This window comes from Nicotiana tabacum, chromosome 19, assembly GCF_000715075.1.
Source record: "Nicotiana tabacum cultivar K326 chromosome 19, ASM71507v2, whole genome shotgun sequence".
In the NCBI taxonomy this organism is placed as follows: domain Eukaryota; kingdom Viridiplantae; phylum Streptophyta; class Magnoliopsida; order Solanales; family Solanaceae; genus Nicotiana; species Nicotiana tabacum.
This window is the reverse complement of record NC_134098.1, coordinates 109342359-109414447: the sequence shown is the minus strand read 5'-3', so window position 1 is coordinate 109414447 and position 72089 is coordinate 109342359. Positions and strand designations below refer to the sequence as shown.

Genomic DNA, 72089 nt, shown 5'->3' with positions numbered 1-72089 from the left:
ACAGACTTTCTTCCCGAAGATCAAACCGTAGTTCCTGTCCCTGGGAGAAGTGGAAGGAGTTAGGAGGATGGAGCCTCCTTTTCCTTACGAAATAGGCGGCTTCGCCTTCAATCCGTCAATAAAATTGAGCTAATATGTGATCATGACAGTACACTGATGCATAGATCTTCTTTACTTTACAGCCTTTTGATTATGTTACATAATGAATGTGCCGATATATGATCGGGGTGAGTGGTGGTTAGATATAGGGGCGGCTTTGTTGGCATGGATTGGAAGGAAGGGCTTTGCTTTTTGATCGCTTTTTGAGGCTGGTTTGGATGAGTGGGTAAGTTCGGGATTCACTATCGCTTTCTGCTTGGAGCGCACAGGAAGAAGTCAACTTTTTCCAAAGCAAGGGGGCATCGCTCTAATCACTTAGTAGTTTTTTTAATGTAATAACCCTCCTTTTAAATTCATAGATTGTAACCCTTATAGCGATAGCGCAGAAAAAGGGAAAGAACAACCAGCCACATAAAAACAAAACAGATAAAAAAAAGTGCCTGACTCGGTATGGAAAGACAGAAGCTGACAATTTGTAAAGTCAAGATCAGCGGGAACATCAGCCTGAATGAGCTCAAAATGGGCATTTTTGACCTGTATTAAGTTTATGAGTTGGAGTTTAAGACTCGGCAAAGGCATCCGCGTAGCTAAGAACTCAAGTAGAAGAGTAAACCCCTATAGAGTAAGGTAAGGCATAAAGCCTATCATTGACCGAATAGCGAACTTAGCTTCAAAGCTTCAAGTGAAGGCTTTACCTTTCCTTTAATCAAATCAATTCCAGAGAATAAATCGGAAGCTAATTAGCGCGTAGGCAGCACTGCGCCGTCTGTTGTACCATTTTAGAGAGAATTTGAGTTAAGAGACTAATCAAAAAAAAAAGAAAGTGACCAATCTTTCTGTGGAGGCGGTGAAGGGATGGTAAGGCTTTAAAGCCAAGCAAGTAACTATTAGAAATAAGTTGAAGCTATAACAGAAGAAGGGGAGAAAATAAATTACCTAGGAGGTATCTTATTTTGAACACAAATGGTATCAAACCTTAATTTCTTCTTTTGAATACTACTTATAGATAGTCTTCAGAAGAAGGGTTGGTCGCATACCTGCTATAAGGGGTGCCCCACTGAATCAATCTCCAACTAATTTCATTTTAATGTCATTGCGGGCCATAGCTCCTTTTGATTCTGTTTTATCTCAGTCAAACTCTATTTGCTAAATAGAAGCACATTTAACGCTTCAGCGGCGAGCTCCATGTGTGAGCAGTGACTAAGCAACATCCAATCTTTCTTTACACTTTGTACGCTTGAAGGCCCCTCCTCTACGGAAGGGTACAAATACAAGGCCTTTGATCCAACTCTATTTTACATAAAGAAATGAAAATCCAAAAATCGGGGAATCCATCGGTCGGATAACAATGTTTTCTAGTAGCACCCACGACAAAATGTCTGAAATATACATATTTTTTTGGGACGGAGGCACGCGTGCTAAAAAAACATCAACTTGGAAACACCATACATAATATAATAAAGAAAAGGAATGAATATGCCAGTAGAGGACCCTGCTCGAAATAAGTTTTTAAGGTTATCCCTTAAGAGACGTCTTGGATCAGGACTTGTTTCAAATGTCTTTCGGAGGAGTGAAACATCATGAAGAATGGATACCGAGTTCGGGTGGCAGGTTATAGCTTTCGAGCGAGACAACTCATCAACGAATGGTGCAGGATTGACCACTCAGCTATCCAAGATATGTAAAAGACATATTTTGAAGTTTTTCCCTGCCTCATGAGGGCACACTTTGAGTCCCAAATTTTTTGTCTAAAGCAAATGCTTGAAGTCCAAGATGGTGGTTTGGAACATCCAAGAGGACACCTGATCCATGCTCTCTTCCCTTGCTAAAGAGGAATTTCAAATCTAAATCAATCATTCGACGAAAAGAAGGTCTTAATTGAGTTCAAAGCGAGGAGCCAAACAGAGACAAATTGCAATTTCAAAAGCCAACTCTAAGAAGCAGATTTACTTTAAAGAGGGGCAAAAGAAAAGCAAAGGAGAGAAAAAAGGGGAGCTTAACATATATAAATTGGTTACACGCTAATGGAAAGATATATTTTAGTTATCCTACCTGACTACACAAGATATTCTACATGTGGTTAACAAAAGAGTCACTGGTTATTGGCCTCAAGACAGAGACGAGCTGACTAGGATCATAATGTTAAGATAGGGCTGGTCTTTCTCTCATGGACCTTTTTATATTATATTATGCTATACGACCGTTCGCCTTTTCATCACTTTGGCCTGAAGCCAATCTAGGGTGTAGGCTTGCTTCGCATAGGCTCGGGTCGGTGGTAACTAAATATAGAGAGAAAAAAATCCTTAGGTTGACAAAAGATAGGAAATATACTCTATCTACTGATGCGGGAAAGGTTGTTGAGAAGGGGACATGTGATCAATTTGTTCTCCTTTCCAACCGATCCATTGCGTGTCACGTCGCCCTATCTAAAGAGGAAGAACGCGTATGCTCAAGTCTAAAATCTTTCCTACCAATCGTATAGTCAAGCTTGAGTGCCTCCTTTGTTTTGATGATCTTTTCACTTCTCTTAAACTATAGCTTCAAGATATTATTGATGCAAGAACAAACCAATAATAGGTATCTTTACGCGTAAGAATGAATATATGATTAATTCAAATACATTAACCCGACAAGAGTTGACCATGCAGGGGAAGTGACTAATGAGCGGGGTACCTTAGCTTATGCCAGGTTGAAACCATCCTTTAATAAGTCCCCCACAAAAAAGCAAACGAAGAAAGAAAAGAATTTCCTAGTTCTTTGACCCAATACCTGCTGAGTGGGAATTGTTTGACGACTTGATGAAGATGTGCTTGTGGTCGACATTTTTCCACCATGGAAGATGTACTTTGATGGTGCTGCTCATCAAGATAGAGTTGGAGTCCTCTCTCTTGCTTCTGAAGGAGAAGTTTTGTCGCACTCCTTCACCTTGTCGAAACCTTTTTCCAATAATCTCGCAAAGTACCAAGCCCTTATACTTGACTTGAGGTGGCTGTGGATTTGAAAGAGTTGCAACTCTTATGAAGATTAAAAATTGGTGATCAATCAACTCCTTGGTAATTATTCAGTTAAAAAGCCTGACCTGAATTGATTCCATACTATAGTTACGCAAATAAAAAAGCTTATTGGGTGTCTTGGTGATGTGACCATAGAGCATGTCCCAAGAAAACAAATAGACAAGCAGATGCCCTTGCAAGACGCTCAAGATATATAGCTGCTTGACTTGGTTGGAATGCTTGCCTTGGGGCAGAAACACCAGCCTTTGAAAATAGTTACTCTACCCTACGTCGAGCAAGAGTTTGCTTCCTTTCCCTAGCAAGGTCGGAATTAACTTACATCCGTTCTCTAACTTGTCTTTCTTTTGCTCCATTCCCGAGCTCCTCGATCAATAGGTCTGGGAGAGGAGCTGAAAGCCACTTGACTGTAAGGAGAGGAGCTGTGATCTTCTTCTCTTTTCTTTAGTAGCAATAGGCAAGTCTCACTCTTGCCCTTAATAGGAATCCAAAAGCGGAGATCAGCCTACCTATCTAATGATATCGGCCTAACTCAGATAGTGGAACTCCCCTTCTTCCTTCTCGCCTTGGTAGCATCCTCCTTCTCATCTAAAGAGGCTTCCTTCCAAACCGAGCTCGGGCCCAGCCCACCGGCAGCCTTGAAAAAAGAATTCTTTCTCACCCGGTCCGGTTCGTTGGATCCACTTCGTTCGGCGGATCATAGAACTATGTAGAATTGGACTATCACGCCCTCTATTCTAGATTATTTTTTTTGAAATCCTCTACCTTGTAGAAAACGTCAGATTCTGGTTATAAACCAACTCCCTTTCCCTGGAATAAATGGTAATAAAAATCTCTCTCCACCCGTTCGAGGAAGCAAAAACAAAAGTCCAGTTTTACGTAAATTCCCCTCTTGAAGTTGTAGCTACTCGGTCAGCAAATTGTAACTGGAGCTTATGGAACTGCTTATTCACAAAGCCTTATTTTAGGCAAGCAGCTTGCTTCTATGGCTCATGTATAAACAACAAAACTCATGTAGAGTGACCTGGATGATCCCTGGGTGGGGGGGGGGAGTGGGTATAAAACTCGTGATAGAAGGACAACTTCTCTTTTGCTGAATGGAATCAATAGAATTTCTTTGTGATCAGACACCACTGCTTAAGAGGGATTGTCAATAGAGTTATAAACTCCCATGGTAAGACTACTCACTAGGTATGTTCCCCCTTATCTTTTCAATGCTTTTTGGATCAGTCGCAATAAGAAGGAGCTCCGCTTTTTTCCCTAGCACATACTAAAGTAGAGTAGACTGATCGGACGACATGCGTATCAGAGAAATATAATGGATTTCACATAGATAAAAAGAAAGTCCTTGTATTTCTCTGTATCGGTAGTAGCATCAGCCTCATTGCCTGGTATGGCTTGATAGTGCTATAAGTATTTCCCTATAGGTGGTCCGCTTACTATGTTATTTCAATGCTTCGGGGTAGAATATGTCGAAGTAACAAAGAGGACGAAGGTTTTTCGCTGCATATTCGTAGGATATGACACCGAACGAAAAGGATGGAGATGTTTGGACCTACCCATAAAAGACATGTTTTGAAAAGATGGGGATTGGGCTATTGATCTGGAAAGACGAGATGGAATTGTTATTGAGTCTTCGAAGCGCTGCAAGCAAAGCCCTAAGATTGATCTGATTCCTCCCATTGAGTCGGTCTTAGAGCCGGTAGATCAGATTGAATGTGGGATGGAAGGATGTTCTGGTATTCGAATTATCCGCAAGGCTACACGACGGTGGAAGTAGAGTGGCTGGATATCCTCTCCTTATAGTCAAGTGGCTGGATATCCTCTCCTTACAGTCAAGTGGCTTTCACTCCTTCAAATTAATTATATTGGGAGGCCTAACGAGTGACAATGGTTCACATTCCGACTGCTAATTGAAGTTACCTTTCAAACAGACAAGATTCTGTATCTACTTATTTCGGGATGAAGACATGTCGGCCTTACGACTGCTAATTGAGGCCTAAGGTATAGCAGTAACTGTATTAAACGTACTAGCAATGAATTTCGAGGAATTATTGATTCAAAACATTCTATCGCTACACCCCTTTTCAACTATCACAAATTGTGCACTAGCCGTAAGAGAAAGAGGAGTCGAATACGGACACTCATTCCCTAAGCTAGCTGAAAGAAGCAAGCAAGTAGTCTTATTCTAAAGAAAAAGCCTATTTCTATTCTAGAAATCCTGCAAACTATTAATCAAAGTACTTAGCACTCACCACGGAAATTGGCAAAAATTAATTGGCGTTGTATCTATCCAAATGAATTTTCAGCTTTTCCTTATCCCTCTTCTTTAGCACTGGCTTACTCACAGGAAGTTGGCCTAGTAGATGACTCTTAGTTAGACTGGTAATCATTAGGATGTAACATAAGGGTAATCCCATTCTAGGAGTTCTCCAAAGCCCTATCCTATCCCATATAAAAGAGAAAAGCTATATCAACGCTCTAGCCCAAGAATAGATCTTATGAAAAGAAAAGAACGATCGTCAGCATAGATCACAATACGATGTTTTTTTATACATAATCCCCGGCATCAAAGAATTCCAGGGATTTTCCCTATTTAGAGTAGGAGATAGCTGTGTATTCCCACAGAGTTGCCTTGCTATGGCTTGCCCAAAGCGTTAAACATAGAGAATTAAGGTTGTATTACATACACACTGGTCTTTTTAAAATAGTAAGAGTGGAATTGAGTAAATTATCCTTGTTAGTAATTCCAGCGGATTCTCTTTTGTCTCGCAAACCCCTTATTTTGTAACCCCCTATTCTTGAAAAGACCGCTATGCACCTTGACTTTTGGCTTTTCATTCTTTCTGCTGCAGCTGTTTAGCTATATTCATCTCCTTTTCTTAGTCCCCATCAGGAAAGAAAGGTCTAGAGTTCAAGGCTTCCATGATTGGTACTACTGACTTGTCCATCTACTGGGTGGGACTACTCCGACATATTTGGTGCCACGCCCCTATTATCCCATCCTCTAGACTGAACTAAGGCACATCCCTTCTTTGCTTAGGGTTTGGTCGGGTTCAGCTTCTGCCAGTCAAAAATAAAATACCAGGCCGGATCTTTCTTTCCTGCGATTTTTGATACTGAAATGGCAAGCAAACAGAAGGTTTCCCTCTTTCGGGTATAGGCTTTCCCGATTAATTGGAAAGATTTTAGACTGCCAGAGAAAAACAAGCTATCTAACCCTAATATCCTTGGTACTATCCCTGCTTAGAAAGATCCGGATTTCCAAGTGAGTGCTTTTTTGGTGCGGTGTAACCAACAACTCAAGGCTATCAAGGGAAGGAATTGCAGGACCGGAGTTCTATCTTGGATCCACAGAATGACTAGTTTTTGTCTCGAAAACCGCTTTTAGAGTAGCTTCCACGTAGGATTAGATATCGAAGGTTCCTTCCGAGCATTTTGGATATGGAATCGGTATTTCCGGAAAGATTTTTTCTGTCCCGGGCCACCTCTCTTCTTATAGGATTCATAGAGAGGAGTTTCCCTTTAAGGAAAAAGTGTCTTCGTGGCAACTATGTTATACCGTTCGTGCCCAACACCAGATAGCCACTGAACTCGCTTTCAAGAAGAGTCTTTCCTGCTTACAATTCATAGACATAAAAAAGGGGATTTACCACATCGTTGAGTGATATTTAAAATGGAAGTCGGCCTTCACTATCTTCCAATCTTCAAAGGACAGTGAAATTAGGCTTTATTCGATGTAAGAGCTTCTTCTTTCGTCCTCTAGTGTTCTTTTAAAAGAAGGAGGAATGCCTCAACCACGATGTTGCACGTAGAAATCCTCCCTCCATACCATGACCTCTATATATATAGATAGAGGAGCCTTACAAGACTTAGACAGCTTCGAGAAGACTCCCTGCCTTAGGAGCTATTTCAAATGAGACAGGAATGAAAGCAAGGCCGAGAGGGGGAGAGAATGGAATACTAGGGGAGAATCCTAGGACTTCAAGAAAGTCAGGCGAATGGTGCCTATACCTGAAAGCACATAAGCTCGCATTCCAAGACTTTGAATGCAAACTAAATCGAAAGCTAATGGAAGGCTGGAGGACCTGGCCCACTAAACTAAAGGATAGGCGTATGGAGGAGTAGAGTTAGTTAAAGCTGCACGGGACCTATTGCCTCCACATCTCCTTAAGGTAGAGTAGAGCTTATTCATGAGGATGATTCGTAGTTCTCATAAGAAAAGAGATTACTTATGCAATTACCCTTTAAGACTCAATTACATCGAGCAATGTAATCGAACCAGGAAATTACATCGCACCTTTTCTAGGGGTAAAGACGATGCTCTTATTTGGGGATCTGCTGGGGGTAATAATTATTCTATATTGCTGGGGTAAATAGCCCCTTTCCCAACCCAAACTTGGTTTATCTAATGCTTGGATGAATCTTACTTGCAAGCACAACATCTGTCTGCTAGTCCTCTTTGGACACCCTTTAATTAGAGAAAGAAAATGTATATTCTATCAACCTTAGAGAGAATATCTATTCTACATGGAAAAAGCGTATTCAACACATACATGCTCAGGGAAAACATTCTATACTTGGGATAAGCGTATTCACAAGAGTTTGTAATGAATGACTTTATTAGTACTTGAAATAAGCGTTATTCCTCCTGGCTAATTCACCACTTCTCACTTACTTACTACTTACTCAAACAATACCAGCTTGAACAAGGAAAGCGGTCTCTTACCTTCTCTATTTCCTTCCCATAATCGAACCCAGTAATAAGATTTGAACATGGATTTATTCCCATCGACTGGGTCTTTCACAGAGACCACGAACAATGACCGAAAGTAATAGGGAATTCGGGATAAAAAGTATATATACTTTTCGTTACATGCGTACAAAGAACTCGGTGAAACCTCGCTACTGGATTGAGGAAGAGGCAAGAAAGTTGAGCTATAATTCCTTCCTTCCTTGTGGTTGACTGCTTTTTCTTCCTTTTTCCATACATCAGGAGGAAGAGATCGCTGGGTTCAACTTCCACTGGAAAAGGCGATTCTTTCTTGAAAAATAGTATATTCAGTTGAATCTTCATATTCTAATAATAAGCTCGAATCAATTACTTTTTGAAAAGAGGATTTCATCATACCTGGCTTTCCTAACCTTACAACTGGTACAGAGACTTTACTTTATCAAGCTAGAAATAGGGAACTCTTTTTTGGAACTGCCTTTGATCTTAGGCTCGCAACTACTAGGTGCGTACCCTTGAACCTAGCCCTCTTTTAGGGCATAGGCATTGAAAGATGGCTTTCGGAATAGGCATTTTGGAGCTATCTTGAGGAAGATAAAGGATTTACTATAACTATATAAGTAATGTTGTTAAGTAGTGGCTTGTGCTAATGGAACTAAGAGATGCCACGATCTTTAGTATTCCTACTATCCCAAAGAGCGGGGAAGGCTGGAAGGAAGGGATTGAGCTTGAAGGCTTTCACGGATTGATGCCGACACTAGATTCAAAACTAGACTTGGGTAAGGCCAGGTATTCAGTGTCTGGTTCGATAGGACTAGGAAGAGGAAGGCTTGGCAAGTGAAGAGGAATTTCGCTATAAAAGAAAGAGTGCCTCGAGAATAGGCTTTGAGCGAGAATCCGATTCAATTCAACTATTGTCCTATATTTAATCCCCAACACTATTCTATTTACTATCTCAAATGAGTGGTTAAGACCGGTTTCGACACAATAAAGGGGATTGTCGCTGGAGGTTAAATTTCAGCTTCTTAATTTCAATTAATTGAATCTCCCGTCCCAGGTATTATTTTGCGCCATTCCGTATATGAGCCTCTTCTAACCTGGCTTATTGCTATTGATTGATCCCCTATAGGACGTGGTCAACAAGAAATCATTATTGGGGACAGACAGACCGGTAAAACAACAGTAGCCACTGATAAGATTCTCAATCAACAAGGTCAAAATGTAATATGGGTTTATGTAGCTATAGCGAAAAAAAATCTTATGTGGCCCAGGTAGTAACTACTTTACTGGAAAAGGGGAGCGATGGAATAGACTATTGTGGTAGCCGAAAGGACGGATTCCCCTGCTACATTACAATACCTTGCTCCTTATACAGGAGAAGCTCTGTCTAAATATTTTATGTATCGTGAATGACACACTTTAATCATTTATGATGATCCCTCCAAACAAGTTGAAGCTTATCGCCAAATCTCTCTTCTATTACGAAGACCGCCCGGTCGTGAAGCTTATCCAGGAGATGTTTTTTACTTGCATTCACACGTTTTGGAAAGACCACCCTTCCTTATTATGGGAATAACTTCCCGACTCTGCAGACAGGTGAAGTGAAGTGATTCCCGGGTAGGGATCACGAAGGCAGTTGTTGTTCTTCTGTAAAAGCAAGGGAGTAGGGAAGTCACCTTTTCTTTAAGGATAAATAGCTAAATATCCCTGCTCTATGTTCCTGAACGTGTTGTCTTTTACCAACAAAAATCAATAGTGGGTCGGCAGGTCTCTCGTCTATGGAATGGACAACATCTATTCCCGATTCCTAAACTCCAGCTCCTGCTCATGAAAGTAAAGATTTTGATGTCCACACGGCCGAAGGATCAAATAGTGAATTCTTCTTTTCTTTACCCAATGTTGAAGCTGGTTCTGAAGGATCAAATAGATCATGGCTTGGGGAGTCATTGAAACCAAGACATTTGGTTTAGTGTATATTAAAAAGAACAAAGGAAAGAACCTAGCCTATCATATATAGTAGAGTATTAGGCCTAACTCACAGGAAGATCTGAAGGCTATTAAATTGTCGCCTAAGCAGACGATGGACGAGACTCTGGAAGAGTGTCTTTCTGCTGAGGTTTCTTCTGACGGGCTTGTGAACAATTCGCTAAAAACCCCTAGTGATAACTATGTATGTATAATATAACTGCCACTTTAAATCAATTGAATCAATGCAAGAAATGTTGTTCCCATAAGCATATTCATTCATATTTGGTTTGATTCCTCGGTTCATCTTATGCCAACGATGGAATAGCCTCTTTTTCTAGCTATTACTTTCCTTCATTCAGGTATGGGGGTAGGGAACACGAAGGTCTAGTAGGATTTGTCGGTTTGAGAAGGTGAACGACGAATCAAAGTGATCGAAGGTTCAAGTACTGAGCAAATATTCAAACGTCTATTCATGTGAGAACTTCTTGGCCCTTTGGTTGACACCACCTTAGCCTTAGTCAGTAAGGGATGAGTGATTATTAAATAGGGACTTCGGAAGTTCATGGGAAGAGGTTAGTGGAAGAGATCATCTTTCCAGGGTTGGATTCACCGAAGTGGACGACAGGCAACAGAAGACAGAGGAGTGGACCTGACAAGCAAAAGATTCATTCAATAGGCAAGAAAGTGAGTATGCACCACTCCGAAGTACTAATAACAAAGTTGAAAAGAGGGCAGGGCAAGCCATAGACGAAAGTGAACTATAGACTACTTACCAAAGACCATAGGCAATGGACGAAAGCCCAGCAAAAGGGCATTAGTCACCGAGGAATCTAATGCGCGTAGATCAAAGCATAGTGGAGAGACCATACATAGGAAATTTACAAGGACATGTTATCAATAGGGGTCGATGGCACGTTCGATTACGAAGAAGTCAATAATCAAAGATTATACGGAGGGTCCGTCAGTCACAAATAACCCAAGCAGCAGGGTCAAGCCTATTTGAATTTGTTATTGAGAAAATGAGGAGGAAGTCATCTGTCATGGAGAGGCAATCCTCAAATACGTACTTTGACCTGACGGCTTACTCGTTCTATAAGAGAATGGTTCAACTAGTTAGGCGGTCTAGCACATTATTCAATGCGCTTTATTTAAAGCAGTGTGCATCATCCGGGGTGATAAAAAAGATCCATACCCTGTTGACAGTGTCCCTGTCCCTAAATCATCAAGCTACCTTCGGATTCTTCCCTCCAGTTATTAACGAGGTGGGCGGGAAGGATAGCGCCCAACTTATTATATACGGATACAGATATTCCTTGTCATTCTAATCTTGATATAGTTCCAACAGGCCTATTCTCGGACTCTCCTATAGTGTATAGTATATTCTTTCCATCTTCCTACTAGGATAGATATTCTAACAACAAACTACCTAGCTTATGTCACGACCTAACCCGATGGGCTGCGACGGGCACCTGGTACCTTACTCAACCGAGTACTAATGTAACATATATTTCTTATTACCTTATCATATACACGTGACCTACGGGCCTAATAGGCCAACATCATCATTTATAAACTCAAAACATAGGCCGACAAGGCCGTACAATCTTTCACGTACACGACATATGTCTACAAGCCTCTAAGAGTACATAAATGTCATAAAGGTCGGGACAGGTCCCCGCCATACTAATCAATACATGTCCTAATCATACTGACCACAAAAGCAACTCCGGAACAAATGGAGTGCACCAACATCTCCCGCTTAGCTGATCGCCTACTTGGAGGACTCTCACCTGTCTATCGAGATCTGCGGGCATGAAATGCAGTGTCCCCAGGAAAAAGGGACGTCAATAAAAATAATGTACCGAGTATATAAGGAATGACAATCAGTAAATAATAGACATGAGATAAACATGGAGTAAAAGACTGGACATGTACGTCTGCATAGTTTTGTGAATCATTTCATTTTTATAATGTCATGCATATGCGTATAAATGTCATACCATGCATTAGTATATGCGTTCATAACATCATCAAGCCTTTGAGGGAATCCCATCATATCATTTTAGCCACAGTGGGCAAATCATCAACATATACCAGTTGATCAGGTGGTGGTGCGTATATAACGCCATAACCTTTTCCCATATCCCATATACATATAATATACATATATACGCGTATATAACGTCATCTGGTCATGGGTAAATTTATATGTATAAATTCATGAAATGCATAAGAAATACGTCAATAATATTTTCTCGGAATGTCATAAAAATAATATGCATGTCGGATAAATTTTATCAAATACGTATTTTTCTGAGACCCATGAACATAAGATATAATAATAATTCACATGGGGAATCAAGAATATAGACACCCCTAATATTTCTAAGAATAGAATCATTTATAGAAACTATGTGTTTGCTCGTTTCTTTCAGTATCATTTGGGTCATGCCAAAAAGAAAGAAGGAATAGCCTTAACATACCTGGAGTAGGGAAAAGTTCGTATGATATTTCTGGAAAAGGTTGCACCGTACTCCTTTAGAACCGCAAAACTTTTACGTTGTTAAGCTTCTAATAATACTCGTTGGATTTTGGTTGAAAGACGTTTTGTTGAAAGCTTGTAAAAATGGCTAACGTTCTGGTTGTAAGAATGATTAACATTCTGATGGTAAGAATGACTAACATTCTAATTGTAAGAATGACTAACATTTTGATTGTGTAGTCTTTAGTATGGAAAATATTAGAATGGAGTGATTGTGTAAGTAACACATTATGCCACCTAATAAGAAATGACTAAGAGTCATTTCTTTATAATGTGGCTAGCTGCCACATTTAATTGGTGGGGGGGGGGGGGTTGTATTATCTCATAATTAATTAATTAATTAGGTAATGTCCCGTTACCCGATAATTCACCAATTATCTGCATAATTAAAACTTATCTCAAATTACTTAAAATACTACTCATTTTTAATATACTTTATACATCATACTATCACGGTCATATGATACCTTGTATGGTACTACTCCATAAATATCGGGTATTATAGCTCGGACCGTATTTTATCCCAAATCGACAACCGTCAATGAGACTCATTTTCTTTAATTCGTGTACCCTTTATCCTTCATGGCACTTACTCGTCACTTGTTTGAAATAGCATAATGCTTATAATCTCAAAATAATCTCATTCCTGAACTTACGTCGATTAACTTGGGACAAAACTTTAACGTACGAAAATGCGGGATGTAATATCTCATTTACGAGTTTTCATCAATTTACTTATGGCGTACTTTCACGTACGAAAATCTGGGGTATAATATCAATTCCCCCTTTGGAACATTCGTCCTCGACTGTTGACTGATGCATTTTTCATTCTCATAACCCATAGCTCATGCGAATACTTTAATACTCTTCTTGTCATTTAGGCAACTATTCTTTGAATAAATCCAAAGGCCAAGGCTTTCCCCCCTTTAGATCTCTTTCTCACACCATGACTTGTGGTCGGAATTCTTCCAATCTCGTAACTGTTGCTACCTTTTATCATGCAGCATGTACGACTCTGACCTTGTGTGCAACTATGCGACTCTTCTCTCCTTTTTCCTCTACCTTTTAGCCAATCTCTAGCCCTCACTTTGTAAACATATACCGAGCTTGATACGATGTCCCTCTGGGAATCTATAAGTATATTGAAGTTCTTCGGTCGGTACTTTGTTGAATTTATGAATATTTCTATATCTTATTTCATAGACCTGGTTATTCATCAGTATGACTTTACTGCATCCAGGTAGGTCATACTATACCATAACTTCTACTTCGATTTATCGTTGTTGAGGTCTGCTACCAAATTCTAGCTTACTCTTGTTGCTTATCTCATATGTATAAATCTAGGTCTTTTAATGCGTCCTCATTACTGTTCATCTTAAGAATGACAGCCTAATCTCATCTCATACTTTGTGACTTTTGTCCATCTATTATTGATTCACCTCGATATTGATTTACAGTATACCACTGATAACTTGAAACTTCTTATATAACACTGCCGCTAGGGCTCACGTCTCATCGGGGACATGTAGAGTAATTAGATTGATCCACCTAGGGGCGATACTATACTTCCATAACCGTAATTTGTTGCATCCCAATGTGATTCTCCTTGTGAGGGTATTTCAATCCTTTACAATTCATCAAATCATTACTCAATCGAAGGCCCAAATGTCATCCTTTATTTATCACAATTACCCCCTTATTCTATTACCAGGGCAGCATTCCATCTCTTCTAATGCTACTAGTCTTAGACTCCTTTGAGTTCATTCAGGCTATACTGATCTTTCCATAACTTAGAGAAACCATCTGCTCTTCCTGTTTTCATGGGCTTAATCCTGAGGACTTATCCATTCTCGTCAGCTTCTCACTCGCCCTTTCTTATCCTTACTCGTGTCTTCCTAAAACCTTGTCACTTTACCATACTTAATCTTGCGACCTACACATATCCATTTATACTGCTCGCAACCTTCCTTCAACTTGCTCGCACGATTAGATTTCCTTATGTTATTCTGGAACATCAAGCGAGACATCACATCGTCTCTAACTCTTCTTTACTTTCTTAATCAGGCTTCTCCATATGTAGAAACCATAGGCTGGAAGATATGCCACTGACGACGCCGATATCATTCCTGGATACTGAATCACAATGCTTCTAGACTTTCATCTTGAAGTTATAGATTATTCACAATCTTCTGCACCTGAGTATCTCATACGTTGTTCACCTTTACCTTACTTGCCTTAAAATCTCAGGTCACATGTTTTATTTCCTTCATGACCTCCCTTCCATATAGGTATGATTCACATCCACAACTAGAAGCTCTATTATAATACTTGGAATACAAACCACAACAGCATCCTTCATTGAACCGCTTCTTCTTATCCTTGCTACCTATGAAATGAGTCCCTCTTTTATTCACTAAAGAAGACGCAACTGATAGATGGATGAATATACATTTGATTGCCATTTCTATGAAGAAAAATCTCGTGTTGGGGGAATCGCTGGGAAAAAAGCCAATTGATTCGGTTTTCTCGAAATCAATGAGTGGACTTGAAATCATAGATCCATTTTGTGATCCACACGACTCAGACAAGAATCATGTATCTTACCCACCCAGTGTTGTTCTGATTGAATTTCAAAGATCTCACTCGATGTCAAAGCGCATTTTGTGAAGTGTTCTCCTGCCCCTGTCACCTGAGAAAAAGTCAACTGGAAACCGTGATCAGAGTCCTTTTTTGAAGATGATGATTTGAAGATTCATTCCATAGAGAAGGGTGTCTTGGTTGCCGATACCGAAGTTGAATGAATCATTCCACCTGGCAATAGCAAAAGTGGAATTTGGCACAGGTCAAAGGGGAAAGCAAAGAGGAATTCCACTTTGGAAAGTAAAAGGGCTGTTCAAAACGAAGGATCCAGTATCAAGGGGCAAGCTTCCCGGTGTCCAAGTGTCAAGTCCTGAGTGCTTGTGTCCGCCAAAAGCTTCCTTTTTTTCTTTTTAGTCTTTCCTTGCATTGAACTGAAAGGTGAGAGGTAGGGCTCGATCTCAAGGTTTAATTTAAAGTCACTAGTCAGTCCAACTGCACGAGTGAAAGGCGAAAGTAAATATTACGTGCAACCATGTGTAACGTGTCAAAGGTCACCGAGCCATCTTAAAGGGGAATAAGTTGTTTTGTGCATCAAACAACTGAAAGAGTTTGCGGAGAAGGGTTGAGTTGCGTAATAGCGGATTCGTAGATCAATAAATAGTTGGATTTGAAATCGAACTCTCTACCTTGGGCGGATAGGAAATGAGACTTTCAATGGTCCGCTCTTCTCTCCTCGTGATCGACGCTGACCCTAGAAGTTGGGTATTCCTTCTCAAGAGGACACTAACCCTCCCGATCTTGCTAGCCAGGGGATCAGTCGTTCAAGATTTAATCTTTCCCCTTCTGCTCCCACGGAATCACTCTTATAGTAGGAGGTTTACTATGTCCCCAACTTCTCTTTATTAAGAAAGTCGGTTGTCTACTATAATTAGATTAAGATCGTATAAATATAAGCTTTTAATATAGCTAGACCAGATTCAATAAATAGAGTCCGGTAATAACATTATGAAACTGAAACCATATGGCAGAAAGCAGAAGCAACGGGTACGTCTGTTCGGGTTCATTCATGTCTAATAAACATTGAATAAAAGGAGATTCGGGTATCAAAGTTGAGTGGACAGGTGACGGGAGGATGGGGGAAGAGTAAAGACAAGACGAAAGCACGAGTTCCGGCATCTTACTTTACTAGTTTCATTTCCGTATGATAGTCACCCCTTTCTCGGTAAAGCAGAGTGAGCAGCTTCTTTCTTTGCTACTGCTGCCATACCACAAAGAAGTCCAATAGTTGCGCTTACTTCTTCCTTCAACCCTGAAAAGAGCATATGCATCCCGGGATTCTCTCTATCTCAGAAATGGATTCCCCTTCAAGGGTACTTGAGTACGACTAGGGCTATGAAAATCTTATCGAAAGAGGAGGAAAGAGAGTAAACTCGACTCTAAAAGTTTTAGTTGCCTCCCTCTCTCCCCCCATAACTGAAAAAGGAGCACGGCGAAAAGCCAACCTGATTTCTTTTTTTTGTTTGATGAGGGAAGACCTTAAGTACTGAATTAATTTAATTACACCTATATCGCGAAAAAAGAGTTGCTCTAGCTTTAGCACGCACCTTTTATCCTATGAGGAAAGTCACTCTTTCTGATTCATGTATGGCCCTTCCTGGATCTGGATCACAGTATACCGATGACTTTGTCCTTGAATTCATTGTATTTCATATCCACCGATCCGTGGAAGTGACCGAGGAAGATTAAGATAGATTTAGGGCTGGCAGGCGAGTCTAGAGTAGATTCCCCAACGGGTCCTGACTTTTCAATAACAGAGGTGAAAACTTACTCTTTCAAGTCAAATTCAAAGTTGGGTAGACTAAGATGGAGTTTATTTTACAGTTGTTCCAGGGATATGGGTATAGGGTGAATTATATTCACTCTTTATGAAGTTTTCTGCACTCTTTATATCATATAGAAAAAAGTAAATATGGTGCCCTGGTAGACGCGCAGACAGAGTGAGTTTCCGCCGATCCTGATCCAGATGTGCCAAATATTTAGGACTATGAGGGTACGGTGCTATCCTTGTACTTTGCTGGTTGCACATGACCTAATGTACACTTGCCCCCTTTTTCTCACTCTTTTGGTGGTTTGACAATTTGAATCTATTTTCTTTATGCTACCGAAAGACGGAAAGGGGAGCTGACTCGTTCATTACTTGCGGAGGACGAATCAAGGCCTAAAGTTGGTTCATCGAGAAAGAGGAGAAAAAGATCAACAAGGATTTCATACCCTATGCTAGTTCTTTTTCTCTCTCCCCCAGATATGCCTTTAATAAGTCCTCCACCTATTCTCGTGTGACGACGTCTATGATTGTGAAATTCAGGAATGAACAGTTGCAACAATCATGTTCAATTTCTTTTGATAGTTTTAGATTATGGTGCATTGTAATCAAGTGTGAGAAGTATGTTAATGGAAAGGTAGCTCACATACCTTTCCAGGCCTATTTCTTTAATAATCACTTCAGCTCTTTCATACTTCTGACGTCAACTCATCTTGCTTGGAAGTCTTAAGAATGCAGCAAAAACTAAGGTTTCCTCCACAGTCAATTGTGGAAAAAGCCTATCATCTTGTATCACGAAACCCACCTAGCAAAACATTTCTCAATTCGGTATGGAAGTTAATACAAAATCATGTACATTGAAAGAATGACTTTTATATATTCTTGGTTTAAAGGCAATAGAAAGAGAGAAGGAAAAAAGAATTATTGATGGATAGGTAATATACCTCATATTTATAGCTGTATTATATGGGATGTCATTGTATGTCACAGTTCTTCTGACATTTTCTTGCAATCTTCCTCCCAATATCTTTAACAAGGTTATTTTCCCACTGCCAGAAGGCCCCATTAAGGCAAGAATTTAACCCTTCCTGTTATACCCTTGATTATCTGCTTGTAATTATCATGCTCAAATTGGGAAGCTACATTTGATACAACTGCCTTGACAGGATTGTTGGAGGAAGCTTGGCTAATCTTCACCTTGTACTCAACATCCGCGAACTGCATTCAAAGAAAATTTAAATGACAGAAGCCAAAACTCTTAAACATATATCAACAATTTTATTCTTTGAAACATTTCTGAGAAATGAAATATTGGTTAGAGAAAAAAAAAGTACCTTGAGAAATATGGGGAGGGGTTGATCTTTATCAGCAATTGATGTATCATCCTCTGCCTCTATATTATTTTCAGAGCCTCTGTTTCTGAGGTAAGATTGAGACATGAACTCTGTGTTATGGCCAAAGCCATTGCATCCAGCAATCTGCATGGAGCCAACAGCTGTAGGGGATAATGACAAATCCTCAATTTCATCTTGTCTAAGATACTCCATTGTGTCATGAACTGCAAGTTAAGCGTTGATCTATCCTGTTTAATGGTGTTGGACAAAGTTCATTGTTATATATGGTGGATAAGATAGACATAACAAAAACTCTGCCTAAATCTTGAAACTGTTGAGCCACATGCTTTCTATGGGAAACTATAGACTCTTTCTATTTGTGAGTTTCTAGTTATCACATGCACTTGGTGCACTTGACTTTCTTCAAAATTCTTTTTTAACCAAGTGTTCAAATGACACTGTTTGGGGTATTCTAACTCAGCAACGACGTAATAGTTGTTAATACATAATTAACTAAATCAAAGTGCTCCCTCTCTGATATCTAATTAGATGAGACGGTTCACACAATTCACCATAGTAGAGAAGGAAGAGGTCTAGGATTTGAGTCTTGCTGCCACTTATTAACAGTGGAGATAGGAGATCCAGTTAACGAAAAGGATGGGCTGCTGCTATTCAAGCATCTGAAAGTCTATCTATAATGATTGTTATTTCATATCAGAGCTCATGCTAAAGGAATTGGTGATCCCTAGCTTGAGACTCCAACTCCGAAAGCCGACCTGCCAACTGACATTGTGGGAGAATACCCTCTACCATCATCAGAAAATGTTTCTTAGCGGCAACCTTGAAATAGGGTCAAGTTTGACTGCCTCAAGATCTTAAGCTGGGTATTCTGTACAAGATTGAAGCCTTATAGCTAAATCAATGACTGCCGTAAGTTGCATTTTGAGTTTTTAGAATTGGGTCACTTAGCCCCTGGATTGGTGCGCAAGCAAAAGAAGAACAAAAAAGGGGGGCCTCTAGCTTATTAAGAAGCATATAAATGACATACTAAGTAGAAGCGCGTAGACGAAGGGAGAGGGGCTTTTTTGAAAGGTTAGAAACTTATACGTATATAGATATAGTAAGTGTGTGTGCGGGGTGTAGGTATACCACTTACGAGAAAGAACCCCAAGTCAGTAAAGTAGTTAACCAAACACAAGTAAGAAGTTCGTCAGCCCTTCCTCTGATGCCTCCCATTCATTTTTCTTCATTTCATCATTTTGTTGTATTGTTCTGTTCATAGGTCCCAATCCCTTCTTAGAAAGCCCTCTTCCCTCACCTTAAGTTAAGAAAAAAGAATGCTTCTTGATTGAACGAACATTGTAAGAACCTTTCTAACTGACACCCCAGTCATAATGCCACCCACGTCTTTTTTTCTTTTGAACAAGCCTTCTAAATCAAATTTCTTTTTATTTGAGTTCATAATAACTGGCGGGTTTCATTAATGAAAAGAAAAGCGGAGGCCCGCCATCTTCTAGAATTGTAGTTTTCCATCGATTCATTATCAATGGCCCACTCTATCTTCGAACCTTGTCACAGATCAAACTTAAAGATATGAACTGAGTGCCATTTGATGAGTAACTGAGAACAAAGGAGAGGGATATGGAAAGAATTAAGTAATGAAAGAGGAAGTCATTGATAGTAGTAACGACTTCTCATGATCCATTGGTTCATATAGAATCCATGTCCTAGGTGTATCAAAAAACATTCTTTTCGCTACGCGTATATAATAAAATAGAGTGAAAAGGTCCACCCCGAAACCAAGGAGGTGCTAACTAAAAGATGAGTCCCCTCCGAACCGCAGGAGATAGTTGCTCATCATACCGCTCACCAACTTCACTTGCCTCTATGGGAGGCTCGCTCCGGGCAGGTTCGGATAACTTATAATAGGCGGGCTCTACGAAGGAAGGAGTTGGGTTATGAGCATTTTCAATATGATTCTTTTCCTGTATTTGTTCGATGAGAAATGCGAGTCTGTTTTGTCCACTTTCTTCATCCCCCTCTATCAAAATGATCAAAAAGGAAGGCGAGCTTGCTTCTTATTCCCGTGTTTGATCTCTTCCATCTCTGCCTGGCTCGTTGTCACCTATGTTGAAGAAAGGTTTGGAACCCTGTAGAGAATGAAGAGGGGCCAAGGATCTTCCTCTCAACAGTGCTTTTCGAGGCTCCCCCCTGAATAAGTAAGGCCCCGTTAGCCTGGGCGAAGATGGGGATAAAGAGTAAGGATTGAAGCCCCCTTAGCTCTGCCAGGCACTGGACAGGGGTTAGCTCTGTAAATGTGTAGAGCCAAGTGTAGTGTGGTGTAGTAGTAGGCACTTCTAGGCCCCTTCCCGGCTACTGGATCACTCCAGTGCTTCGGGTACTACGGACCCTCTGCCATCCATTGCAGCAGAGCCGTTTCATGAGCGGGGGGGCTAAGCGCAGTTCTTTGAATCAAACGTTGAATGAAATCGATTCTTTTTTAGATATAAAAATCTAAATCGGATAGGATAGATGGATGGATCTATCTTTCTATTCATATATATTACTAATCAAAATGGATTTTTATAGTGTTGTAGCGTAGCAAGAAGCCCCAAATCCTTAATTTGGCCATGGAAGACTGCACTTCTTTGGGGCCAGGAAGCGAAGGGAATGAGCTTGGATGCTTCTCCTCCACACTTCTTTTTCCTCGTGCCCGTTCAGCATGCGCTTCGTGTGCCTTCGCGCTTTGCTCTCCTCTTATTCTTCATTGGACGGTTCGGATGGACTTCGCCATTCTTTCCCAACTAAAATTGAAAAGGCTACATCACATCGAGATGTCGATTCATTTTCCGCCCCCAATGAGATGGAGAATTTATAACCCCCTATTTAGACTTTTGGGCCCTTCATATTTCTTAATCGAGACCCGGCCCGTCTCGCGTCGTTCCAACAACCGGTAGGGAGCACCTCAGTATACGATCGCGCGTAGTAACTGGGAGTCCTATTACACCTAAGGCCAACTTCAATTCACCAAACCAAGGTTCATCTCGTGTAGTCATTGTGTACCCGTACAAGGATATTGAGTGGACGTTTTATGTATCAGACTCAACCCTATTTTTCGTAGCATGCATTCCCATCCCTATGACAACTGATTCGGTAAGCTACGTGTCCGTTGCACGGAGAACTGCCTTCGGTCCCCCAAACTCACTTACTCGTGGAAACCATCCGCCCGCCCAACGACCTATAATGCTAGTCACTACTCCCACTGGGGCTAGGAAGTAAGCCCCACAACCCAATGCGGCGAAGAACAAATAGAATTTCCTACAAAATCTGGCTAACAGGGGTATTCCTGCATATAAGAACATAGTAATGGAGAAGGTAATAGCCAAAATATGATTCGTTTTTGCTAGAGTACCCAAACTATGGCGAATGCATCTATTAGCTATATATTTGACACGGGTTTGCCGTAATGCTAAAACTATGGCGTATATGGATGGGCCAACTCCAATTTTCCCCTCATATTTTAAATATATATATATATATATATATATATATATATATATATATATATATATATATATATATATATATAATTTTAAAATAGTGCATATGTATCATGATTAGTTTATAAGCATATACATGTATTTTTCATAATTTTCCATAATTTTTAAAGACTTTAAACCAATTTATTTCTACATTTTTATTGTGTAACTATCCAGTAATTATCCTTCAAATTATTTTTTTGGTGATTTAATCATCTAAACTTATCATTTATACACAAATATGAGGTTTTAAATATTTTCAGTGCATTTCTTATAATTACATTTGCATTTTTAAGGCTAAATTACACATTTTGCAATAATAGCCCATATGCATGTATAATTACATTATTTATGAAAAATGTAACATTTTACATTTTTATAGTGTTAAGTTATTATTTTTAATCTTTTAATACACAAATAATATTTTTGTTATTTATTAATTGCTTTTATAAATTATGTTTTTGCTAAAATGTTGGTTATTTAAAAACTAGCCTCACACTAAACCTATTTCCAGACCAAACAATGGCTCAAAGTACCTAATACACTAGCCCAAATACCCCAGCCCAAACCAAATTAACCCAACCCCCTAAATCCGGTCACGGCACGTTTAACCACCCGATCCAAGACCCCTTTTAAATCATGGCCGTTGATCTCTGAGATCAACGGCCAACATTACACTCTCCCCTTTAATTACCCAAACCCCTAACCCTAATCTCACTCCCCCTCATCTGCCGCCTATGCATCCCCTCACCTCCCTTCTCCCTCCTAAGAACCCTTGTGCCCCCTCCCCTAAAAGCTCTCCTAATCCCACCAGACATGGGATTATACGGCCATTTCTTACCATTCTCGACCCCCTTCTGGTACTGGCTACACTCCTATAGTGCTTGCCTAAACATGGCAAGCAAATCTCCTCAAAATAGAACCACAATCGGTTCAAATCCCTATTTTTTAAATGTTATTATGTCTATGTTCATGCCATGCTACTACGAGTTCGAACATTTATTTATATTTTGTTGATTCTTACTTACCCTAAAAATTTGGGTTTCATATCTCTTTAGATCGAGCCAAAATTGGTTCGATTCTTTGACTTTAAGCGATGCTTCTGTCTATATACATCTTATTCTGTGCAACGTTTGATTTTTTTTATTTTTAGATTATGACGATTTTTTGTACTTTCCCTAAAATTAGGGTTTTGAAATTTCTCTCTTTTCCTTAATGATTTCGATTGCATGTGATGTTCTTTCCTTTCTAGTGTTTGATTGACACTTTTCCTTATTTACTTGTTCAATCTTTGTCACTATATACCCCTCCCCATTACCCTTTAGAAGGAGACTCTTTTGAAATCGCTATAATCTCACTAAAATTTAAAGCTTTATTCTATTATTTCTTCATTATCACGTTCTATACTTTGGTTCTTGGCCAGCTGAAAGACAAGACCGCTAAATTCTGGACACTTGCTTCTCATTAATGTTCAACGCACTGTGAACTTTTGTTCTTTCTTGTATTTTTGTTTAACTAGTCAGATACTGAACCTTTGTAATTTCGTTCCTATGTATCTGCAATTTGCATATGCCTTCACTTTCGAAGTTAGTTAGTTTAATGAGTTTTCTTGGTTGTTTTGTGTGCGATTCTGTTTATTTTAATTCAATTTTTAGGTCTCCTTAACGTTTAACTTCATAATGTTGGTAGCTCTAAGCATGCCTAAACTTGATTCGAGTAAACTAAATTCTTGTAAATGTGTTACTACAGTTTGGGATCTTTGCACTTGTAACCATCTATGTGTTGTTTTATTTTTGCTTTAGGCTATGAATACTATTGTGTGAACATGATTTACTTGCATAATTTGTTTCCTCTTTAGTCGACTAGTCAATTGTGTTCAAAACATGAATGTTTACATCTATTTTATGGCACAATTCTATTCTGAATTTCTGTAGTTATATCTTGCTTATATAGCATGTTTTAATCCTGTCAATCACGACTAGTTCTCTATCAATATGTCCCTTTTAGCATGTTTTTGCTCCCCTGATTCACCAGTAGTTGAAGTAATTTGTTTCTCATCATGTATAAATGTAGTTCTGCCGCCAAATTAGTGTGACTATTTCATAACACTAGGACTTATACTTAGTATAATTTGAACCTTTTCTTTTATACTATGAGCTATGTATGATACTTTTCATCAATCCTGCAAACCTGTTCATCCCTTAACTTTGCTAATGTAGGACTGTTTATGCACTAAGTGTTCAACCTGCTTTTTTTTCTAAATCTTTGCTAAGATTGTTCTTAAACTCTATAACTTGTCCAACTATCTGCTATATATGCAACTTGACTATGTCTGTATCCCTTAGTTTTGTCTCTCAACCTTGGTTTACATCACTTACAGCCTAGTCTCTTTTGAGTTCTTATTCTTAGCCGGCTGAAAGCCAAGGCTACTTAGGTTCTATCATTTTACTCTATAATTTAGCCATTCATTCGGTCTGTAATAATGTTGTAATAATAATTGGGGTATTAGTAAAATTGGGAAAAGGGGGTTTATCTTAATACTTGCATTGAAACGGGTAGAAATCCTGCATATATGTGTCTTACTTTGCTCAAATATGTTTTGCTATTGTGTGTGTTAGATAACCCGCCTATAGGTATTTAATTTGTTTGACATATTTTGCTTCCACATGCTAGAAACCATGCCTATAGGAAATTAAATGACTAATGTCTCAATGTGCATTACAACATACTCATTAGGGGCTATAGGATTCTGTTAATTTACATGCTACCTAATCTGCCATTTAAAAATCCTGTGTCATTGTCACTATTAGAAAGCATGCCTATAGGATCCAACTAAGCAATTCTGAATATTCTCCTGCTAATTATCATTTCTAATTACTGTATAAATCACATAGATATCATGTCTATAGTTTTAACCTCTTATAACATATAATCAGTAGGCAACTGGGTAGTCACTTAGAAGTCGTTCTAAAATGGCATCTTGCTCTGAAACTACCCGCACGCTTGAATCCCAAGGTCACATAGAAACTATGTTTATAAGTCTTAATGGCTTTAACTTGTCTCAATTATGAAACTGTCAAATGCCTAATTTGTTTGCGTGCATTTGTTGTCTAAGTGTGGAGGCTAACCTGAGCACTTAATTGCCTTCACATGAAGTCTAACATGTTTTGTATGTCGCCTAGTTTTATCATTTTGAGCAACCTAAGTCAAGTCTAGAACCACCCAAGATAGAGGTCCAAATGCCTCTTGGACTATAGGTATGGGACGGGTAGTGCACGCATAAGGTACGATTTAGAATCAACTAGTGCGCTTTAAGTAAAAACTAAAAGATAGTAATCGGGTAGAAGGAGATGATAGTCTATGCCCGCTAAATAATACGAGTAACACCCCATCTTGAGGGAGTTACGAAGTATTATTTATGTTGCACGGGGTGATATTTTAGGATAAAAAACTTAAGACCCCCCTATCTTGTCTTTAAATCAATTAAAAAATCTCCCCAAGTAGGATTCGAACCTACGACCAATTGGTTAACATCCGACCACTCTACCACTAAGCTACCGAGGAACAACAGACTTAATGATGGAAGCCGACTCTCGTTCTTTGGACCAACCTATGACCGAATAAAAATGAGTTCGTCACTCTTTTTCACATACACCGGGAGAAAAGGTTATGATAGCAAGCCCCTCCCTGGCCGTAGAGCCTCCAGGAAAGGAGGCGGCGATCAACCATCCACTCTCGACATTCATATTGATCAATAGATCTCCGCGTCCTGCCAGTTCGCTAAGTAGACTCACTCTACCGAGGGGCAACAAAGGCTGGAACTCTTCATGTCGAAAACAAGGGACCTACTTCTCATCCTCGGAGTTAGCAGGTATGAAACAGTCTCCTCTCTATCTATCTCTCCGACTTTCTACTACTAAGTAGCACTTCTGCCTTCTGCTATTCAATCATAGAATTGATTTCGATCAAGCTGAAAAAAGTCAGCCCTATATACGTTATTAGTAAAGCGCTAACACCCTATCTTAAGTAAGGGGGCCTTTCTTGCTCGTTAGCGCTTTTTTTTATTGCATCTTGGACGCCCCATTTCTTTATCAAAGTCAACTTTCTCACTTGTTATTCAATCTTTGAAGTCCCTACTTTATTTAGATTTATGGGATATTTGAAGAAGCGCATGTTATCCACCCTATACCTATACAAGGGGATGGTCTCGATCTTGCTTGGTGGTACCCTTCTCGATGATTGTTGACTCAACATTGATTTTGTGCTTGAGGTGGAGGGCTCTCCCTCCATACATCGAGTCAAGTAATTCGCTATCGAAAATTGATCTGCCGCCTATCTCATGCCATGCTTCTTCTTTCTCTGAATCGGTTCCTAGTGTCAGTCAATCAAGATTTGCAATCAAGAGAGGGAAGAGCCTTGACTTTAGGTTAGGCCAGTCTCATCAATCACGCAATTCCCCCATCCATCAATTGATCACGCGAGTACACATCCAGTCAACGCATAGCGAATGAAAAAAGCGTTCATCCTGGATTCTCTTCCTTAAGAAAAATGTCTATCAATTTATCCCTATTCATTATGTCAAAGTCTCCACTTTTCACGCCCCTCTACTAGGAGATGCACCATGTTGATAGGAATCGACAAAGACCTTCTTGTACACGTCCTTAAGGGCAGCATTCATGTCAATCATCACTACTTTCTCCCGAGGGCATGGTATGGCTTTGTTCTTGGTCTTGTTTAATAGATGCCGAGTGCCGCTTTTCCCCATCCGAGAATCTCCATGTGCTCTAAGTGGACGCGAGCTAGAATCCTTATGTCATCATGCTTATTCAAAAGACTGTCTCTTTACCCTTGCGTCTTCATCTTTTCGAAAGCCCAAACCATTCTTCTAGATCTCCATTAGTCCTATTTCAGGTGCAAAGCCTCTTCAATAAAGACCTATTTTTTTTCTTTCTCCCCCATTTCTCATTTTGTTGATTGAAAGAGAATAAGCACTATCCACTGAGTAAAGAGAGGGTTTTTGGTCAGTTCCCATTCGATTCCCCCCCCCTCCCCTTCATAGTCCATTAGTGGGTAGGGCGGTCAACTTAGAGGGCATCCGCCTCCTCTTCAGATGTGTTCTCTACAACCTGGCAGTTCTTTGGTCTTCGCTTTTGGGGGCGGGAGTGCTTGGTCACTAGGTTCTTTGTTTCCTCAACCAATTCGGTTGTGTCAGCCCTGAGATTGATCTAACATTTTGTTATGAGCTGGCTGGATTGAAGGTTAGACAGATTTGAGTTCAAATGGGACAACACCTTCGATCGACCATAGGGCATATTCTACCCTTACCGAATTCATTCTATTGAAGCGTAACGTAAAACGCTCCTTCTCATCTTGCATCTCTTTGGTTTGGAAGTTCCAAAATGTTGTCTGTGGATTTCTATAACAAAGGAAAGCCTCCTACCCTAATACTATGCCATTTGATTGAAACAAGTTCTGTGCTGCTCACCACTCCTCGAAGCCAAGGACGAGGTCGAATTGTCATTCCAGGATTTACAGTCCGATACATTTCCATTATGTTACCTAGCCAAACCCGCCACCTCACGTGCCAAAGTAAAATGTTTGTTCTTCCTTCTTCACTACTTTTTTTTATACATATGCGGCAGCGGCAGAGAAGAGAGGACAACTTATTTCTCCTTTGCCTTACTCAATCTTCCTTTTTTGATTGAAAGTAGCAAGCCACTCTACTATTGATACATAGGCCACATAGAAGGTTGCTCATCCAGCCCAGCGGATCCATTGTTTATGCGGTAGTGCAATGCAACTAAAAAAGGGAAGCCCCTTTTTATTAGTAAGGGATAGGTTGGTTGGGGAAAACTCCAAAACTAGGGTTCCAAAAAGCTTACCTTATATTATAGAAAAGTTTGAGAAAGGGGCACCCCTACTATACCTCTTTGTTGTGTTGCCTTTTGTGATCTTCGGCTTCAGTTTGCGTTTTTTGGATAGCCGGGACCCGATGTTGATATCTGATTTGAATGTCAGCATAAGGTTTGGGGTGGCCCATCCGATTAGTTAACCTATCACTGCTGGAAACCCCAGCGGTTGTTTGGATGCATACTCCCCATCTGTCTATCTCACACTCCCAAAGCGAATTTTTCTTTCTTCTTTCGTTTGCCTTTCCTGTGTCTTTCTTTATATCTATAGGTCGGCTTGCGCAGATAGATCTTTGACGGGGGAGGTTGGTGCCCCTTGAGGTATTACCTTCCGGTGGGTTGTTCCTTTATCTGTCTTTTCTATCCAGTGCCCGCACTGCGTCAGAAAATCTTCGTCTTCGATCTCTCTTCGCAACGCATTTTGAGGGCTAAGACATTCTTTCGACATCTTTCTTTTATTTAAGTCATTGATCTCATACCTATAAGCAGGGGGTATGCGTTCACTATGAATGCTATGCCCATCCATTCCTTTCAAGCTTGTTCCTTCCCTTAGACTCGTTACCTTGTTCGACTGAACTCGTTGGTTCCGCGCTCTATTCGGTCGTAACCCCGTTCGAGAACCTTCTCTCATAGATTCCCTTCACCAAGTCATCGCCAGCAATAAGCTCTTATCCCTTGGTGTCAAAGGGCGAGTTCCTTTCTTGTCTTGCCCAAACAAATTCTTTATTCTTATTGGAGAAAGAATCCCATGCGGTAAGGTTTTACACATAGGGACAACTGCTTTCTTTATCTCGCTTACCCTTAGTCCGTCTAGCGCCTTTCGGTTGGGTTCTGCCCTGGGGGTTAGGTTAGACCACTTAGGTTTTTTTTTTCTAGTATCGAAGGCAGTCAACGTGTCAGCCATTCTTCCCCCATTAGACTTGTCAATCTTTTGCTCTTTTTCCTTCTCTCTTCCAATTCTCCCCCTCTACTTTATTTGACAGGGGCGGAGAATACAACTCTAATAATAACAAGAAAAAAATAGCAATTCTGTTTCAAATGGTTTGAGCGTGGAAGCAACCTGCTATCTATCGATAGGCAAGAATAGACTGCTATTGACTGCTTCGCCTATCTATTCTATTATGGCCGGCTTGGAGACATCAGAGAAAGAGCATCATCTCTATCCGGGTACGATCATAGCTTCATTCATTCGTTGAACCTTGGGGATCACCATTAGCATTGTGGTCAATCCCCACACTACCTCTATCATACATATGACATTAGACGAAGCGAGAGTGCATGGTCAACACACACCTAAAGCGCCTACATTCCGCTTGTAGCCAATACAAGCACAACCTAATTTGCACAAGATTCAACAACCAAAACTACTGGTAGTCCCGAGGGAGCGACATCCTCCTATTATAGTTAGCAGTACTGAACAAGCGAGTCATCGGTCCGAGGAAAGAAAAAGGACAGCCTTTGAAAAAAAGAACTCGCTAGGCCTTCAGAACAAAGGCGATTCTGTTCATGCTTCAGACGATCTGGCTAATTCTATATACAACTATCTAATTTTCTTCTATTATATAAAAAGGCATAAATGCGAAGGCCTATTTAGTGCCTTGGAAAAGGTAACCGGTTAGGTTGTCTTTGGAAAGGTTACTAAGGATCGGGCGAAGAATGAAAAACGTCCGCTAAAGCCCACGGGATAAGGTTTGCACATGCGATCATGAATCAAACCAGATCGAAACATTAAGCTGTCGACGGACAAAGCCAGAATGTCGACCGCAAATGAAGGATGGCCAGGCCCGGGTTCCCAGGGTTAGGGTATTCCCTATTATGAGCCTACTCAGATCAGAACTAAACTAGTTGATTCTCTTTGGCCGGCAGGATTTTTGCAATCTTCGCATTTCCTACTGATATCCCAAGTCTCCAATTGGGCCCTATTTGCCACCCACGACCTTGGTTTTTTAGAGAAACCCGCTCTTGTGTCATAGGACTTTCTGCTCGGCAGTACACAGGGTGGGTTTGTTTCTCCTTCCAGTTTCGAGTGTCTTCTTGGATAGTTATAGCGGCCCATAGGCGCGAGATGTACCTTGTGGGGGGGGCGGCGGTCCCCTGGACATAGTCCTTTCAGGCAGTGGCCGTTTAGTCCATGGTCCATTGGATGGTCGGTGCAAGGCCAGAAATTGGAACACATTGATTCCGCTCGTTCTCGTCCTTCGCTTCAGGGTCTGTCCCTCAGTGTGGTCATTACTCCATATTGTTGGGAATCGAAGCTTACACGTGTTCACTAATTATGAAGGTTCACCAGGTCCTCTTTCCTCCTCCCTTTTCTGCTCACTTGTAGGGGTCGGGTCCACCACAAAGGGGGAGGGAGTCGATTGAACATCACAGCTATTGGCGGGAATTTTGCCAGTATCCGATCCCCAATTCTTGTTCACCCTAGATGATCATTTTGGGTGAATTGTGACCTCGTACGATCATGTTGGGTGAGCAACAACTGCTTCATCACAGCAATTACTTATGGGCTAACATGTCACACTTTGGCCAAGTATCCTACAAAGAGACTCCCGAAAGCCAGAAGTATTAAAGGAATGGCCATCGGAATGGGCGCATCATGACATCATAAGATGTCTCACCCGAATGAATTAGCTGGCACTAGAAATGTTAGAAAAAGTGAACGAAAGGGGTAACAAGAATTGAAAAGGACAGAGACACTTCCAAACCAGAAAGCAATGTTCCCACTGATGGTATACTTAGTGTAAGCAAGCTCTAAGATCACATATTTGGAATACAATCCAGTTATAAAAGGAAATTCAACTAGCGATAAGCTGCCCATGAGCATCATGGCATAGGTAAAAGGGAATGAGGAGGCAAGCCCCCCATCTTCCGCATATCTTGCTCATCCGATAAGGCATGAATCACCGAATATGCACTCAGGAATAGTAATGCTTTGAAAAACACGTAATTCATTAAGTGAAAGATGCTAACCAAATAGTTAAAGATGTCGCAAGCAAAGATAATATAGCCTAATTGACTGCAAATTGAATAAGCTATGACCTTCTTTAGATCATTTTGTAATATTCCAGTGGTTGCCGCAAGGAATGACGTCATAGCTCCTATAAAAGTAATAACAATCAAAGTCGTAGGTGGGTATTCAAATAAAGGGGAACACCTTGCTATCATGAAAACGCTAGATGTTACTGTAGTAGCTACATGAATCAAAGCGGATACTGGAGTGGGACCCTCCATAGCATTAGGTGACCAAGTATGCAATCCTATCTGTGCAGATTTCCCAACAACACTAATAAAAAGTAAAATACAAATAAGAGTTATGGCATTAAATCTCATATTGCAAGAAATCCAAGAATTTCTGGGGGCACTAGCACGAGCAAAAATGGTTGATAAGTCTACTGTTTGAAATAGAGTAAAAAAAAACCCAAAATCCAAGGAGCTAATCCAAAATCACCTACTCGATTGATAAGCATAGCTTTTATAGCTCTTGTATCTGCCTGAAGTCGTGTAAACCAGAAATGAATTAACAAATATGAAGCAAGACCTACTCCCTTCCATCCCAGTAATAATTGAAGAGCGTTATCTCCAGTCACCAACATTGGCATAAAAAAGAAGGAATGGATAAATAACATATAAATCGAGGGTTATGTGGATCCTCAGACATATATCAAATGGAATAAAGATGGACCAAGCAACTTATGAATGTAACCACAATTAACATCACTACGGTCGGGCTATCAAACACGGGGTCAGAAGTGAATTACGAGTCGGACCAATCTCCGAATCGAGCGAGCTCCCCTTGTATGCAATGATGTGGTGGTAAACATCTCTTTCTAATTCAGTGCTCTCCGAACTGTGCGGTAAGGTTTCCCATCACACGGCTCACGAACATGATCTTCAGCGGGAACCGTATCTCCGAACATGCCTGGAATAAAAGGTAAGGTCTCGCTTTCCTTTGCCACTCAAGTGTACGATATCTATCGTGCATAGATCCCTTCTTCCCTTACCTAATGAAAGAGTCCACTGCATGCCTTAGTAGTCTCAAATAAGGTGTGAAGGCCTGCCCCTTTAGTAGATGATTCACATCCGCAGCAAAGAAAATGCTGGATCAATCAAAGAGGATACTACGAGGCCTCTGCCCCACGCATCTAACCATCTCGTGTGGTTCACCGGTTCATCCAACTAGACCAAAAGAGTGATTCAGTTGATACAGAGGTGTGCTTGAAGTGGGGGTGTGATGTCCCTATTGGGCCGGGCCCTTCCCCATAAGGCCCCACCATCGGGGCATAAGCGCCCTCTTGCTACCCATATGCGAGGCACCGTCTTAGCCTTCCCTGACCAGGATCGCTTTCACACATGTAGCATTCGTGATCGGCCTCCTCAAATGTGTATTGATCGAGAGGTAGGGCGGCTCATCCCCCAACCAAGGGAGTGGTTATGTCCAGTATGTCCCCCCTTATTCCCGACATGCTATGGTACCCCGGAGTGGGCAGGAGCGGGTCTAGTCCGTATCGCCGCGTAGCAACAGCCGCGTCCGGATCTGATCTATTTACTCGGCAATTCATCCAGTGACTTCTTAGTTGTCAAAAAAGACCCAAGAAGCATCAAACATTTTTGATGAGATCTATGGAGCAATTCTTAGATAGCAAGCACTAGCTCCCTGTGTGACTTCATAAAAAGAAATCAAAGAGAATGAAACGCATGTAGTGGTTATTATAGTGGTTCCTTCTATTACCAAAAAACGTCCGAAACAACCTGCTATAGTACTACCAATCAGGGGTAAAAATACGAGTAGATACATAATTTCGAGTATGATCAGACAACCAAAAACCAGACAATGATAGAACGGCCTGTGATTGAGTGATAGATTGATCGACGACGGAACGAAGAACGAAACTTTACGATAGCTTTTTCGGAGACTTTCACCTACATCACATCATCTTCAACCAACCTCCACTCGAGAAGCCCGAGGGATCCGCTCTACATATACCATCAAATCCCAATTTTCGAGATACCACATCAGCCCTATCACCACTAATCCTTGGTTATCATGGGATGCTAGGCATCGGAATTCAAAAAGTTCTCTTTTTTTTTTGTCAGCGAATTTCGCTCATCATGTTCTTCTTTGATTTGCCGCTGTTAGAACACCACAATATTAATCTTTTTGGGGTTAATGTTCTCAATGGTGAATCGATCATTCGATATCTTTTTCCTTCTGCGACAGAATGGAAGAAAAGTAATGAAACCTATGATGGATACTGAATAACCTCCTTTTACTTTCTCAATAATAAATCCTTTGACCTTTGTATTCGTGCGCCAAATCTTGTTAAGTTCCATCCAAGCTTGATTTTGTCTGAATCTTCATGGAAGAAGAAGAAGCGGTTCACCAACCACTACATATGTAGATCCTACCAAATCATTAAACCTGGCGGCTCCTTGCTCTTTGATCAGTGATTCACCGGCCACTAGATCGATGAAGAATCTCTATAAAATCAGCTCTTTGATCAGTGATTCACCGGCCACTAGATCTAGGAATCCCACCTTATTCTCAAACCTGGTGGCTTGGTTTATTTGCACTCCTGTAGGCTCATCATTCATACAAATGCTGGGGTTCCCAAGTCCTGCATCCACCAAGAACATTTCTTCCCTTAAGCGTAAAACTTCAGATTGTAAGGCGTTTCCACTACATAAGAAAAAACTGGAATTAGATCTTGGAAATGATCGACTCAAATAGATGCTCATCATAAGCTTTTTTTTTCCTCCTCTTCGTGTTCTATTGATCAGAAGCATCCAGCAGCGCCACGCCAGTAGAAAGAGTCTTGCTACTAAGCTAAGCTGCTGTTGGGGAACTCGGTATAAGCGATTTTCCGCTTCCGCCTTTCTAGGCTTCACAATAGCTCCCCCCTTTCTTTTCCAATTCCTTCTTTTCGTTCTACTTAGGTGGAGCAATCCGAACTCTCGACAGAATATAAAAGAGGACCACAGGCCTGTGTAAATACCTCAACGAACTCATGTGGACACTCCTCAGCTCGAGGGCAATCTCTCAAAGCTCGAGGACCCGTTTATCTTTTCTTTGCAGATTTCCCTCAATGAAATTTTCCATGTTGCACTAAGTTACTTACGGATGTATGCATGTGGTCCGGGAACACTTTGGGGTAAACACCCATCCTAACAAGTATGGTCAGTAGTTCAGCAATCAGGTTGTAGCATTTAACAAAAAATAAATATTTAACCCCACCAGTGCTCTTCGAACCAAGCTATATAGTCTCCTATCACTAGGCTCACCAACCAACCTAGTCTTTTTTTTTTAATTATTCCTACCATATATAAACACAAACCACAAGGATTGTTTCCATCCATGAGTTCCCCTATGACATAAGCGCTCTTGAGTGGGGTGGGCTATTCCATCAAATCATTGAGAAGGGGCCCAATCTCGTATTTGATGGTCGGTGTGGCGATAGGCTTCGTTTCTACGACTGCCCTCCCAGTCGTTGAAAGACTGAGCGAGAATGGTAAGAGGCGCACAAACAAAGAATGTCCTTGTGCAGGGATGCGATTCACCAAGATGGGGCAAAGAAAGCCGTCTGACCCTACCGAAGTACCAAAGGCTTTCGAGGCTTACACCTCCCTATTACCCTCTGATCATTCAATGGAAAGAGATCCATGTGTGGCATGATAAGGAATCCTTGCATCACATACACAAGTGCTCTCTGAACCGTGCAATAAGGTCATCCTTAACACGGCTCTCCCACTTGAGTTATCTTAGCCCCAGGCCATGCTATTCAATAATATTGGAAAAATGGCAGCGTAAGGTAACAACTAGTATGGAAAGCTGGTCGCCTTTGGAAGCCTTCGCCGGTAACCAAAGCGTATCGTTCCCGCAACCACTTTGGTACTTTGTTTATAGCTTTTTTAAGTTATGCAATAGAAGGGGGGGCTTGCGCTTGAATTGAAGTAGCGCCTTTGGAAAATATGAGTAGGGCTCCTAAGTGGCGCGTTCGTGGAGGCAAACTGAAGGAAGAGCAAAAGGAAGGTTTGGTGATTATGGGGCGAGGAAAAAACTCGAATAGGAGGGGGCAACGCTCTAGATCCTCCCTGCTTGCAGAAATGAATGGATCAGAAAGGGGCTTGGTTCTCTATTTCCTGGCAGGGGGTGAAGGCCATAAGAGATGATTGCCCTACCGATAAGGAAGAGGGGAAAAAGGTGTTGTCATCTATCCCGACAAGTTTCCCGAGGCGTTGGAAATCCAGACCGGCTCAGAGTATCACTCTTGCTACTTAGCCCTACGTTCCACAAACAAAGAAGTGATCCTTGACGATTTCCCATTCCTTCCCTGCTGAGCCGCCTCTCTTTGCCATTCGATGCTTCCGCCTTCCCTTTCTATAACATACCCAGGCGCCCTCCTTTCCAATCACTAAGAAAAAAAATCCCAATCAAAGCCCTATCTAAGTAAAGCTTCGTCTATTATTTTTCCACCCTTAGGGGAGTTTATTAGACCCATTCCCTAGTCTCCCACACTGCTCAAGTAAGTGTGCGACTCCATGTGATGACCTCCTTCTCTTCTGCCCACTCTCCGTTCACACGGTTTTCAAACCAGAGGAGGAAGAGTGGGCAGCAGGTACCACAATCCCTCTGTCCCACACATCTATCCAGAAGCAAGTGTAGATCACTGGTTCCACCGAATGCTTCTATCTCTCTACAAATATTGTGTGAGTGTGCAGTTATGCTTCTGAAGCTTCACCATAGAATAGATCGATCCAGTTCCCGTTCTTTTTCGGTGCACTCGCTTTATATCTCTGACATACAAGGAAGGACGCGGTGGGAAAGAAGCAGCCCTAGCCTCTGTCCAACCGATCATTCCGCTGGCATCTCGCATTCACGCTCCTGTTTGACTGTCGCTCGGGGATGTAGTTATAGATATGTTAGTCTTAGTGGGTCGTTGGCTCCAAATTTTATCTACTTCTATGACATGCTGTTGTCGTCACCATATTCCACATGTCACTTAGTAATCTCTGCCTCGCTACGAGTCAGAACCTCTGAAAGAAACAGAGGACTTCATTCAGTGACCCCGCGATCGCCCTCTGAACGATCAGAATAAGATAAAGCTTGACGATAGGATTTGTACTCAATTAATTTCTCAGTCCCTCTTGTCGGGTGGGTGCCAGTCGGTTTTTCGACCAGATCCCCCTAAAAACCGTACGCGCGGGTATCCCCGCATGCGGCTCACACCATTGTAGGTGGCTCAGCCCAACATTCATTCACAAATCCTGTAGTGAAATTGAGACTGCTCAATCTCGGAAGCTAATTCGCATGTAGGTAGCACTTTCTGTTGTACCGTTGACTCTATCTATTCATGGAATATGCTTTATTACATTCTCTATTTTATATAGGCTCGCTTCCTCTTTTTCCAAGAATTTATCCACTTCCCTTTACTCCATAGGGCCTTCTCTAAAAGGGAAAAGCCTTCCCTTTCTGTCTGGGCTCCCTTTCCTCTCTATGCTATGCTCCCTCGGCGCACGCCTACCACGCTTCGCGCCTGCAGCATTTTCGCTAGACGGTATTTACCAGTAATGCCATCATCCCCGTTGGCTGTATGGGCGGGATGTCCCTCGCTGCTGCATTCTTTTACGCTATGGATTAATGGAACAAATGTAGTTGAATGGAATAGCAGGTGGGTTACATGTTTTACTGTGCCAAGATGTGAGGTGCAGATGGTGATGATCACCTTGGGGAATGTACTAGCCCTCCTGACATGCACTCCAGAACCCGCCAACGCTCATGAAAACTCGGGTCTTCTCTAAAAGGGAAAAGCCTTCCCTTTCTGTCTGGGCTCCCTTCCCTCTCTATGGTATGCTCCCTCGGCGCACGCCTACCATGCTTCGCGCCTGCGGCATTTTCGCTAGACAGTATTTACCAGTAATGCCATCCTCCCCGTTGGTTGTATGGGCGGGTTGTCCCTCGCTGCTGCATTCTTCTACGCTATGGATTAATGGAACAAATGTAGTTGAATGAAATAGCAGGTGGGTTACATGTTTTACTGTGCCAAGATGTGAGGTGCAGGTGGTGATGATCACCCCGGGGAATGTACTAGCGCTCCTGACATGCACTCCAGAACCCGCCAACGCTCGTGAAAACTCGGGTCAGTCGGTCCTCCATTCATCCGACCGGAGGAATAGATAACGAGGCCACATTCACAACCTTCTCCCTTCTATCCCTATCTTGGAATAAGGTAAGGCGATTCACTTGAGTTGCTCAAACGGGGGAGGGGAACCAAGTAGGGCGTAGATAGCGGCATAGGAGCCCACTTGCCATCAGTGGCTTCGTGCCGCACTAGAGTAATCCAATATGTGGTTCCGCACGTTCCACCACTTCTCCGTTCATTTCCAATACTGATCATGAAATACCATGAGCAGCATATTGTTGAGGTAAATTTGAAGTGAAATTTTTGATTTGCATGTTCTTAGTCATCATGGGAATGAAATACAAAAGTAAAAAAGAGATTATTCCCTTAAAGCTTGTCCAATACCACCAGTACCAGAGATAACAGCTCTGTTATGAAAGAAAGCGGCAGACAGACTAATTTGGCCGGTATTCCCTAATGAGTAGCTTTAGGAGATCGTAAGATCATAAGACGTTATCACATTCGCGGCACTGGACTATATTTCCATCATTTTCGGAAAGTGCACAGACAACCGCCATTTCCCCCTTTCACAATATTCTCGTGAAGTTGCTCATGAATGAAAGTGTGAATGTCCCTTCGAAGTCTCGCATGCTCTTTTTGATTGGGAGCAGCTTGGGCAAGTTATGTCAGTGCTGGTGCCTACGGTAGCGGCTCTAGAGCCACTCCCCATTCTGGCGCCAGTGGGTTCTGAATGACCTCCCTCTCACTTCGTTCGAGCTGAATTACATCCACCCTCTCATGGTTTAAAAAATGGTTAACTATCTCGAAAAAATCCATATCGTCCATCCGAAAAACATGTCTCAGTTATAGCCAACTACCCCTACCCTGTCTATTTCCTATCGAAAAACCAGCCCTACTTACTTTGTTCTATAAATGCTAACCAAGTGACACACTGGAGACATGGGTCATGAAAGAGGTTGACCCCCATCCTCCTTAACTATGTATGGCTAATGAACTCCTCGCTTTAGTCCGTTATTTTCCTTCTTTGGGATCGGTTCAATAGTAGCCTGGAAGTAATGCCCCGGAGCCCAGCTACCAACCCAAGGCACCGATCGGAAAAGTCATAAAGGGACGTTAAACGTAATTATAGAAGGTCCTTCCCGCAAAACAACCGAGTAAGTGAAAGTTTTTTAGTCTAGTCACACTAAGATGGCGAGGAAACTAACTTCCGAGAGAGATTCTTTTGCCTCGGTAATTACCTAACGAAAGAGAGACGATGCAAAAATAGTCCTTTACACGAGGAAACGCCAGATAGATTGACCTCTTCTAACTATGTTTTACATAGACTGGAAGCTAGGGAGATACTAAGGTATAGTGCTGCTACCAGAGAAGGCTCTTTCATGCTAGGCGACCAGACCTACTATACTCGAGCCGCATCCCCGGCACACTTGCTATATCTTCTAACCCTTTATCCTAACCAACTATACCTGATATAAAATCGTTCTATAAAAATTCAAGACTAGAAGAAAGCAAGAAAAGGATAATGATCACTTTGGGAACGTCATGGGGGAGGAAGATAGAAAGGTAACCTATGATACTGGGGAATTACGCTTTTTCTCCCGCCTCAAATTCATGGATGGACATAGGGCGAGAGTGTAGCACGCACGCTCTATGCTTTTCGCAAGCTTTCCCTCTAGTAAAAGATTAGCTCGTACCCTATCTCTGTGTCTAGGGATTCCTGGGGCATGAGTTAAGCATATAGTTGATTGCTCTTTCTTTCGATTAAGCATCGGTACTTTTGGAGTCTCTCTCTATAGGCATGCAAAAAAACAGAGCCACTGCTCTTCGCAGTGATGAGGTAGACAATTCATTACTCCAGCTTCAAAGGAGAATCTTTGCATGAATAAATACTAAGTCCATAGTCAGCCGACATTCAATTTCGGAGATTAATGCAGAAGAACTCTGTAACGGCGAAGAGGGGTTTTGCCTCGAATCCAAATGATTTCTCTTCTTCTCATAAGATATTTCTAGTTAGGACTTGATCGAGGGATCAATTGACTCTGAAACATAAAGTAACAAGACCATAACCCCGTGCACCCGCCTTAAAGGATCCCAACTCATCACCCTCATCTCCAACTTATTTGTGGTTTTAAGGTGCTTTTGACTATTATAAAAACTTATTTGGACACCAAGGCGAGGGGTCATCTTCGGCAACCAACCGGTGGAGCTGGCCACCCCGTCGTCCCACCGGTCCGCACCCTCCATAACCGAAGTACGTAGAAAACTTGATCTGTTTACTTCCTCCTTTAATCAGATCGGGATGAGGAGTGACCTTTTACTGGACCTCGAGGATCGGCTTAAAATTGAAACTGCCTCAGAAGCAAAGAGACGCAAAATAATTGAATTCATGGAGATCTTGGCCTTTGATAAAGATGAACTGATATACTGGCATTCTCTTCAACTCTGTATCCTAACTCAGGGTAAACTATCTCTAGATGGCAAATTTAAAAGTAGAATTGATCTGCACATCCCTCTATTACAATAGAAAATGTTAGCCTTCATCCATGAAATCGAGGTATTACTACCAGTAGGGGGCCACTTCAATAATATTCTTTTCTCTTATGCCTTTCTTCGTTGATGGTTCGATATTCTGGTGTCCTAGGTGTAGAGGAACCACACCAATCCATCCCGAACTTGGTGGTTAAACTCTACTGCGGTAACGATACTGTAGGGGAGGTCTTGCGGAAAAATAGCTCGACGCCAGGATGATAAAAAGCTTAACACCTCTTATTCTTATTACTTTTTCAATATGAAAACGAAAAAATAAATGAAAAATCAAAAGGTCGTTTTATTCAAAACCCCAATTGTGACATCCCTTCTCTCCCACTTCACACCTCGGAACGCACCCTTTTTATAGAGATAAACGCGCTTTCACATCTTCGTAACCCAAAATGGCTAGGAAGAAGAAAGGTTCCTTTTTACGAGGGTACTTCCAGGAACAGATCTAGTGGAGACATCGTGGGGCCTGTAACTAAGGGGATTAGAGCACGTGGCTACGAACAACGGTGTCGGGGGTTCAAATTCCTCCTCGCCCACAACCGACCCAAAAGGGAAGTACCTTTTCCTCTGGTGGTAGGAAAATCATGGTTGAGATAGCGAACCAAATGCTATGGATCATGGGTGTGGGTGTTTTGCCGAAATGGAATGGCTTTTCTTTATCTCTTTTTATTTATTATTTATCGTGAATGGGGGAATCATTACACGTAGTATGCCCGATTAGCGTATTTTTTTGTTTTACGCCCTGTAACTCTTCCTCAGCCAGGCTTGGGCAGAATAGCAGAGCAAGTATTAGTAGCATAACAAAAAAGCCTTCCTCGTCATTAATATCTTTGCTCGCGACAATTGTGACCTTTTGGGAATATCGATGACTGCATCTTTGATGCAGTTCTAGTACATATGAGACTTCTTAATTGGCTAGTTGTAAATAGCCCCAGGGCTATGGAACAAAGGATTATCTCGGACCTAGACCGATGTATTGATGGTGATTTTCTTAACTGACAGAACAGAATGTGATACGATGAGATAAAATTGAATAGAAACAAAGGCAGGGAATGGGTTACCTACTCTTAACGGTCAAAGCGAGCCCCTTTATTCTGAATTCTTTAATTCAGATTCAAATAAATATCCCCAAGTAGGATTCGAACATACGACCAATAGGTTAACAGCCGACCGCTCTACCACTGGGCTACTGAGGAGCAATAGGAGATTCGATCTCATTGAGTTCAATTCCCATTCCTAACCCATGACCAATATGAGCTCGAAGCTTTATTCGTAACTCCAGGAACTTCTTTGTAGTGGCTCCCTTACATGCCTCATTTCAGAGGGAACCTCAAAGTGGCTCTATTTCATTATATTCCATCCATATCCTAATTCCATTAATTTAATATCCCTTTGGTGTTATTGACATAACATATGTCGTTTCTAGTCATTGTGGTCGGACTTTATTATGGATTTCTGATCACATTTTCCATAGGGCCCTCTTATCTCTTCCTTCTCCGAGCTCTGGTTATGGAAGAAGGAATCGAGAAGAAGGTATCAACAACAACTGGTTTTATTACGGGATAGCTCATGATGTTCATATCGATCTATTATGCGCCTCTGCATCTAGCATTGGGTAGACCTCATATAATAACTGTCCTAGCTAGACCATATCTTTTGTTTCATTTCTTCTGGAACAATCACAAACACTTTTTTGATTATGGATCTACTACCATAAATTCAATGCATAATCTCAGCATTCAATGTGTATTCCTGAATAATCTTATTTTTCAATTATTCAACCATTTCATTTTACCAAGTTCAATGTTAGCCAGATTAGTCAACATTTATCTCTTTCGATGCAACATCAATATCTTATTTGTAACAAGTGGTTTTGTTGGTTGATTAATTGGTCACATTTTATTCATGAAATGGCTTGGATTGGTATTAGTCTGGATACATCAAAATTATTCTATTAGACCGAATAAGTACATTCAATCTAATAAGTACCTTGTGTTAGAATTGAGAAATTTTATGGCTCGGATCTTTAGTATTCTCTTATTTATTACCATTTGGTAGAATACCCTCACCCATATTTACTAAGAAACTGAAAGAAGCCTCAAAAACAGAAGAAAGGGTGGAAAATGAGGAAGAAAGAGATGAAGAAATAGAAACAGCTTCCGAAATTAAGGGGACTAAACAGGAACAATAGGTATCCACTGAAGAAGATCCTTATCCTTCTCCTTCCCTTTTTTCAGAAGAAAGGTGGGATCCAGACAAAATCGATGAAACGGAAGTAATCCGAGTGAATGGAAATGACAAAACAAAGGATAAATTCCACTCTCACCTTACAGCGATAGGCTATAACACTAGTAATTATCCAATCTATGATTATGAGGATTCTTATCTGAATAATAATAACACGGGGAATCCAGAAAATTTTAAATTGCAAGCGCTTGATAAAAAAATGAAAATAAAGCACTCTTCTGGTTTCAACAACCTCTTGTGAGTCATCTTTTTTATTATAATAGATGGAATCGACCATTTCGCTACATAAAGAATAATCGATTTGAACAGGCCGTAAGAACAGAAATGTCAAAATATGTTTTTGACACATGTAAAAGCGATGGAAAACAAAGAGTATCTTTTACATACCCGCCAAGTTTATCAACTTTTTGAAAAATGATAAAAAGAAGGATACTCATATTGTCACTCCAAAAAATGCACCCTAATGAACTGGACAATCAGTGGATCTCTACCAACAAAGAAAAAAGTAATAATTTGAATAAGCAATTTTTAAATCAACTTGAAGTTCTAGACAAGGAATCTTTTTCTCTCGATATACTCAAAACAAGGACTAGATTGTGTAATGATGACACTAAAAGAGAATATATGCCTAAAATGTATGATCCTTTGTTAAATGGACCATATCGAGGTACAATCAAAAAAATGTTTTCACCTTCAATCATAAACAATACTTCGCTAGAAAATTTGAAAGAGAGAGTTAGAATAAATAGGATTCATACTATCTTTCTGCCAAATACCGATTATCAAGAATTTGGACAAAAGGTGGATACAGTTGATAAAAAATTATTATCAACAGAAATTGACGAGTTCTTATCTTTAATCAATGAATTTGGTAACGAACCAAAATCGACTTTAAATTTGAAAGACCTTTCTTTATTTTCAGATCAAGAACAGGGAACAATGAATTTAGAAAAAAGAACTAAATTTGTAAAATTTGTATTCAATGCAATTGATCCTAATTGGACAACATCTGAAAAAAATAGATAGGAATAAAAGAAATCAGTAAAAAAATACTCGCCGGTCATATAAATTAAAGGAAAGACATCGTTTACTTCCTGCAAATTGATTATTTAAGAACTAGTAGAAAGAAAAGAATTAAAAAAAAGGCAGCATTGACATTGAATGAGAATGCTTTAATGGAAATCATCTTAGCAAGTGACTATAGAAATGAGTCTAAGCCGCCGAGAGAGGAGAGACCATTTTCATGAAAGAGGGACGAGCAAGTGACAGATTGGGAAACAAAATAGGTAGGCCTTCTGAGCGGTCATTTAGGGTCCTCGTTAGCGACCCATCATTCTTCCATAAGCTGTCAGAGTCCGATCGAAGCGAGCAAGAGATAGAGGAATCTTCGCTCATAGATGTGAATTGAAAAAGCAAGCCTGAATTGTATTTAATTAGGCTCTATAGTCTGGTCCCTGTCCCTGGTAAGGTCTGGTTGTTACCCGTAAGTCTTGTTTTGACCGCAGGAAGGTGAAGTTTGCAAAAGTGCTTATTTGGTTGGTAAGAATAGAACTTCTGACTCCAAGACTACCCTACCCGAAAAAAGTTTGAGCTATTGATATAGCCTCTTGTCGATACTACTAGTCTTCTCGCTACCTACTAGCAAAATCCCTTCAAGATAGATTGAATGACCTATACTTCAACTAAAGGCACAAGGGCGTAGCGAGCACATAACAGATGAAATGCACATGGGTCTCCTTGAAGAACGAAGTCTAGGGTAAAGAAAGAAGGGTAGAGTGGCCCCAATTTCACTATGCTTGGATTAGCATGGTTGTCCCCGTTTGCTGGTTGAGGCTCGGCCTTTGACTCCGCTAGCCTCTACTTTTCATATCAAGTGTAAAAGTCTAATTTAGTGGGATTTACTTCTAAAGAAAAGAATTCTTTTTCATCTCCCCTATCAAAGTCGACGTCTTAACCTTACTTCCTTAACTCAGTTGATTCTTGAAGCAGTAGCTCTGGATCGAGAGTTGGATGCTTACCTTATTATTATGAAAAGGAGAAAGAGCTCTTTTTATAGATGTTGTGGTGAGTAAGGGGGGGTTTGTTGTCTTGCTGGCTAGCTCATGCAATCAAGGAAAAATGCCTTCGCCTCGTTTTTTCAAAATAAAAATTAAACTACCTTAGTAAGATATCTTTGGTTGCTAAGCAAGTCGGGCACTACTCTAGGACGTGGATCAATCATGACGAGAATGGACTTCACCGTAATATAATGTAAATGTAACAGAAGAGGCAGAATCCAGTTCTCTTCCCTTCTCGACCAGACGAAGGAGATATGAATTCCATTTAAGCGGGTCAGGGCTTGGCTTGACCCGTTGTTCTCCCGGGGCAGAGGCGAGATCTTGAAAGTGAATCATTCAGTGGTAGGCTGTTCATAGAACAGAAGGCCTCGCCCAAGGAGTGGCAGATTTGGATGGAGTCTCGCTTTGATGCTAGGGAGATGAGATCCATATATCTGGATAGAGTCTCGATCATAAAGGAAGAGTACGTGCGCTAGCGCGCTACGGCTTACATAGTTGATCGGATCAGATAGCCCTTCCTTCGGGCAAGTAACTAAACCCGGCAAATCCAAATCAATTCTGATCAACAACTTGGAGGTATGGATGAGTGGCTTAAGGCATTGGTTTGCTAAATCGACATACAAGAAGATTGTATCATGAGTATGAATCCCATTTCCTCCGATATGGAAATGAAAGGGGAGGGCGAAATTACTTGAGAGAAAGAACCTCTTGGTGGAGTCCAGTCCCTTGGAAAACAGAATAACACTTCTTAGTGACTAGGAGCGGAGAGCCCGTTGCACCTTGTTTTTCTTTGACCGGCCTATCTTCTTTCTATAAGCAAGCTCCATCCGATCGTCCAGTCCTTGGACGGCTCTCGGTTCTTGAGCATGTCGGGGGATTAGGCGGCAGTTGTAAGAGCTACTCGAAAGCTTGACGAACAAGCAAAAAAAGCCTATCTATTCTATTTTCTTAGTTTATTAAAGGGATTTTCCCTTACTAGTCAAGTGGTACGGTAGGGCGCTATTCGATGAAGAAAATAGACTATACTAAAGTGGTTCAGGTAGCTCAGCTGGTTATAGCAAAGGACTGAAAATCCTTGTGTCAATGGTCCGAATCCACTTCTAAGTAGGCGAAAGGTCCAAACTGTATCTGGGAGCGAGCCAGATTTAGAAATGATAGTGAAAGAGTAAGCAATAAAATGTGAGCGCTCCTACACTATACTGACGGCGTTTTGGTGGTAGGGTTGGGGTGGCTTACTTGAGGCAAATTCAAAAAACAAATGGTTGATTACTCGGATTGGTTCTCGCATCCCTGTGCCCAAAAGGATGGGTGCATTTGGTTTGAGTATTCATCGATCGGGTGGATCTATAAGCTTCGGGGTGGTGAGACGAGGTGTAGCGCAGTCTTGTCAGCGCATCTGTTTTGGGTACAGAGGGCCATTGGTTCGAATCCCGTCACCTTGATGCGGTAGCCTTCTCCGTGGTCGGACAGTAAGGAAAATGTCACGACCAAAAATCCCAACCATTCGTGATGGCGCCCATCTCGATTCTAGGCAAGACGATAATCTTAATAAACCAAAATTTCTCTTAAGTTTGAAAATATAATATTTAAATACAATACAAAATCCCACATATACTGATACGAATACTACTCAAAACCCAGTGTCACTGAGTACTTGAGCATCTAATATCCATACATATCCAGAAAATACGGTCTATAATAGTCTAAGACCAAATATAGTAAACAAGGAGACAGGGAAGGAGAGACAAGGTCTGCGGAACATTGCAGCTACCTCTGAATCTCCGGAAAAATCAACTGTGCGAGAGAATTAACACCCGCTATGTCCAGAAGCACCTGGATTTGCACACAAAGTGCAGGGTGTAGTATGAGTAAACCAACTCAGCAAGTAACAATAATAAATAAGGAACTGAAAATAGTGATGAGCTATACAATTATAATTCATTTTCAGTAATTCCAGCAAAGAATAGACATGCTTTCAAATCGGACAGTTTAAGTCAAATCAAATTTATACAGTTCAAGTTCATGTAATTCAGATATAGAATCCTTCAGAAATTTCACCACAACAACAAATATCAACAAAGTGCATCAACCAATGAAAAACAAGTACAACCTCTCAGGACAACAATCACTCATTGGGCTGCCAGCCCTCAGCACTCACACTCAATAGGTACCCGCACTCACTGGGGGTGTACGAACTCCGGAGGGGCTCCTACAGCTCAAGCGCTATAATCTGCATGGACAACTCATGTGCTGCATGGACAACTCACATGCCATAATATAAATATCTAGATCCACACGGCCAACTCACGTGTTGCACGGCCAACTCACATGCTATAGTATAATATAAGGATCTGCACTGAGAACTCATGTGCTATGGTATAATATCTCACAATCAGGCCCTCAGCCTCACTCAGTCATAAAGCTCTCCATGCTCTCGGGCTCTCAACAATCATAAAATTAGCCCAAACAACAATGATATGATACATCAATAATGAACAATAGAGACTGAGATAAACTAATCAAGTAAGCTGCGACTGAGTACAAAACAACAATTTAAGCAGATAATTCAACATATATACCACCTTTGTGGGTCCCAACAATACCAACATATAGCCTAACACATGGTTTCTAGCATGAATTATAGTCAAGTTTCCAGACCACATAGAGAGCACATAACTATCAACAAGTTATTCAGTTTTACAGTTTCCACGAGACGGACCAAGTCACAATCCCCTCGATGCATGCCCACATGCCCGTCACCTAGCATATGTGTCACCTCCAAAATAATCACATGACACAAAATTTCGGAGTTTCATATCCTTAGGACCAGATTTAAAACTGTTACTTACCTAAAAACGTGAAATTCTTTACTCTGCTATGCCTTTGCCTCGCAAGGGACTTACCTCAAGTTTTCCTTGAAAATCTATCAAAAATCGCCTCTCCTCAAGATCCAATTTGTCAAAAATGGCGAATGGGACGAAGTCCCTACTTTATAAATCTGCCCAGACAGCCCCCGATCCTGGGCCTTCGATCGTGTTCCTCCATCCTGGGCTTCGATTCTGACCCTCGATCATGGCCCTCAACCCTGGCCTTCGATCCTACCTTCGATCGTGGCTTCGATTGTGGCCCTATTCTAGGCACAATTCAGGGCTCGATTTTGGGAGATTCTGGGCTCGATTCTGGGAGATGGAATTTGTAGCAGAAGGAAATTGCATCGGCTTTTTTTGTCCACTTCTTGATCCGTGAACCATCCGAAACTTACCCGAGCCCCTAGGTACCTCAACCAAATATACCAACAAGTCCTAAAACATCATAGAGACTTAGTCAAACCCTCAAATCACCTCAAGCAACGCTAAAATCATGAATTACACCCCAATTCAAGCCTAATGAACTTTGAAATTTCAAGTTTCAGCAAACGACTCTGGAACCTATCAAATCACGTCCGAGTGACCTCAAATTTTGCACACAAGTCATAAATGATATAACAGAGGTATTCTTATTTTCATAATTGGATTCCGACCCCGATATCAAAAAGTCAACCCCCCCCGGTCAAACTTCTCAAAATTTCAACTTTCGGCATTTCAAGCCTAATTCCACCACATACCTCCAAATAAATTTTCGGACACACTCCTAAGTCCAAAATCACCATACAGAGCTATTAGAATTATCAAAATTCAAATCCGAGGTCACTTACACATAGATCCATATCCGGTTAACTCTTCTAACGTAAATTTTCAATTATGAGACTAAGTATCTCATTTCACTCCGAATTCCTTCCGGACCTGAACCAACTAACCCGGTAAGTCTTAAAATAACTATAAAGAATAAATTGAGCAGTAAATGGGGGAACAAGGTTATAATACTCAAAACGACCGGCTGGTTTGTAACAGCAAACAGTGCAAAGCATAAAGTAAAGACATGATGCCTTAACTAAGTAAAGTATTTTTGCCCCTTATCAATAGTTCCGTAGCAGGTTGTTTCGTATGTTTTCTAGGATTAGATAGAAGCACCACCCAGAATTAATCCTTCTTTTCTTCTTACTTTTACAAAGTCTGACTCAAGTTTCTCGTTCAACAAAAAGAAAAAGGAGTGTGATTCTTTTATTCAGTTACAACCCAAATTCGCATACCATAGATCATGCCTTAAGTTAGTTGATGTAAATCCAAGAAGAGATTATCTTTGAGATGATAAGAAGTTAATCCTATTGGTCATAAATGATACAAGGGTGTATAAGAGTGGTTAACAAATATTAGAAGTTAAACGAATCAAGGATGTTGTAACCCGTATTTTCGGGTAACACTAGAGGTGATTAACTGTCCCAAGAGGTCTTGTTTTAATTTATTTGAATCATATAATATCCGCATCATAAGTCTTGAATTCAAGCGAGTTATGAAACAAAAGTCGATAAAAGTTGTCGCAACTTAGGTTTATAATTTTACTTAAACTTTAGGTCAAATGTTACTGCATTTTCCTCCCAATGTGCTTGGAATTATGGGGTGATCTACCTATCAAATTGAAGATCTATGAGTCTAGTTTCCAACGCATTAAACCGTTCATCGATACAATCTCGGAATAGAGAGATATTCGCGTTTTCGCGAGAGTGCGCCAAGCTGCTCTCTATGGGGCCCACAAAGGCGGTTTAAGACATATGGACATATATAAGATACCTCAACCCCGTTTTAAGTCATTATTTTTCAGTATATTCAGACCTTATAACCCTAAAATCAGTCTCTCAAGGTTCTCTCATGATCCAAGAACCAAACAAAGGGCAAACAACACAAATCAAATGTCAGGAATCCCGTGGCGCTAGTAAGTTTCTTGTTCTTCTTGTTGTTGCTGATTTTTGTGTTGTTCCAGCTCGTGTGGGAGGTTGTTTTAAGTGTTTTATATCCTGTAAATACACCTTCAAGTTTTTAATATCAACCCTAGGTGATTTCAAGTCTTCTAAAGTAATTCTAGTGCCGAAAAAACCGAATTAATTGCTAGTTTTGCTTCCTTGTTCTTGTGGCAGAATTGAAGGGATATTTCGTGGAAAATTAAGGTCAAATTGGAGTTGTTCTATCTGTTTAAAGGTAAGGAACCTCTTACTCTATATATATTTAAGATTATCCAAGTTGCAGCTAAGTCGTTGAAGCTAGAACTTGTGAAATATATATCGAAAGGCTTGGTAGTAATGTTGTTGGTTGGTGGACTGTTTTGGAGGCTCAATATGATTATTAATGATGTTGTTTGGGCTGTTTGGTGATTTTATTGACTTGTGGGAAGTCATATAAATAGGGGAGGTGCTGTCCGTTTCATCGTAAAATAGGTTGTGGTCGATACATAATAGTTACGACGCTTAAACGATAATGATAGTGTCATTTGTCTTATTGTAGACTAAGGAGTCGTGACATTTGCATAGCTTGAGGTTGGGCAGTATATACACAGTATATACAAGGTATGTGAGGCTATCCCCTTCTTTCTTTTGCACGACTCCGATTGTACATAATGTAATGAACGAGCTCCCAAAGATACTCTACTCTTAGAAGCTAGCAGTACTTACATTGCTGCCCTTCTTATGAAACGATTGATATTGATGTTACTTCTCTTATTCTTATATTATCAATGTTGTTGGTAGTTCCTTATTCTTATAAGATTCTTGATGAAGAGTTAATCCTAATAACATGTACGAAGGATACCGACCTTACGTCACTCCGAAAGGTTCAAAATGTGATTCCAATGAGTCCAGCATGCATCATATATATGTATCTATTTTACTCTACCGAGCCGCGCTATAGTCGGCCGGGTATGGCACCTATTGTGCAACCACTGATCAGTTGGGTTTTACCGAGCTCCACGTGGCCGGGTACGATTCTACCGAGCCCTATGATGGCCGGGTACGTTTTACCGAGCCTATTACGGCCGGGTACGATATGATGATGGTGATGCCCACAAAGGCGTATGTTTTAAAAGTTTATGTATATATATGTATGTATCATGTATTTCATGTCAGTAGCCCTCAGAGGTACCCAGATGTCACAGGTTGTATATTCTCTATCCCTGTTTACATTACTGTTCTCACTTATGCTTTCCTGCCTTACATATTCAGTACTTTATTCGTACTGACGTCCTTTTTATTTGTGGACGCTGCATGTCGTGCTGCAGGTCCTGATAGATGGGTAGATGCAGCTCCCCCATCACAGTAGGCTATCCGGTTCAGCGGTTATTGGCGAGATCCCTTCTCCGGACTTGCCGTGGTCTTGGTATGCATTTTTGTTATAGACATTATGGGTATGTCGGGGCCCTGTTCCGGCAATGTTGTAGCATTTATGTTCTTTTAGAGGCTCATAGACAGGTGTCGACTTATGTATGGTTTAGAATGCCTTGTCGGCTGATTTTTGTTGTATAGTCTTTCATGGCATCATGGTAGCTCGTACCTTATATATAGTTTCTTGACAGTCTTGTCGTCCCATGTTATGTATGTTCATGACATTATCTTTCATTGTTGGATGTTCAAGGGGAATTGGGATGACCATCTGGCACTTATAGAGTTTGCCTACAATAATAGCTACCATTCCAGTATTAAAATGGCCCCGTATGAGGCACTGTACGGGAGGAGATGTAGATCACCAGTTGGATGGTTCGAAGTCGGTGAGACAGAATTATATGGGCCAGATTTGATTCACCAAGCCATTGAGAAGGTGAAAGTGATACAAGAGCGACTGAGGACGGCACAAAGCAGGCAAAAGTCTTATTCCGATGTCCAGCGTCATGATCTGGAATTTGAGGTTGGTGATTGGATTTTCCTGAAGATCTCGCCGATGAAGGGTGTTATGCGTTTTGGGAAGAAGGGTAAGTTGAGTCCACGGTATATTGGGCCGTACAAAATTCTTCGACGAATTGGACAGGTTGCTTACGAGTTAGAATTGCCATCTGAATTGGAATTTGTCCACCCGGTATTCCATGTATCTATGTTGAGAAAATGTATTGGAGACCCTTCTCGGGTCGTCCCTATCAAAGATGTACAAGTTACAAAGGATCTATCATATGATGAAGTGCTAGTGGCTATATTAGATCGACAAGTCCGCAAGCTGAGAACAAAGGATGTAGCTTCCGTGAAAGTATTATGGAGGAACAAGAATATAGAAGAAATGACATGGGAAGCAGAAGAGGAGATGAAGTCTAAATACCCTTACCTATTCCAGAGTAAAGATAACGAGGATGCCGGGGGAAAGAAGGACGCATAATAAGGTGAAACGGCTCTATGAGATAAGCAATAGCTTGTGAATACTCTTTTTTTTTAATACAAAATGGTGATATGCATATAATGTACATATCCATAATGCTTTGTATAGTCTTGTAAGGCCATAGGTTGGGTTTAACTGCTTGCAAGTTTGGCTAGTGTCCATTTTATGGGGGAAACTCAGCCGGAAATCTCCGTCGGAATCCACGATGAGTTAGACACCCCATAAACCCGTACATTCAAGGACGAATGTTCCTAAGGGGGAGAGGGTGTTACAACCCAAATTCGCATACCATAGATCACGCCGTAAGTTAGTCGACATAAATCCAAGAAGAGATTATCTTTGAGATGATAAGAAGTTAATCCTATTGGTCTTAAATGATACAAGGGTGTATAAGAGTGGTTAACAAATATTAGAAGTTAAACGAATCAAGGATGTTGTAACCCGTATTTTCGGGTAACACTAGAGGTGATTAACTATCCCAAGAGGTATTGTTTTAATGTATTTGAATCATATAATATCCGCATCATAAGTCTTGAAGTCAAGCGAGTTATGAAACAAAAGTCGATAAACGTTGTCGCAACTTAGGTTTATAATTTTACTTAAACTTTAGGTCAAATGTTACTGCATTTTTCTCCCAATGTGCTTGGAATTATGGGGTGATCTACCTATCAAATTGAAGATCTATGAGTCTAGTTTCCAACGCATTAAACCGTTCATCGATACAATCTCGGAATAGAGAGATATTCGCGTTTTCGCGAGAGTGCGCCAAGCTGCTCTCTATGGGGCCCACAAAGGCGGTTTAAGACATATGGACATATATAAGATACCTCAACCCCATTTTAAGTCATTATTTTTCAGTATATTCAGACCTTATAACCCTAAAATCAGTCTCTCAAGGTTCTCTCATGATCCAAGAACCAAACAAAGGGCAAACAACACAAATCAAATGTCAGGAATCCCGTGGCGCTAGTAAGTTTCTTGTTCTTCTTGTTGTTGCTGATTTTTGTGTTGTTCCAGCTCGTGTGGGAGGTTCTTTTAAGTGTTTTATATCTTGTAAATACACCTTCAAGTTTTTAATATCAACCCTAGGTGATTTCAAGTCTTCTAAAGTAATTCTAGTGCCGAAAAACCCGAATTAATTGCTAGTTTTGCTTCCTTGTTCTTGTGGCAGAATTGAAGGGATATTTCGTGGAAAATTAAGGTCAAATTGGAGTTGTTCTTTCTGTTTAAAGGTAAGGAACCTCTTACTCTATATATATTTAAGATTATCCAAGTTGCAGCTAAGTCGTTGAAGCTAGAACTTGTGAAATATATATCGAAAGGCTTGGTAGTAATGTTGTTGGTTGGTGGACTATTTTGGAGGCTCAATATGATTATTAATGATGTTGTTTGGGCTGTTTGGTGATTGTATTGACTTGTGGGAAGTCATATAAATAGGGGAGGTGCTGTCCGTTTCATCGTAAAATAGGTTGTGGTCGATACATAATAGTTACGACGCTTAAACGATAATGATAGTGTCATTTGTCTTATTGTAGACTAAGGAGTCGTGACATTTGCATAGCTTGAGGTTGGGCAGTATATACAAGGTATGTGAGGCTATCCCCTTCATTCTTTTGCACGACTCCGATTGTACATAATGTAATGAACGAGCTCCCAAAGATACTCTACTCTTAGAAGCTAGCAGTACTTACATTGCTGCCCTTCTTATGAAACGATTGATATTGATGTTACTTCTCTTATTCTTATATTATCAATGTTGTTGGTAGTTCCTTATTCTTATAAGATTCTTGATGAAGAGTTAAGCCTAATAACATGTACGAAGGATACCGACCTTACGTCACTCCGAAAGGTTCAAAATGTGATTCCAATGAGTCCAGCATGCATCATATATATGTATCTATTTTACTCTACCGAGCCGCGCTATAGTCGGCCGGGTATGGCACCTATTGTGCAACCACTGATCAGTTGGGTTTTACCGAGCTCCACGTGGCCGGGTACGATTCTACCGAGCCCTATGATGGCCGGGTACGTTTTACCGAGCCTATTACGGCCGGGTACGATATGATGATGGTGATGCCCACAAAGGCGTATGTTTTAAATGTTTATGTATATATATGTATGTATCATGTATTTCATGTCAGTAGCCCTCAGAGGTACCCAGATGTCACAGGTTGTATATTCTCTATCCCTGTTTACATTACTGTTGTCATTTATGCTTTCCTGCCTTACATACTCAGTACTTTATTCGTACTGACATCCTTTTTATTTGTGGACGCTGCATGTCGTGCTGCAGGTCCTGATAGATGGGTAGACGCAGCTCCCCCATCACAGTAGGCTATCCGGTTCAGCGGTTATTGGCGAGATCCCTTCTCCGGACTTGCCGTGGTCTTGGTATGCATTTTTGTTATAGACATTATGGGTATGTCGGGGCCCTGTTCCGGCAATGTTGTAGCATTTATGTTCTTTTAGAGGCTCATAGACAGGTGTCGACTTATGTATGGTTTAGAATGCCTTGTCGGCTGATTTTTGTTGTATAGTCTTTCATGGCATCATGGTAGCTCGTACCTTATATATAGTTTCTTGACAGTCTTGTCGTCCCATGTTATGTATGTTCATGACATTATCTTTCATTGTTGGATGTTCATGATCCATGTCTACTATTTATATTGATCTTGTTGACCCTTAAAGATAATAAGGAAGGTTAGATAAAATGTACGTTGGTGCTCGGCAAGTATGGCCTGGGTGCTAGTCATGACCCTCCAGTTGGGTCGTGACATATTCCTAATATTTTTCATCTCTTTCTTTTTCTATTTTATCCGGATCTACTTACTTTCTCGCTTAGATGTTCTTTTGGTTGATTTTTTCTATTTTGTTTTGGTTTTGAGTGTGTGGGGGTGGGGGGGGGGGCAAGGATTTCCTCTTTCAAGCCCTTCAAACTCCTCATTGAAAGATTTATTGTTGCTCCAGGTCCTGTTGGAGCCTTGGCCCTTGACTCACAATATAGCCTTGGAGTCATCGATGATAAATAGGATATTGGAAATGGAAAATACCAATAGCATTTTTTTCATGGATAAGGATAGGGGGGTCTATTGGGCAGAAGTAAAATATTCACTCAACAATTGTTCCTCATAAAAGGAATATAACCAATTGATCGAGTTCGAGAATAGGGATCTTCGGATCCGTGAGTAAAAGCATTCATGCTATTCTCTTTTTCAACAAATACTTACTTCACATCCTGCCTTGGCCGAAAATGCCGCCTACAACCCCCCAAGAAACATTTTGTGACTTTTTGGATGAGAAACGAAGTGAACTTGACCAACAAGGCGGGAATTTATTAGTAAAGGACCAGAGAGAACTCGAATTTTTTAATCTACTATCTCGTGATATACGAACACATGGCCAAAACTCAGCCTATATAAATAGAATACTCGGTGGATGATAATGAATTGGATTTGCACTGAGAAGTCCCTATGGCTCGGTTTAGGGCAGCTGAACAAAAGGAAAACAGGTAGGCCGTTTGGGTGAAACAAAGCAGAATAATCTAAACTGGAGGAGTGAAAGCCAGGATGGCTTGGTAAGCAAGCAATCCGTTATATGGGCGCCAACTTTAAGTTTCTTCTCTTCTTTTTTTTTTTGTCACGGTCAAAATGAAAAGTTATTCTCTAGGCTTGTCTTTTACTCCCAGAGTTGCTGGTTCGAGTCCAGCTCATGAAAGAGTTTGTGAGTATACCTCGGGATGAATTTTTATCCATTACTCATCCTCGAAATGTAGTCTAGTTCAGCCATAGAGGACTTCATACTTATCTTCGACAAACCTCAAGCGGGACGAGTGAATAGTAGATGCGGATTTTATTTAATAGCTGTGCTTACGCCCTCAACCCCAAAAAGGTCGGATTCGTGAAAAAAAGTAACATCCGAGATTTGTGAACAGACCGGCTTGGGACAGAGAAATCCGGATGAATACCACAAGGTGGGCATAGGGCTGTGTGAACGCGATTTTCACTAAGAGAAAGATGTGCCTACAATGAAACTGTTAGACCTTTGTTCATGCACATGAATTATCTTTCCAGCTGGTGAAGCTAAGAAAAGAAGCCCTTAGAAAGCAGAGCTAGACCCACATAAATGCTTAATCGAAAACTTTGTCCTTCTTCCCCTCCTTCCCCTCCTACCAGATCGAAAAGAAGAAGCCTGCTCTTCCGACGCAAAAGGCTTTTGCCGTGATATTACTCCCCCCTATTCGATGATTCACTCTTCCTAGACTTGCTTGACTCGTACAAAAAAGGAGGGAAAGTGCTAAGATAGATAATCTAGCTTGTGGAGTTTAAGGACTCATTTCCATGGCTAGAAGACTAGACTACACTAGAAAGGAGACTGCTTTGGTCTTCAATCAACTCTACTAGATGCAGTTGCCTAGGAATCCAATGCACTAACTCCTGGAAGCTCCATTTATGCCTACCTACCGAACGAGGAAGACACTACTGATCCCTAAATCGAGGGACTACGTGCTTTCAATCCCTTACAGCTGCCTTCCATGTCCTTCCACTGCTCAAACTACCAATCTCCCCACTATCTGCTAGACAGGTTCGACTCGAACTTCTGTCATGTCAAGCTTCCTGACCTGCTTTGTACCAGCCGGTATTTTTTATACTCTGGGGGTGCTGACTAGCCCTGCTCAACGCCCTACACCCTTCTCTTGAGCGCTTCACTGAGCATTTATCTTTCCTATCCCGTCCTTACGTTACGCTATCTATAAGGTTGACCTAGCCCTCTCTTCTTTCTCTTTGTCCACGCAAAGATTCCATTCCTTTCCTTTCCTAGCCTATTGAATGTGGTCATGTATGTAATAGAATACAATGGGAAGACCTCCTAGTTGGACCCAGACTACGATGGTAGTGAATGCGGGCTCAGCTCCCACAAATTCAGGCTCCCAAAGACTTAGACTGAGATAGTACCATAAAGCAAGGGTTAACATAAATAACTCTATGGAAGTCCTCTCCCACTTGAAAGCTAAATAAGAAGAAGAAGTGCTCCAACTCAATGAATTCCATTCTTAGCAGAGGTTCCTTCCATATAATCCCTCGAAGTACTTCGCTCACCTTCGAAGAGTGAAAGGATCATTTAAAGCAGACTAAAGGCATAGGGAAAATGAGCTTAGAAGGGTGACAAAGGGGAGTAGTAAGGTCTGAAATCTCTTAGATAGAAGCATGTTGGATGACAGAACGATGACTTCATGCTTAAATTCTAAATTTGAGATTTCTGACCTTGAGAAATGACATAAGTGATAGATGGAATCGTTCAGTAGGCTAGTTTCCATTTTAGATCGAGAAAGCGGCGAGCCCAGTGAGCTCTCCAATAGTGCACCGAAACGGGGCCGGAGAGACGGTAAACCTTAGATCAGCTAAGGTCGAATTGAATTGTCTTTGATTGAGTAAATCCTACCCGATTTTGATTTCCGTCCCCATGGGAGACATCGTAAATAGTTAAATGTTTGATTCCCCTATTGAATTAGGAATCGATTGAATGGGACTTGCCTATCCCTTATTCATATCCGATTTTTCTCTATTTTTTTGATACCTGGTTGGCAAGGTTAAGTTCTTTCTTACTAGGTGAGCTAATCTTTATTATTCTATGTCAATGTGACCTTAACAGCCTTTATTTTAAGCAATTATTAGCTCCAAGACACACGACAAGACCTTCGATCTCTCTTTTTCCATAATTGATATGGAAGTTGGAAAAAATCAACCACTCAAAGTTGACCTCAAAATGTTCCAAACACACATAAGTATGAAGATTGAAGACCTTCTTTTCTATATTTCATATAGTTGATTAGTACAAAAGAAATGGGGACTGGTTCACGCATTACAGGTAGATTCCTCTTACCTAAGAAATGGAAGGGGGCACTTCACCGAATGATATGTAAAGTATGGGACGTTCAGTAAACAATCCCTTCGCTCAAGTCCTCGGAGATACCCAAGGAAGCTCCCCGTGTCCTTTATATCCAAAAGGACAAGAGTATACAGGACTGCCAGGCGAATAAGAGCTCGTTGAACTGTCATTCTTTACTTTCGGGGTCAATCAATCGGTAGTCCTCCAATTTATTCTCGAAAGCATGTTTATAAGAAATAGCTTATGCTACTCGTATTGCCCCGGATTGACAAAAGAGGCTTGGATTGGAGATTCTGGTGTAAATATTCAAGTTGACAATCGGCTTTTTAGACAGCTAGTGGACTCTGAAACCAATACCAATAATTTCGCTAGATCTAAGAATAACGTAGCACAGAAAATCGGACTCATCAAGGATTGCTTATGGCCAATAAGTAGATGTTGCTCCACTTCTTATGTATTATTTTATAACGGTACGATTACGATGCTTGCCCCGAATGGAAGAGAGAAGACTTTCCTTTCTACTGCTGCAAATGCACAAACGAAACACCTTAGTCTGTGGAAGAAGTCACTCTCAATCCGATCTTGCAAGAAATGCTTTACCGGTAAAGTAAAGCGAGAGACAGTTGATCCTTTCTTAGGGTTCCAATTAATTCAACCAGTGCTAAGAAAAGTATTCGATTGTAGAGCGAGGCAGCAGAAGGGAGTTGGCACAATATGTAATCCGTAAGGTATCGGTGTCGGAGAAGGGGATCACTCAATGCTGCTACAGGCACTCATTAGTTCGGATTTGGTAGCGTGAAGGAGATAATAGAAGGACCCGCCGAAAGTAGTTCCGTCTTTCCAGGTCTTCCAGAGTAAAAATTTCCTCATCCAATAGCATTCTTAGTTAGTACCATTCAACTAAGCATGTTTTTGATGAGTGAGGCGGCTATGCTACACGCTTAGCCTAGTATTCCCGGATTGGTATTGAACACTAAAATAATAGTCACCAAATTTGACTATTTTTTTATGAATGCAAATTGATAAGAAAAGGTACTTCAATGTGTGTAATAGCACGAGGGAAGGAGGCCCCTAGTCCAAGTATAATAGCATATGGGGTGCAAGGATTAAGATACTAGACTGGTTTAGCACTCCTGGTCAGCTTTCTTTCGCTCGAGCTTTCTTTCTTCTGCCTTTACACGAGCAAATTATGCATGGCGCTGAAGAGGAAGGCATCATTTACTGTACTACTATCGGCCATACAATGATGGCATTGTGGATCTCATTCATATTCCAGTTTTCTTGGACAAAGTTAGAATAGTCATTTAGGGAATAAGTCTTTTTTAATTATTCTATTAGCATAACATTAAGTAGTAAACATTTTACACTTTAGGTTTTACCATACTATACATGCAAACATAACAAATAAAACCAAACAAAGATAGTTAGCATAGATAGGAGTCTATCTCCAATAGTCACCGGAGTAGATCTACACTAAAAAAAAAGAACACCAGACATGAAAACAAATGTCTCAAGACACTTATTTAAACCTTCTAAAACTAAAAAGAGTCGACATACTCTTTGTTTTTTCTCGGGCACGAAGGAAGATTGCCTCCACGATCAGTACCTGCTGCTCCTGGCATAGTCCCTAGAGTCTTTCTTCTAATTCTCAAATTCTTTGACGGCTTGCTTCCATTCCGGCTTCAATAGCAGCCGGGTTCACGGAGCGAAGATGCCTCAAGAAACCATTTAACATTATTCGAGTCTTTCTAAGAAAATTTTATACATTTTGTATTTCAATGTTACTTTCAACAAGTCGCTGGGGAATATCGAGAATTTGAGCAGGGGGCCATGGCTTCTAGATATATACTGGTAGAAAAATTCTATTTTTTGTTTTTTTTTGTAGAGCACGAAGGGTTATCGAGCCTCTTCTTATAGAGTGTATAGCAATTTTGCCAATGTAGTACGAATTTCATGGCTGGCACAATATGAGTACTACAACCACGCTGCCTGTATGAAAGAAACAAACTTTGCAAAACCCTTTCACCTAATCGATAGTGGTGAAGTGAGCTATGGATTCGGCGGATCATACACCTTATGCTTGGATTTGGGAAGACAATTTACGAGACTGAGGTGAGTTTTAAGAGAAAGACGGGGGTGGATTATTTTGCTCTAACCGGTTGTGAGCATGGGAATTGCGTTGTCGAGCAGAGGGAGGAGAGGAATTTTGTGTTTTGCGTTTTGATGACTGTGAGAGGGGTTGAAAATTTATTGGTTTTTTTTAGCAGGTATATTGGTATGAATGAACATATTATAGATTATAGAATATAGAAGAGCCATACGACACGAGCAGTTGAGTACAGTACTATCATACATTTGTTTTGTTGTGTGAAGAAAGTAAAAAACTTGCGAAGGACGCACCTCAATCACCCTGCCTACGTGAATTGAACGAACTTAAAAGTACAACCAGTAGAAGCTGGTTTTCTACCTATTTGTTCAGTGTTCGGCCATTTCTAGCAAAGTCTAAAGGACATATTCATTGCTGATTTGGGGTTCTAATGGAAGATACTACAGAGGTTATACATCAAGTACACACGTGATTCTGCTATGGCAGAAGAGCACGCGCAATTCAGCTTTGGAAAAACGCCCTGAGGTCCAGAGAGAGATGAAGTTTATAGTCAACCTCTGCCTGTCAGATAGCTTTATTTTCCAATACTTCTAAGTGGAGATGGATGTAATATTAATATGATTGATAGTTTAAGTTTACTATTTGCAGTTTTCCAAAGTCCTAAATTTAGGGCTTGGTTCCGGCCTTGTTTCGTAGTGAATTTATGGATTTGAATACTTCTAACACTGAATTCTCTTTTGTAAATTCAACTTGACCTGTACCTGGAACAGAGAAAAGGGGTATCCAATTGAAATCTAGTTTTTTCTATTTTTTTCTTAGATGTGCAGGACAGATACTAAAGACAGAGTGTGATGGCATGAATTGATCGAGTGAAGAATCACAATTCTCAGCTATCACATTCAAAAAGAGTACTGGCCTAATTTCGCTCAATTAAATAAACTATACCCTTACAAAACTTATTAGTACTCCCACACAGTTGTTCAATTTTAATGTCATTCTCAACTCTATCCCTGACTGGGTCTTTGATTTCAGGCACTTTCGAGGAGGGTAACTTTTTGGTTAATATCAGCCCGGCTCGCATGGACTTCCGGTCTTTCTTAGTTGACAACATTATTGCAATTTTCAGTTCTCTAGTTACTCCTGCACAAGCAACAACAGTTATGGATCTGATTGAGGAGAGCTGGGAATAATGGATCGGGGAGATGCCCTTGAAGATCACTTACCCAGCTCTGGAAGGACATGAGTGGAGAATTATCACCGGAGTTATTCCAAAAAACACAGGGCGAAGTTACCTTATTAATGAGTCTTGGCCGGGTTAGTGTTTAAGGAAGAAAACCTTATTGTAGGTTCTTTTTATTTAAATAGTGCGAAATTCAAAAATAAAAGGAAAATGATGCTTGTACGCACATTAGATATGCTAACTCAATTGATCCTACTATGTCTAGAACAGGGTTCCCGCTTGTTAGCTTTGTATTGGCTCCCCTCTTACTAAACAGGGCCCTTAGTTGAATACCGATCAAGATTATTTGAAATTTTTAAAATTTTCTAATATAGAATTATTAGTTATGTTAAATACCCCGAAAAGCCGAAACCTCTTATTCCGGTCCTTAGAAAAAGTACGACTAGTCAGGAATTGCGCAAGAAAGGAGACGTCGTAAGAAACAATAGCGCAAAAGCAGGCGGCAGAGAACCGCAAAGGTAACCAGATGCCTGGGGCTTAGGACATGGAGTGTCCAGAGTCTCTTAAGTAAGGACAAAGACTACTTAATATCATGTTTACACCGATCAGATTTCAAAAAGTCCTTCGCCCCTTATCTTCTTGTCTATCTTCTTTATCTTGTGATCGGATCGCCTGGCTTCTTTCAAGCCCTACTTGAATTTCTTTCTTCAAGAAAGCTTTCTTTATTAAGAGTCCTTTAAGAAGCTAAGCTCCTTCAGATAGTAAGATTCGCTTAAATTCATACCTCTAAGCAGTCGTGACTATCCGATGATAGTCACTTCCCTTTCCTTTTAGACTAAAAAAGGAAAATAGAAAGATTGAGCATAAAACAATATAGAGAATGAGCTATTACGTGCAAACAATGGAAATTCAATAATAAGAGTATGATCTTCTCACTTAAGAATATGTGATTCCTCCGAAGTGAAGTTGTTGGGGGGTAGAGAAGATGAGGAAGCTTGTTTAATTGAGGAAGCCACTTTCTTTAACGTATACTAGCTGGTCTACAAAAGTATGACGCGTGACGCTTCTCCATTTTTTAGTCCACTCTCCCTTAGAAAAGCGGATCTGCTTGAAAGCTGATTTCGAAATTACATAGGTAAATGTAGAGATCACCAGTGTCCTACTCGAGACGAAGTACTTGTCGTCCCCAAACCAAAAGGGATGAGGGAAAAAGGCTCGAGAAAGTGTCCTTAGAAAGGGGAATATCTAAAAGAGTGTTAGTGGGGAGCCCATCCCTCTCGTTCTTACAGAAGACATAAGGGGGAATACACGACGGACGAAAAGTGGGGAAACATCCTTTTTCTGCCTTCTCTCCACATAGGAAGGAAAGCACCGCCAAGCCAACAAGAAAGCAGAAACTGCATGAGGTAAGACTTAGGGCCTTGTGCGCCGTGCAAGAGATTACCAGGGGTCTCGGTAACAGAGAGTTGCGGGAACAAGAAACTATAGGAAATAAAAGAAAGACAATAGGAGTCCTCTCAATAGTCGAGGGCCCACTTCCCTATATGCGCTTATGGAAGGGGAAAAGCTTGATTCTCATAGACTAGACAATACACATATGCAAACAAGAAAATCAAACTATCTTCTTATTGATACTATATATTTATCCTTTCCCCTATAGATCCACCTTACTTCAAAACATATATATAGAAACCAAAAGAAAGCTAAATCGAATTTGAATAGGATAAAGAACGCACGAAGGATCATAGAGAAAGAGGATTCTAAAAGCCAAAAGTCTAGAAGACTAGATTGTCAGACTCAGAGGTAGCAGTAAGATTTCTGTCTCAAGAGAAGGCATGAGGGTTTTCTAAAAGTCTCCTCTCATTACTTATGGATAAAGCTCTTAAGCTTAAGATTTTACGAACTGAAAGATCTTCATATTCTAAATAAGAATGAGAGTCTTTCAACTATATGTGCTTCTTTGGCTGGGTTTGAGAGAGAAAGCGTGAGATACTTGGTCTAATAACTAGTCCAACTTCCTTGTATCTGAAAGCGATGACAGGATGTTAGGTCTAGTAAGGAGACTTTTTGGATAATTTACTTCCACGAATAGACTGTTAGGCTAAGAAGAATAGGTTGGGATTGATCCCACCTTTGAAAGAGTGGTTTTGTTCTGTCAATACAGCTTATCGAGTTATCAAGCTGAACTGCCTTCTGTAAAGAGCTAGAATCGTTCGTTTACTCTAAGTCTTATTACCGACGCGATGCATTTCTATTTGAAAACACTTTCAATACAAAAAGAGCTCCTTCCGGCTATACTCTAGTTGGACGGTCTTAATTTAGTTTGAGAAGTCAAGGAGGCACGAAGAGCTAACAAAGAGTCTTTATATTTGACTCTCTAAAATCAAGTGGGAGATTGAATTGAAAACACCCCTTACTATAGACAGGGTGTTAGCGCTATTTTTTCAAATAAGGACGTTTAGGTTTGACTAATAAGATATAAAGGGGCAAGCTAAAACCCACTCTGTTGTTTAAGGGTTTCTCGCCTTTTGAATAGAAGGAAGTGGGAGAGTAGAGGTTATTTCGGTTAACCGATGCATGAGTTGAGGCTCCCATGTCCCGCCGACCCTCCGAAAAAGTAAGGGCTCATAGGGAGTCAGAAGCAAGCTGAGTAAAAGGCGGGTAAAACTCACATAAGCAGAGAGATAGACACATTCATAAAAAGCGAGAAGCCCTACTGTGGGGGACTGACCCACTATGAATAGATCTTACTTATGCTTACCTGTGGAGAAGAACCAAAACAGAATGGTTCCGCCTACTCAAAACTAAGAGGGGATGCCGCCTACTACTAAAATCCTAGTTTTGCATCTCAGGTGTACAAATAGGAGTGGGAAAAAGTGAGAAGGGGGGCTACGAGCCCTCTCTCTTTGTTGTTCCCGGACCACCCATCTCTTCCCCCTTCGTCCAGCCCGGTGAGATCATATTTCTAGAACAAAGTGAAGTGATAGGAAGAGAAGACTGCGGGCTAGAAATCCCTATTCATGAAAGCCCATTGTAAAGGGAAAACAAAAGTGTGCTCCTGCGCACCAGCTGAAGAAATCAGCTTTGGAAGCTTACCTTATCATTATATTAAAAGGGGAAAGGGTGGAAATCCTATCTGACTAATAAGAAGAAAGGGTCAAGCCAAAACCTACTCCTAAAAAGTTGTTGGATCAAAGTAGTATATTATACATCTGCCCGCCAACATCGGAAAGGGGTTCGATTCCCGTTATACACGATGTGGCAAAAAAGACTGATTCAATGAGATATGCCTTGCCTGCATTAAGATTTAAAACTTGTCGTCAACTTTCTGAAAATGTTTGGAATAGATAAATTACAATAATACAATGCCGTATTCTCCGAAGATTGCGGAACAAAAAGATATCTATTAAGAGAAAGATTTATTCTAGAGAAAATCTTAACAGTTACATCCAATCACAAACTACACGAAAGTTTTCCCTTTTTATGGAGACTTACCCATCATATAAATGCACAGAGGAAGAGAACGGACTAAATATATCCCTTTTCTACTCAATCCAGAAACAAGATCGGACGTTATCCCTGTTCGTCTCCATTTTTGTGAAACTATTCCTCAAGCAAGCCAGTCGATAATCATCAAAGGGTTTGTGTGAATAATGGAATGGTTAACATTAGTCATTTTAAACTCTCCCACGGTGATATAATATCGTTTCGAGAAAATGATGCGAGAACCCATGGTGAAGAAATAAAGAGATCCTTCTATATAGAAATCTCAGTTGAAAAAATAATAGGAAATTTCTTGGATCACCCGTGGAGAAGAACCAAAACAGAATGGTTCCGCCTGCTCAAAACTAAGAGGGGATGCCGCCTACTACTAAAATGCTAGTTTTGCAACAGTTGCATTCTTCTATGGAAAAAGAAGACTTTGAAAGAACAAAGAAGTTTGGATCCGAAAAAGTATGCTCAGGCAGTATTTTTGCTGAGCACAACAGAATGAAGAGGAATTTATATCATTTCAAATCCCTATTGTTGTCGAAGAGAAGGAACGAGAAAAGCCAAAATATTCCTACTCGAACAAGAAGCCCTATAGTTTACAACTCTTCTTTATATAGTAATTCGACCTATTTCTCCGCATCCCCTCATAAGTTTACTAAAAAGATCAAAATAAAAAGGATCGAACTACCTACTCATTATTCGGAGGTGAATAATAGAACACCAAAAGCTGTGGTATCTTATGGACCTAACATAGGTCACACACTTCACGACATAAGATTGAAAGATCCAAACCTTCTTCTTCGGAGCGGACGGGGACGTGGCCAAAATATATAAAGATCGGCGTAGTCGCTCATAGGGACATATCTATCCGGATAGAGGATATTCTAGGATGATTCATAGATAGATCTCGCTCCATATAGTTAGGTATCTCCGTGGATAAAGATAAAGATAGTGATACATCTAGATCCTGATTCACTATTTCCATATTTTTCTTGATTCTAATCGAATGCCTTTTTTTACGACAAGTTTTAAATCTTAATGCAGGCAAGGAAACATCATTTTTCAATTATTACTTGCTGGGTCGGAGCGTAGACGAGCAAGTAGAGTCAAGAAAAGAGGGAATCCCATCATAGAGCAGTCGACAAGAAGTAGAAGATTGTTGGCATGAGAGAAGGCGGTCTCTCTCGGGAAAGATGGCCCAATTTCTCTTCTTTCTTTTTTATTTCAGTTTTTTTTTCAGGGGTCCAGAAGGCTAAAAGGTTGGGGAGAAGGAAGCCGAACCTCTAATCGACCTGGACATATAAATAATTCCTGGCGTCGAGAGAGATTTGAGATTCTGTAAGTAACTCAGTGAGTGCTTTCTAAGAAGGGCTTGGAAGAAGAAAATGAAATAGGAACAACCACGCTAGTCTTAATAGATAGACTTTCATGCTAGTTCTTGCTCCAGCATGAAAGTTCCATTTCAGGGAAGGACTATGATACTTTCTGTTTTGTCGAGCCCTGCTTTGGTCTCTGGTTTGATGGTTGTACGTGCTAAAAATCCGGTACATTTCGTTTTGTTTCTCATCCCAGTCTTTTGCAGCACTTCATGTTTACTTCTTTTGTTAGGTATCGACTTCTTCGCTATGATCTTCCCAGTAGTTTATATAGGAGCTATAGCCGTTTCATTCATATTCGTTGTTATGATGTTCCGTATTCAAATAACGGAGATTCACGAAGAAGTATTGTGCTATTTACCACTGGGTGGTATTATTGGACCGATCTTTTGGCGGGATATGTTCTTTATTTTCGATAATGAAAGCATTTCATTACTAACAACCCAAAGGAATACAACTCTCTGAGATATACGGTTTATGCCGGAAAGGTACGAAGTTGGACTAATTTGGAAACATACTCAGTACATTATTCGTACTGACATCCTTTTGTTGGGGACACTGCATTCATGCCTGCAGGTATAGATAATCAGTTTGATGAGCCCTCGTAGTAGAGGAAATTGGCATTCAGCGAAGGATCGGTAAGACTCCACCTCATTCGAAGTGCAGCCGAGTCTATGAGTCATTGTCTCAGAGTTTTGCTAAAGACTTATGGGTAGGCCGGTACCTTGTCCCAATAAATGTCAAAGAATCTTAGAGGCTTTGTAGACAGAGGTTCATTTTGTACAGTATGTCAGAGGCCTTGACGGCCCATATGTATTCATGTTTTAAGAAAATGATTCAGTGATACAGTATTTTTTCTACTTACTCTTGTACATTATGAGTTGTGGCCATGCTGGCCCATGGTAGTTATAAAAGGAATGAGTTCAGCCAACTTGACCTACGTATGTTATAGTTTTGGTAAAATGATCATGAGTTATAGAGTGGTTCGCTCGGGCCAGCACGACACCGAGTGCCAGCCACGCCTCACCATGTTTGGGGCGTGACATGTTATAAATAGCATAAATATGTTAATCTCAAGATAATCTCATCCCCGAATCCACGTCTATTAACTGAAGACGAAACGTTAATGTACAAAAATGTGAGATGTAATAGAAATCCGATGTCAGGTGCACCTATCAGAATCAGAACAGACCAATTACCAGATCGACCTATCATCCCCGACATAACCATAAAAAAGATCATTAAAAAAGTGTGAGCCGTTATTAAAACATTATAAAGTTGATGATTCCCACCAAGAATTTAATCGTCGGATCGTGCTAATTCCATACAAATCAGTACTGAGAAGCATTTGCACATCACTCCAGCAATGGCACCAAAGATTAAATAAAGAGTCTCTATATCCTTGTGGTTAGTGGAGAACATCCATCGGGCCGGATTTCTCATAAAATTGAGATTACTTCATTTCCTTCCTTATCACTGAGGGGCTCGCATGGCTTATTTATTGAAAAAGGGGATGTGAGGGTTGGGGGGGAGGGGAGGAAGAATGGAAAGCCCTCACTTTAATTATGGGACATTTTGATCCCCTTTTCCTCTCATCCTCCCCCGGTTCTAGTTCAGGAAAGGGTCAACACAAGGACCTTATTTCGAAGCAATATCTGGACTTTTCCCTTATCCGAATGGGTCTTGCAAGAAAATAGGAGTTGATATTGAGCTCCAAATATACGCTATTGGGATGGGTTGTCTCCTACTAGCTCTCCTCCCCTAAGAACCGCACGTGCGAGTTCCCCCGTATACGGCACAAGTGGCGAAGGCCCTTTCCTTCGTGCTTGGTAACTGCTTTGCTATAGCCAAGCTTACTTCTAGCCTATCGGCTAGAGCCAAGCTTCAAACGCGACTGCTCGTCGCTTCTGGAAGCCTTATTCCGTCACCCAAGATCCAAGTCAGCAGCGCCAAAGATCTCTTGATTCCTCGTGGCTGGACCGGTTTGGAAGCAAACTACCTCTTTCCTATCTCACCTCCTTTCTTCAGCTGGATGAGCCTTCACTTTTTGGATCGTCTTATGCCCAATGTGGTACCCCCTATTTTTTGGTTCCCATTGGGTTTACCTTGTTCACAGGTCGACCCCATGGCAGCAAGAAAAGGCAATCTTGTGCTATACTCTGGTGATCTCTCTTAGGCTTTCTGTCTCTTGAAAAATATTGTATTCTTTGAGATCGCCTCTATGTGATTCATCCTAAGTAGCTAACCAAAAAGGAACTAAGTAAAAGGGCTGATAAGAGAAGAGGCTCTAACTGTTTAAAGGTAAAGGAAAGGAAGATGATGTTGAGTGGCAACCCAAGATATTGCTCTGCCCCCTCTCCTTATGTTATGGTAGATTTTGAATCCCTATTAGATTTCTTACTCCAGAAAAAATAAGAAAGACCAACAATAATTCGCACACATGAAATGGCTTACCCCGCAGGCTGACTCTTCCAATCCAACTCTATCAAAGGAGAAAAAAAGCTGGGACTACGACTTGCTTAGTGCAGGGCTGTTTGTCGTGATTGGTTGGACACTCTATTCGTCTAAGGTCTTAGCTTGGTCACTCTATTAAACTTTCCTATCAAGTCTATTGAATGGGGTACGAAAGATTGCTATTCAAAGCATCGTTAAGAGTTTTGTCTTCTATGGAGTAGTCAAGATAATATGACTCTGATCTTTCATTCTATGGAGCCGGATGTGAGCTTATCGCCTACTGATCTTACTCAAAAAGAGTCAATGGGAGTATACACATCAATAGCAGTAGACACAGAGGAAGAAATCCTTGCTCTTCGGGCTAAGATGCTGACTTTTCCATGGAAAGAGTTATGAGAAGAAAGCCTTGACCTTCCCTTTTCTACCCTTTGAACTCGGAGATTGAAGAAGATCACTCTATCCAGCGACAGAGGCAATATCTCTATATGTTGATAGATACCCGAGAGACAGAGTCCTTGGGGGAGAGAGAAATGAGTCATTACTCCTAAAAAACGTGCAACCAACCTTTCCTTCCCGCTTCTTCCTTGAGAAGAGAAGGTATGGGCTCTGTTTCCACATCCGTTCCATATCAGTATTCATTGTTAAGATCTTCGGTAGAATCGAATGGTAACTGAATCATTCCAATGGTTTCGAACAAGTGTTGCATGGGATCTTTGTCGAATGAGTTTGCATTTCTCAATCCAATATTTAAAATTCCGACATCTAGAGTAACTAGCTGGAACACCCCTCTATTCACCTTTCATTCCCATATGCATCAGCTTTTTCTAAATCGACATATCCAGGTTCTTCCAATAGGTTCCCTTTCTTTCGAAACGGCATGGGCAAAAGTCAAATCAAGGGCTTGATATGAGAGCTTCTCTTAGCCCTATAGTCTTTCTCCATCCAAACTTTTACCAAATCAAATAATTCAAGACCTGAACTGAAAAAGACTCTACAAACAAAGCATTCCAACTCGGCCTTGAGAAGCTTGTATCCTTTGGATTCTTGGGACCTAGCGAGTCAGGACAGACTATACCGAAGGAGAGAAATTCATACCATGCCGATTTCTAGGGCTTGCGTTGCTCAGATGTTACTACCCTTGCCCCCACGCCATCTTGCTCTCTTATCCCTCAAATCTTTGCCTATACCTGGGATTCCCATTTGGTTCGGCTGTAGTTTCATAGATCTACATGGGAATCTTCGTCAGATCGATCATGCAGTTACGGCCAATCAACAAGAGATCGATTGGCCTACCAAAGAGCTAACATTAGAAGACTGACACCCACAGCACCAACAAAGCTAGATGACATACGATCAAAAATTCGGGATGATGTGATCCAAGTCAACCTAGAGGCAAAGCAGTTCCTTGAGTTTGTCCAATGAGTCAGTATCACGCTTGCAAAGGGTAGAAAGTGGACAGATACCATCGAATCGGATGTGAACAAATTCCGAAAATCCATTCTTAGAGTTCGAGAATCCAAGCGCTGGCAAGTCAGATAGCTAACCAAGGGGCAAAGAAAGGGTCAAAAGTAAGTTCTGTGCTTATTGTCATTCCTCTCTCTGGTAGAAATCTGGTCTCCAGTCAATGGTACTATTTAAACAAGAATGTTGTGTCGTCCAACGCACTTGACCACTGCGATCGATCCGATAAACCAAAGTATCATGCCCAATCGACTAACCATTGAGAATGGAACAAATACGGGAGATTGAATTCTTTTCTCTTGTCTTTCAACCCTTGCTCTTGCCTCGGCGTCTCCTTCCACCTTATTAAGCTTTGGACTTCCACCTTCACTAACATGTGGGAATGGACCGACCTTCTCTTTTGTTTGTAATTGGACTTGCCCGAAAAAAAGGAACCTTGGTGTGAGAACCCTCTAGATTAGGGAGATCCAACTAATAGTTTGTTGCATATTTGTAGGAAACCACCCCATGCGAGGTGAGAAAAGCCCACTTGACTTCGGAATTCCAACCTCCCTTAGCTTAGCCCTTTATGACCTTTTCCGCCTTCTCACTGCCATTCATCGGATAAGACTACGTCACCTAAATCAACAAAAAAAAAGGAAGGCATTTCTCATTGTTGGCTAGCCTAGGCTCCACACCAGATTTTATCTGAGATGGCGAGCAATCTTTAGTAAAGCGATGAATTAAGCCGACTCGGGACGTGATGTTTTTCTACTACTATTACAGCTCGTACAACCTTGAGGAATCGAGACTAGTGTAATAAGTTACTAGCCTAGAGCTACTCCTCCACAGAAGACTTGCTAGAATAGCTACCACCTTTTCTCTTGACTTTCCTTTACCAATTAAATCCCACGTATGAAGCTCTCAGATTACGTACGAATCAATTAGACAAGCCAAATCAAAGTCTTTTTTCAAAAGCATCAGTAGACCCAGAAAGAGATCCTATTCCCTAAGGCCTTTGATATCGCTTTAAACTTCCCTATTTCCCATAGGAAGCCCATCTTCAAATCTACTTTATCAACAAGCTCTAGCTCTAAGGCATCCAAATCTGCATTCCCATCCCTTTCTGAACCCAATGAGACATCCATCTCAGTCGAACCAAACTCTCGAACCCGTCCAAATTTGAGGATGCAACTTACGATTTAATCGATTAAAAAAAGGTTTAGCCATAAAGATTCTGTTTAAAGAGAGTTCTAACGTTGGGGCGATGGCATATAATTACCTTAAAAGGGGATGCCCTCCCCGAGACTTCCTCAGTCATAGTTTTTCTGCTTGATAGACTAACAAATTACTAAACAGAATTGCCAGATAAACCATTAATCGTTCCTTACGAGCCACATGCAGGGAAACTTGCAGATATGGTATACTGTACTAATATCTGTAGGTTCCCGTAATTCGAGTGAGATTTTCATGGCGCAAAAGCATATATGGTATGGTATTCCCTAGTTTCCTGTATTGGTTATGTTCTTTATATCTCGTATAGCAGTAACTAATTGAGCTCCATTTGATCTCCCAAAAGCGGAAGCTGAATTAGATGCAGGCTATAATGTAGAATATGTGCAGGATGCAATCTGTAATAGTTCACTATTGGCGGAGGTCACTAAGTAAGATAAGGCAAGAAGCAAGGGCGCAACAGCTGTACGAAGTTGATCGTTAGTGCTTGACTAATAAGATAGAAAGAGCCTTTCTTGCTTGTTTAGTAAAGTCTCGCTTTTTGATACCAGTAGGTGCTTGCTAGGGCAGGGCACTTTTCTTTTTTCATTCGAAACTAACAAGTGTTAGGTTGGGGATTTCTGCCTTGTAATCAAAAAAGGTGTTGGGTAAAGAAAACTCTTTCCTTGGAGGAGCACGGGCTTAGTCAAGTAGAGCCGGGTTGTGCTGCTTGATTCTCCGATTGAAAACAAAGCAGTGGAGCTATGCCGATAGGACTGAATATGCATTAGAATGGTCAATCCCTCCCCTACGACACCAAAAACATTAGGCCGAACTTCTAAACCGCCCGCTTCCATAGAACAATATCGTGGCAACGTAGAACTAAGTTGTCATATTAGATCCTTGGGAACCATCACAAGTACGGCCGGCCTATATATATATATGAATGAAAATGCCGTGTAATCCAGCGGAGCCTAGAAGAAGGTGACTGGCGCAGACAACTCACTCCTTTTCAATAGAAAAGAATAGCCAAACCAACCCAGCTGGTTAGTCAATCTTAGAGATCTTATCGGCCGGGAAACCGGAGACGTACGACCACGGTCCCGGCCTTACCAGCACTGGAGGTGTACAAATCAATGAACCCATGAAACCAACTTTCTTTTATGACAAAATAAATGAAGACTAAGCGGTCACGACAACTTGTTGATATTGATCGAAGAGTTTGGTAGAGTTTAGCTGACTGAATCCATCCATAAACTTAGACCGCGGTAACCTTCGTAGCCAAAGCGTCACCACAACATCCAAAGGTGACGTTTGGATTCTTAAGTAGGGGGGCAAGGAGGATCACGTAGGAATGCCGACCACTACATAAGCCACTAGTGGCTGAGAGAAAGTGAGCAGCACCTTGTATAGGTTGGGAGGAGCTTAAAGAAGCAAGCCACTATCAGAGAAAGCCATTGCGCGCTAGCCTAGCTAGCTAACATTTTTCAGCTGGATCTTATGTTAGTTGTAGCCCGCCTTCACTCCTTCTCTCACTTTTTAAAGATTTTTCAGTATTTTCTTAAGATGACCTGGTCGAGAGAGTACGATACATCGGTGTAAAAGATTAACTTTTTCCTGTAAGCTTGGTTTACTTGACCGAAGGGTGCAGTAGAACCCGAAGGAGAGGAATAAATACCTGGTCTATAATTTTGACAAAAAGAGGACCGCTATTGGGAAATATCTTCTTCCTTTTTGTCGTCATCAAAGAAGTTGACGTCTGGGGCTTCCTCTTTCCCTTTAAAATAAAACCGGTGAAGTCCATGTAAGGCGTCGAAAGAAACCCTTAAGAAAGATGTCCCTCGCTGCAAAACATATTTCCGCTAGATGGCAAGCCCCTCTTTGACATTGATATAGAACACATAAAGGGGGAGAGTCACAGTCTTCCTTATTTCCTAACAATAAAATTCTTTTTTTTTAAAGGACAGTAACAATGTGATATTTCATAGTTAAGCAAGAAACTGAAGCCTCTCTTTTTATTTATGATGTACCGGCTTAAATTCACTTTCACTTTAGGAAAGGATTTCTTTCTCCTCAAAGTAGGTGTTCACTCCGCAGCACGAGCAGGTCGAGATGCGACGTCGATCTCAACGGTTGGGGTCATTCTCCCAGAGCAGAGCTTGAAGCAAGGGTCAGAACATTAGGCGGGGGCCTTTGTCGAT

General features: G+C 40.9%; 3 pseudogenes; all 3 read left to right on the top strand.

Annotated features, from left to right (window-relative positions):
- Positions 1 to 32389: 32389 nt before the first annotated feature.
- On the top strand, positions 32390 to 35629 carry LOC142173647 (uncharacterized; annotated as a pseudogene).
- A 4995-nt stretch (positions 35630 to 40624) lies between these two features.
- On the top strand, positions 40625 to 41699 carry LOC142173646 (protein TIC 214-like; annotated as a pseudogene).
- Positions 41700 to 57108: 15409 nt separating this feature from the next.
- Positions 57109 to 64240, top strand: LOC142173645 (small ribosomal subunit protein uS4m-like; annotated as a pseudogene).
- The last annotated feature ends 7849 nt before the right edge of the window (positions 64241 to 72089 follow it).